General features: G+C 36.2%; 3 protein-coding genes and 1 long non-coding RNA gene across 10 annotated transcripts; 3 read left to right on the top strand and 1 right to left on the bottom strand.

Annotated features, from left to right (window-relative positions):
* The first annotated feature begins 6,724 nt into the window (after nucleotides 1-6,724).
* LOC122310903 lies at nucleotides 6,725-8,398 on the top strand. Its single transcript, XM_043125148.1, has one exon. It carries the CDS (start codon nucleotides 7,165-7,167, stop codon nucleotides 8,116-8,118), a length of 954 nt encoding a protein of 317 aa, XP_042981082.1. The 5' UTR covers nucleotides 6,725-7,164; the 3' UTR covers nucleotides 8,119-8,398.
* Nucleotides 8,399-14,856: 6,458 nt separating this feature from the next.
* LOC122311250 lies at nucleotides 14,857-15,710 on the top strand. The gene has a single exon (XM_043125721.1). The coding sequence runs from the start codon at nucleotides 15,046-15,048 to the stop codon at nucleotides 15,610-15,612; it is 567 nt and encodes a 188-aa protein (XP_042981655.1). The 5' UTR covers nucleotides 14,857-15,045; the 3' UTR covers nucleotides 15,613-15,710.
* A 4,535-nt stretch (nucleotides 15,711-20,245) lies between these two features.
* Nucleotides 20,246-26,961, top strand: LOC122309957 (U-box domain-containing protein 44-like). 6 transcript variants are annotated; one of them, XM_043123781.1, is made up of 5 exons: nucleotides 20,247-21,037; nucleotides 21,437-21,622; nucleotides 22,655-23,962; nucleotides 24,059-24,356; nucleotides 24,424-26,961. In XM_043123781.1, the coding sequence occupies exons 3-5, from the start codon at nucleotides 22,766-22,768 to the stop codon at nucleotides 26,001-26,003; spliced, it is 3,075 nt and encodes a 1,024-aa protein (XP_042979715.1). In that variant the 5' UTR covers nucleotides 20,247-21,037; nucleotides 21,437-21,622; nucleotides 22,655-22,765; the 3' UTR covers nucleotides 26,004-26,961. The 6 variants fall into 6 exon arrangements, with proteins under 6 accessions (XP_042979720.1, XP_042979718.1, XP_042979715.1 ...); XM_043123783.1 differs by having other exon boundaries at nucleotides 21,413-21,622; XM_043123780.1 differs by having other exon boundaries at nucleotides 20,247-21,041.
* Nucleotides 26,962-42,414: 15,453 nt separating this feature from the next.
* On the bottom strand, nucleotides 42,415-47,416 carry LOC122311790. Of its 2 annotated transcripts, none has more exons than XR_006242863.1 (9): nucleotides 47,035-47,416; nucleotides 45,850-45,915; nucleotides 45,045-45,161; nucleotides 44,246-44,469; nucleotides 44,009-44,125; nucleotides 43,812-43,871; nucleotides 43,424-43,510; nucleotides 43,199-43,282; nucleotides 42,415-43,112 (listed from the first exon to the last, which is right to left on the bottom strand). It is a non-coding gene; the product is annotated as an uncharacterized LOC122311790 (long non-coding RNA). The 2 variants fall into 2 exon arrangements; XR_006242862.1 differs by having other exon boundaries at nucleotides 42,417-43,075.
* Nucleotides 47,417-61,405: the final 13,989 nt, after the last annotated feature.

Here is a 61,405-nt window from a genome sequence, read left to right as displayed (position 1 = left end):
CATTTAAATATTTTATTAATAAAATTAAAATTAAAATTATATAATATAAATATTTTATATACCAACTTATAAATAAAATTTTTCTTTTACTATACTTACATGAGATTTGTTTTCTTAATTATAAAATATTTTTGAGGTAAATCTACTTTACTTATAAATAGAAAGAAATAAATATACAGAGATTTTAAATAAATATGTTTTAAATGGATGTATAAATTAATTTATAAAATACAAGTTTTTATGACGCTAATATTTATATAACGTTAATTAAGTATAGAATATTTTAATCGGTGATATGTACGGAAAAGGAAGAGAGAGTGAGTCAGCTGCGTACAAAAAGAGGGTCAAAAGCAATTCCATGACAGCGACGCATCTGCAAATCCGAATGGAGAATCTTTGGTTACGACAATGACACCTCACCCTTATCTTCTTCCCACGATTACATTTTTCTTTTTCTTTTTATCCCCTAAGCAGGGATTATCTTTGATTTACGTTAATTTTGTTGGTCTTTGCAATAAAACACATGAAATTTGATGCACTTCAAAATAAAATAACATAATAGCAATGTTACATACAGTTATAAAATTATAAATATCGTATAATCGTTTTAAAAAAAAATAAAATCCACGATTAAAAAGTTAATTTTTTTCATGTGGGTTCCATATTAATTCATTTTTTTCAAAACGATTACATGCCGCTTGCACAATTACGACTGCAAATATCATTTCTCATAATATAAATACATAAAATCGGATACTTGTAACTTTTGTAAATTGTATTTTCTTGAATATTTTTTTTTTAATTAGAGGTCGACATTATTTTTCTTGATGTGCATTTGCTTTTATATAAAGAATCATTATATATATAGTTATAATTAAGTCATTAAAATTAGATATTTTTATTCACAATTCGGTGACTAAAATGGACTATCTACATCATTTGATCTGATACAATTTCATTTATAAAATTTAAATATGTAAATTTTTTTTACAAATTAAATCTAGCAGCTTATTAATAGGATTTTTTTAAGAGAAATTATATTTGTAATCGTGAATACGCAAGTATCGTGTAATCAATTTGAAAAAATAAATAAATACGATATTTACATGAAAAAAAATAATTTTTTAATTATAAATTTTATTTTTTTTAAAATAATTATATAATATTTATACACAATACGGTTATATGTAATATTATTTATTTTACGGGCCAAGCTTTGATGGACTAGTCTAATTGGATTTATCGATAAATTTTCATAGGACTTTGGACCCAAAGAGAGGAGGGCATTTCGGTTCAATTTGAACCTAAAAGGCCCGGCCCTCTAATGTAATTAATGGACAATAAGCAATGGAAGCGAGCTTCATTATTTTCTCTTGATGTAGCTTGATTGCATATTTTAGCCCGTTTGATGAAGAATTTCATGCAACCGCTGATCCCTTTGCCTTTTTAATTTAAGAGATATACATATGGTTCATAAAAATGTCATAAATTCATGAAAGTGCGACAGTGGAGGGATCTTTTCTGAAGCATCCATACGTACAGATCTAAAGTTGCCAGATTTCGTGCCAGGTGTCCTCTCTCAGTCATCATTTGCGGCGTCTATGGCCCTTTCTTCCGTAATCGTTGTCTTCCTCGTCTGGCTTCTCTCCGGTTTGCTTCTTTTCACTAAGTCTACTTTTACTAAATATGTGTTCTTTCACTGATTATTGTTTATCTTTGAGCCACTTCTTCGATGAACTAAATGATTTGGAAAGGGGTTATAATCACATCTCTATTTCTACTTCCTAGCATTATAAAATACCAAACTTTTGTGTTCCATTTTCCAAATTGTCTATTCAAGTTGGTAGCTTTTTTCGATCAAAATGCACTCTGAGTCTGAATTAAGTTAACAGTGAAGCATGTAGAAGTGGGGAATTGTTGATGTATTCTCCGCTTGTTGGATTGGCAGCTTTATAACTTTTGTGTTACGAAAGATGTGTTGATTCGTTTCATGAATAGGCAGAAATGACAGTTAGAGTTCATTTCGATTTTCCCACTTAAGTAAGTGTCCGTATTTTTGTTCATAATGTGAAATACAACCTGAATGTGGACATCGCTCAATGACAACCAAAATCAGGAGTACTTCTGGTCTGGCTTCTGGAAATTGTTTAATTGTTTGATTTTTTCAAGATTCTACGCGTATGTTATAAGTATATCTTTATGTGTTTTCAAAATTATATGCGCATTTTATAAGTACCACATAGGAAAAAGAGAAGAAAGAGTGTATGTTTATTATTATCAATAATGCTTGAACATGGTTTCACTGAAATAGCACCTGAGTGGCTATATATGAAATACACAAAACTGCTTAAATGAAGTTCTGTTTATTGCAAACACATAACTCTTAAATTTGCTTGCTAGAATTTAATCTTTAGGTATTCAGCATTCTGATTATTGTATTGGGGAAAGCGATGTATCTAATCACGCCCCTTGAAGCAATTCTCTTGATTTCATTTTCTTTAAATTTCAACAATTTGGCCATAGTCTGTTGGATTCTGTTTGTTAAAATTTTCATCTAGCAAAGGAAGGAAAGAAGCTATGATTTCATTTGTTTGTGGCGCATGTATTAGTTTTTGTTTTAATTAGTTAGATGTCTACTATCTAGAGAAATTGTAGTGGTTAGGCATGCCTAATTGGATTAACATGCCTCTTTTTGCTCGTTTCAGGGAGATTACCCAAAAATCCAAGACTGACAGATGGCTCAAGCGCTGGTGGGATTTCACAGAATTATTGAGGTCATTTTTCTTTCTCCCCAGAATTTTACAAGTAGAACTTCTTGTTACCAGGCCAAAGTCTGTAAGTTTCTCTTTTTAATCACATAGGCATTGGCAGGAATTGGGATGCCTTTAGAAATTAAAACTTTTACATCTGTAGTAGATAAAAATCATTAATTAAAACTTCCGGGGAAAGAATACAGCAGAGGTGATTCAAGATACAGAGGCAAGGGATGCAGGAATTGTTACTGCAGAAGGGCTAACGGCTGTTTTTGAGGATCCAGCTAGCCTTTTAGCAGCGTATGATCGAATTTTTTTTTATCATGCAAAGAAAGAAAAAGATTCAAAATTTCCAGGATTCTGGAAAATAATTTTTTTCATGATAGTTTCAATAAGTATACAAAGGTCCATTGGTCATCTTTAGAGTTTGTCATTTCTCATATATATAAAGAGTAGGTGATATTTAATCTGTGTCCCTCTTCCCATTTCCAGATTTATCTTTATTTTTCTTTTGTATTTTAAATTCCTGACTTGTTAAAGATAGAAATATGGCTATCTGATTCAAACAAAGGAATGGATTAATGAATGAAAATGGGAGAAATGGAGTTTGATTTTTCTCTACGGTCTTGGTGTTTATATTCATCTCTAAATTTTGGTTTTATATGCAAAATTATCTATTTCCTTAAAAATTTCGCTGGGCCAACTGTTTGGAACTGCTGTATGGTTCATTACTTCATACTTGGAAGGTGATAACTTTGCTTCAAGCTCATATTAATAATACGAACACTATATTGGAATGAATGCCTCCTGGGTTGAGCTACCCACGTTCATTGCCATCCACAGTTGGATGAAGATCTGTGCTGCATTTGAGGTCCAAGGCCAGGAAAAGACAAAAGTCTACTGAGGTTGACTTCTATAATTTATTCAGGACTTTGGTTGTTTCAGAACTCTGATGGTGCAGAATCTGCAGATTATATTTCTTTTTACAAAAATTTTCTCAATTGCTGCAATTATGCTGGTGTCTGGTGATTCAGAAACATCGACTTGAGGATTGCAGTCACAAAAAGTTCATACTTATCAATGGATGCACTACAACTGAATTAGCTGAATGGCTGTTCCATCACCAGTATGTGAAGTTACAAGTTGACTCATTGGTTGTAGCTCAGGATACATCTTGCTGTGCAGATAGGGTATTCTTAATGACATGTTTCACCTGGTGATTGTAGCTTTCTAGAGCATTGGCATTGGCTTAGCCAAATGCCAGTGAAAATCATATTTTAAAGAATGTCCATTAAGAGCATTCACATTAGCTTCATCAAAATTATCTTCAAAATTTGATGAAAAGTACAAGTTTTCCATAAATCTAAAACATTCCTATCCATAATTCCACATTGAATTAGCTATTGAATTCATCAAAATAATAATATAATATTATTTTTTTAATAATAATATTTTTTTTTTCATTTTTAGCAATTAAACTAACTATAGGTACATTAATAATTTAATTTTATACTTGGGGCTGACCATAAATCCAAAACTGAAATGAAACTAAGGTTGCAGGGAAAAAAAATGAGAGAGGAAAAATAAAGTATAACAGTTGGGAATTAAAATGTAGTAAAATAATTAGTTGATGAGTGTATAGTAACCCTTCAAATTTGAAGAAAACTATAGATTTACTGTAGCTCAAAACTCCTCATTTCTCATTTGATGAATCCAATGCAACTATGATTTACACATATTCATCATTTTATACATTTGGCTTGGTTTTTGATGAAGCCAATGCCAATGCTCTAAGCCTGCATTGAATTGGCTAAACAAAATTCATCTGGAAGATTAACTACAGTAAATTCATTCCTCGAGTCATATATGAAGGAAACTGTAGCATCCTCATCCTTATATTTTATTATTGCCTGTGTTTCCCTTTTCCTTCCGGAAAAATATAGTTGCAAGCACAATTGTGCACTAATCTGTGCACCAATGTGATGTGATTTGTCAAAAAGTAGATTTGATTGAAAACAGTGTTAATTTAAATTTTAAGTATGAATAAATCAGTATTGGTACACAGATTAATGAGCGACTGTGCTTGTATGTAGCAAAACTCTTCCTTCCCACTAGTGTATCTCAGGGCATGGTGGTTCCTTCCCATGACAGAAATTCCAGGTTCTTCCCTCCCTATCTTCCACACAACGACTGAATCCAGATTGCACAACTGTGTTCCTTCTCCTTTTCCTTCCTGCAAAAAATCCCACAGCTCCTTCTTTCCAGCAGCTCTTCTGAACTTCTCTCCAGATCATATACCAGCAACAAGGTAAAATTCGAAACCCTAACCTTGATTTTTCTGTGTTCATTTTGCTCGGTTTGTTTGGGTTTCAACCCATTGATTTTATATACTCCATTTTTGTAAATGGGTTTGGTAGTTGCAAAACGGCTTTCCCAGGAGCTGGCAGTGAAGTAAAGCATGGGAAACTACTTTCCCATGTAAAATAATTATCTTTTTTTCCACTTAAAAAAGGGCACTGAAAATCTGTTAAAAAAAAAAAAAAAAACGACAAAGGGAGAGAAAATCCCTTAGCTCTGGTAGATCTTCTTGGTCTTCATTTTTTTTTTTTTTGGAAAAAAAAGGCGTATAATGTTTACTCTTTACTGCTTGAAGCTTGCTTTGTTGTTTTAGTGTTGATGGGTTTCTTTTTCTCAGTCCGGCTTTCTTTAAAGATAAGCTTGGGTGGTGCATGTGTGAGGTGATATTTTACTTTGAATGAGATATTTTGCCATTAGTTTTTCAGTTTTGGAGTGGATTTCTGACATGGGTTTTTCCCCTTTCCTTTCTTGCTGTAAAGGTATGTGCTTTTCGTAGTGTGATTTTGATGTATTTTTATGTTCCTTTCTGTTAGGTAGAGCTTGCGATCTGTTGCATTTTGGCACATGTTTCTCTTTGTGAAGGTATTCTTCAGAATTTGACGAGGAGCACCTTTTTGTTCTGAAATACCCGTGCTTTTCCTTGTAAAATTTAGATGTGGTGCTTGGCCCCTTTGGGCTTGGTTTTCCTTAAAAAGTGTCTCTTGCTACTATACCAGTGGTCCAGTAGAGCTTTCAATCTACTGCTTCTACATGAATTCCCCATCAAATTTCAAGTGAGCAACTTGCTAGGATGGTTTGTATCTGCTGTTTTTTCTTTTTTTTTTTTCTTTCTTGAGAGCCGGATATTTGATACAATGCATAAGTCAATTTTTTCAATTTTGTCCCATTTATGTTTTATTTATGCCGTGCATGCAAGCCAATTGTGATTGTGTCCATATGTATATGCGTGTATTTGTGAGCATAAAATTTTTTTTGTTTACCATCTACAAAAACTGTTACAACTAGATATACTAATTTTATAGATTGTTGGATTATGAAAATGAAAATTCAATGATTGTTGGATATTATTGGAGATTATGAAAAATAAAAATAAAAAAGTATTTTAAAAAAATAATTAAAGAAATTTATATATTATAAAAATAATATTTTATTATTATAAAGAGTCTGATGGCTAATCTAATGTAAATTTCAAGTTTTCATATTAATCAAATTTTGAAGATTGGAATGGCTAATCCAATACCTCAGGACCATGTGTAGCAGCAAGCATGGTTCATTTATTGGCAATCTGTAATTACAAACTTAATTTTGCAAAATCTTTCAGTTTTGTTTTCTGCAACCCCCACTTCTTCTGTAATAGCTCTGCTAAAAAAGTAATGCTATATTTCATCTTATTTTTTTAATCTCCAATTACACTTGCTAATTTGATATATTTTTATTAATTATTTATATAAGTGATTGACGCATTAAATCACTTAAATACCATTGGTCCATGCTACACGTGTTAGAATTATGTGCAAAATCTTCCTTTACTTTATCAGAGAGTCCAAAACGTCTAGAAACCACCCATATTGAGTACCAGTTTAAACACAACCCAACAATGAGAGAGCAAGGTCAAGAACTCTCTCCTTATTTACAACGTTGTCTATGCATCTCGTCCATAGGCCCACCAATATTCCCCACTTTCCCGGTGATTAATATGGTTATGCTGAAAATGAAGTGGATGGTAAAAAAAAGAGGTTGGTAAGGTTTGGGCGTTTTGAGAGACCATTGTGAAAACAGGACATTATCTCTTAATACTTTGACGCGTTTAGGTAGTCTCCGAGTAGGTCGTGATGTAGTAAACAGTTCGTGTTTGATTTTTTCCCCAAAGAACTTTATGTGTGCCGTACTCTATTGATTCTAAAGCAGGTTAAAGGTTGCCCTCGTTTGTTTCTCGTATCTTCGTCGTTGTTTCCGATGCCCAACCCAAAAGGAGACTTTTCATCATCTTTCTCGCTCGGTGAAAGTTAGTCGGACTGAGAGAAAATAGAATCAATACATACCCCTAGATATCATGGATTCTGGCTCAATAGAGTTGAAGGTTATATCGGCTCGTGATCTCAAATGCTTCAATTTCTTCCGAAAGCTATATGTCTACGCCGTCGTCTCCCTTCGCTGTGATGAAACGAAGAAAAAACAAGAGAAAAAATATCTGCAGCGTCAAAAAACCCTGGTCAATGATGAATCCAAGAAGCAAAATCTGCAGCGTAAAAAATCGTTTGTCGATGATGAATCGAAGAAGCTAGAGCGAAAGCGTCTGCAGCGTCAAAAAACGCCGGTGGACAGAGAGGGGGATGGGAATCCTGAGTGGCATCACGAGATGCACTTTGATCTTAAAGAAATCTCGGTTCTTGATGATGACTGCAAGCAGAATCTTTTTCTGAAATTCGATCTTCGCAGTGAAGGTATCGTTCTGGGAAAGAAAACCATCGGCGAAGTGCAGGTATCGGTCAAGGACTTGATTGACGATGAGCTCAACGGAACTGCGAGGATTATGAGTTATCAGGTTCGAACAAGTGACGGTAAGCCTAATGGTGTGCTGAAATTTTCTTACAAGGTGAAGAACTGCAAAACGAAACAGAAGAGGGTCGAAACTGAGAGCCCAAAAGTGGACTCATCGTCTGGAATCCAATTGTCGGATGCCAAAAAAGTTAATTACCCAACCCTGGAAGTCGAAAATCAGCAGTCCCGGGATATAGGCTATCCTTCACTGGATGATGTTCGCTCTGATTTGCCCAGAATGACCATCCCTTCTCCCAAGAAGTACCACTGGATGCCAGGACCCTACATTCTGGCGCCGCCAGCCATGTTGCCGCACTTACCCCCTCCCTGGGAGCAACCAGCGTACTATAATCCTCTGCCCTCGATGCAAATTCCGGGGACATATCGGAACAATCCGGAGCGGATCATGGGTTATGGTTACACACTTACGCCTGGCGTGTGGGGGTACTCTGGGGTTGGACAATAGGGGACAATTGAAGGTGATGATCCAAGATAGGTTCTGAGATTAAAAGCCACGCGGGCATGTGATTAGCTGTGCAATGTCGATGATGGTTCTAGTTATAGCTGGTCTGTTCTGATGCTACGATGTAGATGTAGATATAGATTTACCCAGTTCGTAATGGTACTAGGTTGATGTCAGTCTAATCCCGTCTGTTGTGGGTAGTCTGTTTTTGTCTATTTGCCTCAAAATTTGAAGGACAGGAGCTGCAATAAATGATTAGTTTCTCTTGATGTTTCTCTGCTTAGTGATCTCTGTCTCATTTCTCCTCTTTTTTTTTTTTTTCACAAAGCTCTCATCTCATATTAAATTTGACTCATATGCTTTATGTTGTTTTGTTTATCAAGAACTCACAGCTGATCTTCTCAAACCAAATTTAGTAAGCGCAGTTCGAATAAAGCATTCGAATGTTAGGTGGAGGTGCTTTATTCGAACTTTTGTTTTTTGTTTTTCCTCCTATTTTTTTCCCCCTCCAGCAATCAAATGAAGTGTTCTTTGTTTTGTGGAAAGTTAAATTTTCTGAAGATATCAATAATTTAGAAGACCTTTAAACTGTAAGTTACTCGTGCCTAATATGTATTCAAAGTTTTCAATTTCATATACTACTAAATAATTAGCTTCATTTTTTGTTTTAGGATCTTCAGTTATTTTTACTAGTTGCAATAAAACTTCTCTTATTTGTGGCGTTTGAAATTTTATTATTTTGATACTTTCAATTCAACTTTTCCAACGTGTTTGTGAGAGGGACTTAAGAGTTAGAATCGACATATTATCTTGTAAAAATTTTCATCGCTTTGTTGATGAAGAAAATAAGTTTTTTTAAATTTCAATATAAAAATAATATATTCTAATAATATTTTATTCAATTTATCTCAACTCATCTTATTTCTAAAAACAAACAAAATTTTCTCAAAATGTTAAGCAAGCCATACGCTTTCCTGTATCCGGAGCAAAAATGTGTGCACCATGATTGACCCTTTTTGTTGTACAGTCCAAAAGAAAAAAACAAGAAATGATGTTGGTGATCGGAATTTGTGTTCCCCGTCAACGGAAAAAGGTTTTGAAGGAAGAAATATAAAATTTGTTCATCGATTTGTGTCCAGACAGAAAAGGCAATGGAAGTAAAAACCAAGTCAAAGCTTGGGCAGGTTTGGCGAATGCTCCTAGATATTAAATTTTTTATTATCATAACTTTTTTAAAATTTTTATATAAATTATAATAAATAATTTAATTTTTTTAATTTTAAAATAATAATTATATTAAAAAATAATATTATAAACTTTCATTTAAAATAAAAAATTATAATATCACTGTCCAAACCGACTTTTTCCAGACAGAAATTCAAGGATGCAAGTTGGGAATTGTTGAAAACTTGGGCGTTCCCATTTTGTTCTCTTTCACCATCCCAATCAAGGTTTGTTGAAAATTCAAAAGAAACTTGCCAATGGACCAATGTTGTAACGTAGCGTGTGGGTAAAGTATCAAAAACAGACAAGAAGTATAAATTTCCGTACCCCACGATGGATTGAATAACAGAGTATGATGCAGGACAGCTCTAAGGACCCAGTCTCCTTGAAAGTATTCGAAATTAATTATCTTGACTCCTTTTTGCTAAGACTAGAAGACCATTCAATGCTAAAACAGCCCACAACCACCCACCCAAAAATAAATAAATAAAATAAAAAGTAAATAAAAAAATTAAAAAAAAAAAAAAAAAAAGGCTGGAATAATGTATAGCAAGGTATTCTGGCAGGACTTGACATGTACGGAGCATTGGGACCTCTCCTCCCCATGTTACAGTACCAGAACAGAAGTGTTTGGATGGACAGAAAATTTTTCAGTTTCTTCCATCTTTTGTTTTTTTCTAAGTATTTCAGTTTCTTCCATCTGTTTTGAGCTGCTAGGAAGTTCCTCCTTCCTAGTTACAAGTGATTTTAAAATCATTTCATGTTTTATCTTTGGTTTTTTCTTTCTTGATGATATGTCAGACTATAGATAGGGGCTGCCCGATGTAAATTGAGGTCTTTTGATGATATGTTAGGGGCATTTTTTATAGTTAATTCTTTTATATTAAATATTTATTTTTTTAGATTTCTAAATTTTAATTTGCAAAATTACCTAAACAATTATGTCTAACAGTATATGAATATATGGGTGATAGTGAATCTTAAAACACAAGTATTATACATGGGAAAATTAAAATTAGAAAAAGGTATTAATACAAGTTGAAAACGATCATGAATGAATAAAAGAACAAAGAAGAGGGGTGAAATAAACCGAGTAAAAATTAAAGTGAGTTTATGATAAGAATCGGCACTACAATAGGTAAAAGAGTGAATTAACAAAAACATAAAAGAACAAAAGAGCATATGTTTCTTGTGCCTTTCTTCTAATATGTATATTTGCCACATTTGGAGTGTTAATTGGCCTTTCTTCTTTTCGCCACCGACGTAATTTATTTTTTACAGAATTATTTTATTTTTAAATCGATGTGTAGAACATATTATCAATATCATTTAAATAATATGATTTGATTTGTAAGATTCAAATTTTAAATTTTTCTTTTAAATTAAATTATGTTATGTAAGTATTTTATTGTGTATATTATCTACACCGACTTATAAAGAGCATAGTTTATTTTTTGTATCATGTCGGATGTCGGGTTAGAAGGTGATGCAAAACATGTGATTGATGTCCTAACTCCTAAGAAAAGAGAAATGAGGATTTCAGTTCGATCCTTCGGCCATCTTATATATCCAAGATATTCATAGCAAGCTTGTTTCCTCGTGCCGTTGAAACTAAAGCATATTAAAAAAGGGCAGGAAACCAAGTGGCAAGTAGCACATTTCTTGTTATCAAAAAAATGTAAAAAAAGTAGCACATTTCTTGGTCAAAGCAGCCATGAATTTGGTGTTATATTTATTATAGATTATAATATTAAATATGTAGATGCATTGAATGTGTGTTATTATTTAACTTTGTGAATTACAAAAAGGAAATGGGTTTGAAACTCTATAGCTACATTTTGATGATTTAATTTTAACAACTACAGGTCTAAGAGTATTGTTATTAGATTATGTATATGTAAAGGACATTTTTAATAAATAAAAGATGAATTTAAATTTTAACTATTTTATTTACATAAGTCTCTACATTAGAATAATTATTTTTTTTATTATATAACAATAAGATAATATGAAATGAATTAAATTTTCTCTATTCACATCATATTTTTGTATTTGATTATCTATTTATTTATTATATAGTAATGAGTAATTAATAAATTAAAAAATATTTAATTTTTTTAATTTCTAATTTATTTAATTTTTGATATTTTAATTATTAATTTATTTAATTTATCATGTTTTACTATTTAATTTAAAGAAATTGAGAAAAATTTGTGGATGTAGATAGAAAGAAGAGAGTGTTATAAAAAAATAATAAAATAAATATTTGATGTGTGTATAGTAACTATCAAATTTGGTTTTTGTTTTAAAATTACTATAACTAAAAGCTATTGTAACTACTATTTACTTAATCTAATGTGTCGTAATAGCTAAAAAGTAAAATATTTTTACATTTAAATATTTAATGAGAGTGCTCTAAGGGGCGAACGCGGTGCACAGGATCCGATCTGTGGGCTGAATAGGCGCTTGAAGGGGTGCAATGCTTTAAAACTAATTCACAATAAAAGTGACATTAGACTAGGCATGCCCTATGGCCTTTTAGTGAAATATTATATCCTTTAAACTAATAACTATCGCTTGAAAAGTCAAGTTGTGATATTTTATATAAAAATTTTATGTGAAATTATTTTTGTGTATTTTATTAATGTAATTGATTGTATATTTAAAAAAATTAATATAACTAATCACATCAATAGAGTGCATAAAAAGTACGTAAAAATGACTGTATATAACATTATTCTTAAATAGAGAATGAGACCTATGAATTTACAAATTCTGTTTTTCCATTTGTTCAGTCATTTACATGATGTTATAGAGAAATTTTAAAGGAAAAACTTTTAAATTACTATATTCAGTTAGTGACTTTTGTTGTATCCTGAAGGTGAATTATTTATAATTCAATAGCATACTCTTTCAAATGGGGATAATTATCATCTTAAAGATAATATTCTACATGTCCCAAAGTTGTATTTATTTTTTTAGATTAATAGATCCACTCAAATTTTTTAAACATTTGTTTGTTGGTCATATTGTTGTAAATTCTGTACCAGACAACATTCAATCTCTTGCAATGGTTGATGCTATGCTTGTTCATTAATGAAGTGGGTTTCTTATATTTATAAAAAACTAAAAATATCTCGAAATTAAAAATTGAATAGTTCTATATATGTGCATGAGGGCGTCTCATGGGTTGGGGTGGGCCTGACCACAGAACCTATATAAGATAAATGAAGGCAGTAGTTCGCTTGCTAAAAAGCTTTACACCCTTTTTATATTATATTAGCTTGCATAAAAAATTAAATAATTAATTAAGAAGATTATTAGATCAACAAAAGAGATCTTATAGAAATAGAGTTGATTTAGTTACATAAAATTAAATTATTTCATCTCATATAATAATTATAAATTTTTTAAATTCTTACATCAAATATAATAAATAATTTAATTTTTTTAAATTTCAAAATAAAATTAATTTTAAAAAATTATATTATAACAATATTTTATTCAATTTTTAACAAAATATCTCATTTCATTTAATCTGAACTGTGTAACTAAACGAAACTAAATTTATAAATTGATATAGCTTAATATCATACGTCATATTTACTTTACAATAAAAAAAATCTCTTACAACCTACTACACTATATCTACATTAATTTATAAATTATTTCTGTAAACCAAATATTTTAAATTAATTAAACTAATATGTTATTTTTAAGTGAACAAAAGCATGCAAGACGCTAAAATAATGAAAGAAGGAAAAAAAAGTTGAAGAAAAGCAAGACTTATTGCTTTTGTGGATGACAACTGAAAAGTCAGTGTATTTCGGATTTTTCCTCAAGAAAAGATCAAAGAAAAGCTGTGCCTAAAATATTCTTTGTTGGGTCTTGAGCGAAAGGGCCGAAAGTGCAGCCAACAGGTGATTGTCGTGATTAGCTTCAGGTTCTTCCCCTTGCCCATTTTCATTCTTGTCAAAACTGCATGGGGAGAACGGTCCTAGGCAAGTTCGTCCTTTTCAGTTTGGGGCATGCACTTTGAGAACCATCTTCGAAGGTTTCGTGCATGGCCAGCCGCATTACAGTAACCAGAAGCATGCACGTGCCATTTGTTTTTTTCCTTCCTATTCTTTCAATCTTCTTCCTCGATCCCTCCTCTAATGATTATCTTACATGCATCTGTGGTCTAGCTCGGAACGAATCAATATCGACTCTACTATAACACCTTCACGGCCACTCATATAAACTATATACTGGAAAAAAATAAACACAATATATTGCAGGCTGCAGCCCCACTGTCATCAAACAGCTTACACGCGACCCGTTAATTTGTCCCATTGCAGCCATTAAAATGGATGAAAAATTATTATAAGAAAATTAGACAGTTATTGTCACTTACTTCTTGCGAATAAGACTATATTTTGCTAAAACAATCTCGATCATATTAATAGGATATAGTCATCTTCACAAAAAATAAGTGGCAATAATTATCCAATTTTTTTTTATAATGAATAAGTGATATGATACAATCTTGAATCTATAGAGATGTTAATTGAGGATTTAAAGTATCAATTTGTTATAGTTCATTGAAAAATTTGTTTATTTTAATATTGATGGCGCTTTTTAGTTGAGATATATTGATGAATTTATCAGCAATAATCTTCTAAACAAATAGCTGAATAATCTTTAAAGAGTAATATTAAATATAATTTTAAAAATTCTACATACTTTATTTGAAAAAAAAAAAGAGTATAATTTAAAAAATGATTTTTTCTTCTAGATTTATTTTCTTTTTTAAAGACGTACGAAATTTGCACTCAAGACTAAATATCATTTGGAAAATGATGCATCCACTTGCATCCTGATAAAAGTTACCAATTTCTTTTTTCTTTTTTTACTTAATTACTAAAAAAATATTTTTAAATGAGTTTTTGATTTTTTTAAATATTTAAAAATATTTTAAAAAATACCAAAAAAAGGCATTTTACACTTTTCCAAAAAAAAAAGTCATATCATTTCTAAACTTCAAAATATCTAATGGAAATATCAAAGTTACCTTAAAAGTCACTACAGTACAAAACCACGCATTTAATGAGGCAAAGAATCATTTGCATGCTTTTTCCATCACTTTTAATTAAAGAGAAATGCCCTTCAACTTTCATCATCAAAAGTCTTTTGAGCTCCTTTTTCTTTTTTAACTTTGGGTTTAAAAACTAGAGAAAAATAGATGTTGCCCACTGGCCACTGCATGCCATTATTATTCAAATTGGACAATACCAGGCTCTTATTACCATCTAATAGTTTAACATACCCAAATTAACCCTTGTGCTTCCTTTAGAGAAAGACTGCATGGCAGGTGTTTTCCAATAGGATTATAGCACGTGGATTTGTGAGTACTCTCGTTTCTCGACTTTTATAATCAACTTAAGCGCACGTTATACCCACCACCATGCCACTTCCCCCCATGACAGAAAAGCCACAAGCAGCTTTTTGCATGCTATTTAAACCCCATCAAAGCCTTCGGCATTCCTTCATGCTAACACTGCTTTTGCATTAACCCACCCTAGCGGCCCTTAAAATCTTGAGCTTGAGCTTTCGCAAATTTCCTCCATTTTGTTCAAACGCTGTTTTTCTTGATCTCTCTTGGTTTTCCTTCACATTTCATGGGTTTTTTTTTTTTTTCTTTGAAATTCTTAAATAATATTAAAAATGAAGAACAAGGCTTCTATCTTCCTCAAACAGATTATCTCTGTGTTGAGTTCTATCGCTAAAGCCAAGTCAATTGCCATCAAGAACAAAACCAGCGCAGCCAAAGCTCGCTTCCTAGTGTTCTCCTTATTGAAGAACAAGAAGCTTTTACTGGATTCTGTTTCCCACAAGATCCATAGAATTCTTGGACAGCATGAAGAGGAAAGCCAATACGATGCAGACGAGCAGAGAAAGGCCATGGTTCTGTACAATGCCATGGCAAGCGAGTCCACTCACACCCATCTGGTGGAGAGGGTGGAAGAAGATGGCGGCAACGATGATAAGTATCTAGATCCAAGGCGCTCGTTATTTGATGGAAAGGATCTCGACTCTGATCAGGATGAGGAGGGTGGGTACTCCATCATTGATATGGTGAGGAATTCCAAAGAGGAAGGGGAGAATTTCAGCCTGGAAGATGAGATTGATGATGTTGCAGACTTGTTCATCAAGAGGTTCCATAAACAGATGCGATTGCAAAAGCTGGCATCATTCAAGAGGCTCCAAGCGATGATGGAGAGAGGTCGTTAATCAATACTGCATGCATGCTTGTACGAGCTGGAGGAACGGAAAACCATATGTATTAACATTAAGGATCATGCTAGCGTGACGCTACCACAGTTTGGGAATTGTTTTTTTTGGGGGTTATTTTTTGTTATCTTTTTAATATATTTAAATATTTTAAAAAAATAAAAGAAATAGACTAATAAATTAAAAATTACTTCCTTAATCTTAAGTAAAAATATAAATAAATTAATAAACGATATAATAGAGTGATACACTTGAAACAGCTAGCACACTATCATTTCCCTAATATTAATTTATATTATGTTTTGTTGGGAGCATATTTTGCTCCTCCATCAAAGTCTACCTAGCTACCTGTTTGTCTTAACAGATTAAATAAGGAATTATCTGACCCAAAAAGAAATGGAAATAAAAGCAATTGCAATTCACTACTGTATCTGTTATATAACTTCAATCTGGCCTCTTAAGCACGTGTCCCGCCACGGGTTGAGATCGTTAACATGTAAATTGTTGTATGAGTGGCACGTATGACTGTGACATCTTTAATGTCTCAGTCAACAATAAGTAGAAAATAATAATTTAAAAATATTTAATCAGATAATTTAAGGATTACCTGTTGCTCCTATATATACGTGTGGAGAATATTGAACAAGTGCCTTAAATGGATTAATTTTACCCAATGTTTAACCATTACAAAACTTATCCCTAATATACAGAATTATCTGATCATCATATTGTCCATGTCCATAACATGAGGGCTGGGTTTATTCATCCTAATAATTAGGGCAGCTAGAGCTTGCATTTTGATCCACACGATCCTTTGAATAGTTATCCTTTAGGGATGACGAGCCTTGGGCCTCTAGTTTGGGCTAGACCAACATTAACTCCGCCACGACCCATTGCCCCTCTCTCTCTCTCACACACATTTTCTAGAGAAATACTTTAATAAAAAATAAATTATATAAAAATAATATCATAAAATGACGTAACTTCATGTTATTCGTTATATTGTAAAGTTATTTTTATTATAAAATAGATATAACTGATCATATAAAACTATGTGTCAGTTTGTAGAATTATTTTTAAATAATCTCTTTATAGCCTTATCATTTTTTATCAGAGTACTTGGTCTGTAAATTGCATGTTACTCTGTATGTGTAAAATTAAGGAATAAAATTTATTTTATAAGGAGTAAAATTAAGCCAGCCAGATCTATTAATGGTTTCGTGGCTATAATTACGATTATATAATTTTTGCAAAACTTATATATATTCAGTAAAATATAAATATTACTAGCTTCTTTATAAATTTGAATTGGAAATTAATTAAAAAGTTGTGAAGAAATCAAGTATTTTCTATAATAAGGTTATTGTCGTTATTTGTTTATTTAACTTTTGGGATTTATTTATTTATTTATTGTACAGATGTAATGACATTCGGAGTTTTGGGCCTTGTATGGTCGATGTTAACATGCATGCAGTTGACCATGAGCTGTAATTACTAATTACACACTTGGCACGAAGTATATTTTTGCTAATATATGGGGAGTCCAATGTATCGATTTAAGAAGGTGACAAATTTATAAACATTCTAGACTAGATTAACAATCGAATTCCTAAAATTTGTAATAATTATAATGAAACGTTTACACAAATTTGATGATTTAGATTTTAAAATTACAACTAAGAAGTTATAAATATATATACGCAACTCGACTTGAGATCAAAACATCATATCATTATAATTATAAAAATTTTATGTGCAGTAATATTTGGTATTTTTTTGTGCATTTCACTAATATGATTAGTTGTATATTAAAAAAATTTATGCAACCAATCAAATCAATAAAAGTATGTAAAAAATACATAAAATTGATTATATATAATATTACTCTTTATATTATGTGAAAAATATCTAATAAAAATTAATAATTTAAATGATTTATCGTTCCTATTGTTAAAAGATTGTAAAATCAATTGTAATTTGTAGGAGTATAATATTTTCATAATCTTTAACCTTAAAATCTTTTTAAAAGGCTGTGAGTATTATTTTGCTAATACTTTATACTTGTTTAAGTTGTTTTTAAGAGATCAAAAGAGTTAAAAGAAATTTTCAAGACAAAAATGGATATTCCGATTGGCCAATCACCAACGTTTTCATTCAAATAACGTATTCACCTGAGTCATCCATTTAACTCTTCAGAGGTTGAATAATTAAACCAGTTACCATGGTTTTAATTTGAATTTTAAACAAAATCCAAAAAATAGCTGTTTCTAATCTTCCAGTGATGAAAGAACACGAGAACATACAGACTTCACCCCTTTTCCTTCCCCAATGTTCATGCACGAGCATATATATATATATACACGCCTGTATATTTACTATTCCAGGATTCCTCATAAAAACACGTAGCCGTTTGAGAGAGTGGTGGTTTTTGTGGCCATCAAGACGCATCCGATAATCCGAAATGTAAGCATTGCAGTAAAACTGTTACTGGTCTGATTCGTATTATTTGCCAAAGGTATTTTCATTTATTCGGCTAAGAGATCCACAACTGGACTTGAAATCAGGGTGTTACTCTACTTATCTAAATTCTTTATGAATTTAATCGCTCTCTCTTTTGCCTGTCGTTCTTATAACACCTTATGAGCTATCTTGAACTATGGGGTCCCAGCCTGTTGAACTTGCTATTTATTTCTAATTTCCTTTTAGTTGTTTGCTCTTCCTTTTGTTTTTAGTGACGTAGGTAGAATTCTCTAGTAATACCTTCATTTTCTGTGTCTATTCCCCAGTTTCCGTAAAATGACTTGTGATATGTTCTTCGTGTGCTGTTTCCATGGAGTAGTGAAGAGCTATGTTTAGAAAGGAACATTGATATAACCGAATGTATCCATGGGTTGAAATAGGTTTTAACTTCCACATTCTAAATTCTATATACATAACTACAGATTTCTCTGTTCTAGTGAAATTCTTATTCTTTATATATGTATGGATGTAAATGCAGTTGTGGATTTAGTTTTCTGTCATGCAAGCTGGAAATAGGTATCTTGGTTGTACAACTCACTATAAATTGCATAAAATCTGATGGACAGGGTCTCCACACCTCGCCTAGGCCCTATTTTAAAAGATCAATGGTATATTAAATAATAATAATAATAATAATTCCTAGACAACTTATAAAAAAGGTCAGGACATGTGTGGCTATGTGTTGTGAATTACTGAAGTCTTAGTGGAGATGAGAAAAATTATGGAAAATAGAAATGAGTACTGGTTTCACATGGTTGTACTTTCAAAGCTATTGTCTAGAAGTTTTGTATAAGTTGGACTTGGAGCAAGTAGTCCAAGTTTTTGCTATGTTTTAAAGCTTGTCAAGATGCGTATTCGAATTTATGGCTATAGGAAGTAAGAGCTTGAGATTCATAAACATTTCTTGTATCAAGTGGGAATCCTGGAAGTAGACTGTATTAATTTATAGAATCTATAGGGAGTCCTGGAGGCAGAGTATCTAAGGATGTGTTTGGGTACCAAGAGTATTTCAGGTTATGGTTATCATTAATATGTATTCGCATTTTCTACTTCTGCAACTTTCTTGCATCCTGCCAACCAAATTTTTTTTTCTTTATCCTTAATAACTATATGAATTTGTATTTTTTATGGTAGGGAATCCTTCTTTTACAAAGAAGCAAGCAGATCTTTTTGCCGATGACCTTCCAGTTGCGATGCAAGTATCAAAGTCGCTACTTTTTTATACTTGTTTCAGTAAACTGCTGCAAAATTGATAGTCATGATTTTTTTAATTCACGGATATCCCACAAATACAGTTTCATCCATGTGATCACCAAGCTTTGGCTATTATTTGTTTATGACTTGGAGACCGCTACTGCTGTTTATAGAAATAGAATCAGTCGAGATCCAATATTTTTTACAGCAAAAGCTCCATCAGTGGGAGGTTTTTATGCAATCAATCGATGTGGACAGGTGTTATTGGTTACTATAAATGATCAAACAATTGTACCATTTGTCAGTGGCCAGGTATCCTCACAAGCATGCATTTTTGTTGGTTTTATTATAGAAAAATAATTATTTTATTTACAAATGGGGTCTATTTACATTTACAGTTGAACAATTTGAAGCTTTCTATCAATCTTCCCAAAATGGGAAATCTTTCTGGAACCGAGCAGCTTAGAAGCTGATTCTTTTTCCATTTATAGTACCCCTTTAGCTAGTTTGAAAATTTTCAGCAGATAAAAATCAAAATCAATCAGTAGTTATTTAAAGCAGTTATGCAATTATGTTGTAGTTTGTGATTTGATAATGCTTTGAAAGATTGGTTTTTTTAATGATCAAGGCACTCTCTTTACATACCCTAAAAAGACTTCTTCACTGCAAAGTATTGAAAAGTTTTAAGTACTTTTGTAGATTTTCTAAGCATACCAATGCTGCCTAGCCTTTAATAAGTAGAGATAAATGTGATTTATTAATAATGTTAACTGTTGACCCTCTTTTTGTTACTTTTAACAAGTGTAGTATGATTACATCCCAAGAATGAAAAAGATGATGCTTTCGGCTGTGGGTGCTGAGGTTAGCGAACTCCTGTTCTTGGGAATATAGCGTATCCCTGCCTCATATTCACTGTGGACGTGGGAATATGGACGTGTATTATCTCCATTGCGTTTTAGTACCTGGGGTCTCAATGGTAGAACAAATGATGTTTGTGTTGCATATATTGAACGGCAATATGTAATTACATGTTTTTTTTTCTTTAACTGCTTGTGTGTGAATATATGCTTAGAGTTCGAATTATTTATTGCTCTGTGCCTTCTTATAATACTAAAAATCCAGGGATGCTTGGTTTTGGGTATCAGGTTGTCCAACGTTTCCAAGAAGGGACCGTATTGGACCCGGAAATGCTAACATACAGGAAAGTTGGTGCAGGAATTACGCACACCTCCCACTGCATCATTTTTCACGTCTCCTTTCGTGCACAATTCCTGCACCCAAACATCTGCATCAATAATTTTTCTTTGGAACTATTTGCCCAAACGAAGTGCAGAACTTGCTGCCGAGTCCCCACAAGGAATCCTCCAAACACCGGACTGGTTCATTTAATATGGTTTGTTTGTAAATACCCTAAATTCCCATTTCTTTTTTTGTAAGTAGACTACTTAGGCCATTACGAAACGCTTGGACCCGTCTTCTTCCCCTCACAATTCACAAAGTCACCTCAGTGGAAAAAAACGTGTGGCGAGATTCTCCATTGACCCTTTCTCCAAGTCCACGAGCCACAGCCGCAGCTCCTCCACAGCGACGCCACCTCCACAGCCAACGTCCGCAGCGGCACAGCCAACGTCGATCTCCACAACCAACGGCGCAGCTCCGACGACGCCAGAATCCCAAATCCCCTTTAAGGCTTTAACGTCACTGACTCACTGTAGGTATCGTATTAAATTTGCCCTCTGTATCTCGAATCTTGAAAATTTCTGCTGCTTTCTACATGGTTTCATCTCTTGACCCCATTCATAAACAAATTTATATGTATTTAAAGCCATGTCTGCTGTGTTGCTTGCGAGTAATTTATTGATACGATATGATTTTAACTATATAATAGATATGATTTTAACTATATTAATAGATTTGACCTGAGAATGTTAGTCTTGATATTTGATGTTGATGATGATGGTGGTGATATTGAAGAAAATATTTTGAATAACGTTTCAAATGTTGATCCTTATTGTCTTTTTTTTTTTTTTGTTATAATCAATTGATCCTTAGTCTTATTATGTAAACTCATGGCTGCTGCTTCCAGACTGAACTCTACATGGTCTCGCAGGGGCTACCGGGCACCGACCTTAATTTTTCACGTTCCAAGATAACATTCAAAATCTTTCCAGGGACATAACTTCTCTTTTTGATATCTGGAGATTTTTCATCCTCTGCTGCTAAATTGAAAGCATGCACCTCTGTCCACCCTTCTTCAACCTGTATGGTACCTCTTGTCTTGCTGTGATCTGAACAGGTAAGACAATAGTGAAATGCCGGTTTAAACCATACAACAGTTACAGGCTCTTCATCCTTCTTATGGACTGCATCTCGCAACTATAAAAACATTTTGATATTTTTTAGCATCGTAAATTATGTTTATATTGATATACATGAAAAATATACATTATATATATAAACATTTCCATTATTATAGTAAGTTTGTCCTATCTATGGATAAATTTCTAACATTGTCATTAATTCTGATTCTTAAGACAAAGGAGGATTGATGAATATAAGAATGCATTGAGGTTCGGGCTTCTCAGAAAGGCACCCAACAAAACATAAAAACCAATGCCCTGGTATTTCAGTTTGTAAAATGGATGGAGTCTGCATCTGACTCATTATAATTGCATAGTTTTTGTCAACATCTGCATCTCACCATCAAGAATTTTTGCCTCATTCGAACCCAGCATGACACAACTGCTGTCAAAAATCTCCTTTTTCCGACGATTGATAACAATATAAACTCCAACACCCCACACAGAGAGAGAGAGAGCCGTCACCATATCGGCTGGAGAGACAACCAAGAGGGAATTTTTGCAGTAATTCTCCACAAATTAGGCTTAAGAATCAGCTATACAGGTGAAAAAAAAACTTGAGCTTCTCTTTCTCTCTCTGTTTTGCCTGGTATTTTTTTCAAGTTTTTTTTTCCCCTCCTGAAGATATAGTTGTGTAGACTCGACTCCAGTTTATTTAAGCAACTGCTAAAGTTGAAAGGGCGACTGAAATTCTAAGCAAAATGGTTTCTTGCAATCTTCTCTTAGAAGCGATCACTTAATGGTGAGGCAACATCTTTCCTCTAGGAATATGACTAATTTACTTGCCCAATTCCAGTCGAACGTGATCTCTTGCCAGATTTTCTGGCGAATCCCAACATATTAGCAATGACACCTTCATATAGATACTTGAAATAATTTGCATCTCATAATGGTTAATTTGGTGTAGTCGAATTTGGTATAGTGAATACCAAATCCTAATTTTTTTTCTTTAATTTGAGGATATGCAGGACCGGATGCCATTCAAGTTGACAGGCTGTGTTGGCAGAATTGACTGACCCAATAGGGAGACCGAGATACCTGAAACGGACTTTAAAATTTCTGCAAATTCCGATAATTCGATGAGCTTCAATATAGGAATTGAGGATATATCTCTGGCAGTGCTGCAGGAACTATGTAACAAGGCAGTAATGCAAGCAACAGAGCTTGTTAATGAAACAAAGGAAGTGGTGCTTAACAAGGATTGCTTTCAGGAATTCTTGAGGACTATTTCTGAGCTTAAAAACCTGCTTGGTACATTGAATTTCAAGAAAGTTATTGATGCAACGGGTTCAGAATCCACAAAAGCTGCATTAGAGAACTTGAATTTTCAGCTGAAGAAAGCCTGCAAGATCATTAAAGATTACAAATCCGGAAGCCACATCCATCTCATATTAAAGTCACACTCGATGCTTTCGCAGATGCAGGACGTGGCCAAAGATATTGCCAGCACTATTTCTTCATTTCAGCTGATCAATCTTGCTATGGCTACCCGGATCATGGGCAACCTGAGCAAAATGGAGTTCCAATCAGCAGCATTTGCAACAGATGCAATTGCTTTAGAAATAGAGAATTTAATATCCCAGGAAAGTAAAAATCAGGAGCATGCTGTAAAGCTCCTGAAGAAGATTGCAGAAGCTGTTGGTGCTAATGTGAATGCATCCATGGTTCAAAATGAGCTGGAACTTCTGAAGCAGGAAAAAGAAGAGATGGAAACTCAAAAGAAGCAGGCAGAGGCACTTCAGTTGTCGCAGTTGATACAGTTCTTGTACAGTACAGAAATTGTTACGATACCAGACGATGAGAGAATTGCCTCATACCACCAGCATTATCCAATTGATTCATTTATCTGTCCATTGTGCAAGGAGATGATGACCGACCCAGTTGCAATCTCCTGTGGTCACAGCTTTGAGAGGAAAGCAATTCGGGAACACTTCCGAATGGGGGAGAAAAAGTGCCCTACCTGCAAACAGGAGCTCCTATCACTGGACCTTACTCCAAACCTTTCCCTTCGAAACTCTATTGAAGAATGGAAGCAGCGAGACATGGACTTAAAATTCCAAGCTGCACTGGCTGGACTTACATCAAATGACCATTCTAGACAGAACAAGGCCTTAGAAGATTTGCAAGGTTTGCTGGAGATGCCTTCATATGCAGTAAAATTCGCGGAAGAAGGACTCATACCAAAGTTGGTGGAGTTACTAAAAGACAATATACTAAACGGGGTGGCCACGCTAAAATGCCTCTACTTCTTGGCTAAATACTGTGATAATCATAGGGTAAGCAAATGCTGAGAATAGTATTGACTTATCGTATTTCGATCTCATCTTCCACCAAGCTAAATTTAGGAGTTCTTTGTTGCTTGGAACTTGCAGGAATCCATTGTTACATCAGGGGCTGTACGCTGCATTGTGAAGCAGATATATAAAGTTGGAACAGAACCTGTTGCCATTGCAATCTTGTTGGAGCTGTCAAAAAGAGAAACCCTTTCAGAAAAAATAGGAAGTACAAAAGACTGTATTCCTCTTCTTGTTTCATTACTCCCTAACGATAACCTGGATGTCTCACAGAATGCCAACAAGGTGTTGCAGAATCTCTCGTCCAACACACATTTTGTTGTAAAGATGGCTGAAGCGGGACACTTCCAACCATTTGTGGCTCGCTTTAACCAAGGTCAGATTATCGATCATGTGATGCATATCCACTGGCAAATCATATGCTAACCTAGATCTCCTTGCAGGACCTCAAGAAACCAGAACATTGATGGCCGCAGCATTGATAGAGATGCAACTCAAGGAGAGCAATATTAAGGACTTACAAAACAGGCAATTCATACATAACCTAGTCCAGATGCTTTCTTCAAGCGCCCCAGCATGCAAAGTAGCTTGTCTCAAATCTATCAAAAAGCTCGTACAGTACCCCAAGATGGTAAAGAGACTTCTGAAGGATCCTGTTACAATACCCCATTTGCTTGGTCTCATTTCATTTGTCAGGTCTGATCCGCATGTGAAAGAAGAAGCAGCTGAGATTCTCACTCTGCTAATTGGAGCCAGTCAGCACCTAGAACTCGATAAATATCAGGGTTTGCAGGAGCTGCAATCAAAGCACAATGTCAGTCTCCTTCTGCAGGGTGTGGCCAACTCTGATCCTCAAACTAAGGTCCAATTTTTACGCCTGCTGGTTGAACTCTGCCATAAATCAGAGACAACTCAAAACCTAATTCGATCAGATATGGATGCAGTTGGGAAACTCTTCTCTTTGCTTCACAGTGACGAGCCCGTCGCAGTGAGACTGTGGACAATGAAGCTCATATACTGCATTTCTGAAGATCATCCGGCTGGGGCTCCACTACCACCTTCTCCTGTAAAAGAAAGAGCAATTGCGACCTTGGCATGCATCCTCACCTCTTCACCAGATATTGAAGAAAGGTCCACTGCTGCTGGAATCATCAGCCAGCTTCCCAGGGATGATCTTATAATTGATGAGATACTCCGCAAATCGGACACGTTAAAAGCCATTCATGAGGTGATTTGCAGTGCTGATGAGGAAAATAATGGAACCACGGCACCTGCTTGCCGTGGCATATATTTACTAGAAAATTCCCTAGCAGCACTTTTACGATACACAGATCCTAGCAAGCCTGAACTTCAGAGGCAAGTGAGCAAACTTGAACTGTACCCATCACTAGTTCGTGTTCTCTCAGGGGGCAGCTCACTAGCCAAGCAGCGGGCAGCCATTGCACTTGCCAAACTATCCCAATCCACGAGCCTATCACTCTCTAATGGAACCATAACAACAGAGCAAGCCAAGGGCTTCACACCCCTGGTGCATGGGATCATGAAGTTCCTACCAAACATGTCTTGGTGTTGCTCAACCTCACCAGGGAATGGAATTTCATGTTCTGTTCATGGTGTAGCTTGTTCAGATAAAGATACATTCTGCCTCGTCAAGGCAGATGCAGTGAAGCCACTGGTACAAACTTTGAGTGAGACAGAGTCCGGTGTAGCAGAAGCTGCTTTAATGGCACTGGAAACATTGCTGACAGAACATAGCACACTGTCTCGTGCTACTGCAGCCATTGTGGACAACCAAGGAGTGGTGGCCATTCTACAAGTCTTGGAGAAGGGTTCCCTGTCTGCCAAAGCTAAAGCCTTAGACCTCTTCCAGAAGATTCTAAGCCATACACAGATCGCCGAGCCACTATTTCAGCGGTCTGAGGGGATCCTCATCCAGCTTCTTCAGGAGAATGATCTCAAGAAAAAAGTAGCTTTGGTGCTTAAGCATATGAAGATTCTTCCAGAACAATCTTCTTACTTCTGAATTCCTTTGATTCTATAGCATGAAATTACAGTTAAGAATTGGGTATTCAACAGTAGAACACCACAACGGGGTGCATAGAGAGTTGAGAAAGGAGTGTGACTGTGCCCAAGAACTTCAGCTACGAAAAATTCAGTATTTTTCTTGGTGAGATAAGACTACCAGCATGCTTACTATTGGTTCCAAGAAGACGAGATGTACTGCCAAAAGTAAGCTGAAAATTCGCATTCTATAACTCAGTGAGTTTTATTCACAAATTCAAAGATGGATATGGGAATCTCCGGGAACAAAACAACCATAATATTGCCAACTAGCATATTTCAGCAATGTTGCCCTCGTACAGAAGTCTCTTCCATCTCCAAAAGGTGGGGTCTTGAGGTTTGAGTCCTTATTGATTGGGTGGTCTTAGAGAGGGAGTTCCCTCGATCCTGCTTCTCCCACTCAACTAATTTTGAATGAGCAATTTTACTCATCATCCTTACATCACACACCACACTTAATTTTATTTTATTTTTGTTTTATTAGCTAAACTAATTGAACTATTTTACTCATCATCCATTACACTACACATTTGCTAAGGGGAAAAAAATTAAAAATTAAAAAATCAAGTATGGTGTGTGGTGTGTGAATGATAAGTAAAATTTTTCAATTCGAATTCCACCTTTCATTCATTCTCCACCTGCAGCGGCAGCTGAAATTAGATTCTGTGAATGAAGCCATTAAGTGCAGTCCAAAGTCAACTTCGAAGATAGACTGAGCAAAATAAGATAGTTACTCTTATTTTATTTCTTGGAAATTAAAGTCTAGCGATTGACATTATTTTGTATGATTTTCTATTTTGTATGAATTGTACAATATGCAAATTTACATGTAAAGTCTGCTACACATGGTCTCCATTGTCATCATGGATCTATGGCATTGATAATATGGATACATGGAACTTGCAAAGTCTTAATAATTATTATTCCAAGATTAAGATGTGATTATATACTATATATATAAGTTACCGTAGACATTGGAACCATACTTTAAGAGGGGGAGAAAAAAGAATAGGAGCTTAAAATTAGCTTTAGCTTTTCCTCTACTTAGATGGAGCCTAAGCACCTATGGCATTTTTGGATCGAAGATTTTCTTATAAATTTTGGAAAGAGTTATGTGTAAGTGTTGAACACATATAATATATGTATAGGTTGAGAAAATCTCTTGAAATGTTTTTGTGTAAGTTTGAGTGATGGATCCATTGGCATTACAAATTTTTGTGAGAGGTTTTAAATCATGCACATGATTAAATGAAAAATATTCTTAAAAAGATAAATGAAATATGGGTAAGGAGTAAAATGCAACAACCTATAGCTTGTATAGAGGTACAAAATGATAATTACTTCAAGACACGTTCCAATTACTTGTCTAGCTTTATTCAAGCCTCAAATCTGTGTGCATTCCTTGCAATAACATTGAATGCACCACCTCCTTGGAATCTCGCAACAAACAACCTGCAAAGACACATGACAATTGCAAAATATCATAAGAACAATGTATCTCATGGAAATTTGATGCCTGACACGCACGAAAACATTGTAATAGAAGAAGCTAGTGCCATGGGTTATCCACAACAACGAGGCTCTCATATACAAGCTACGTAGATTTTTTTAGGGGTTGTCCACGAAAACATTGTTACAATCATCGAGAACATTACATCATTTTTCAAAATTATGAAGGGTAATGACTATAGTCTACTAATGACTTACTCTTTCACTTCAGAGACCTTTTATCCTCTATATATGTTCATAATGTCATCCTCATACTCTAATAAATACACACACATACACTCATGCACTCACTGATACGCATGCACTCATATTATATAAATCTATTCTTGAGTGCAAGCTGCCGTATGATGTTAAAAAGTTTAGAGTCTTTAGAACATTGACCCAATGCATTCAAGATGGAAGCTCGGGGGCGATATGATCTAAACCTTTTCCCTGAGCTAGTCGTTATAAATGAAAGCAATATGACATCTAAATGGAGTCCAGAAATATTTTTTTTATGTTAGTTAATATCATTTGTTATTATTCTGACGGACAAGTTTTATGGACTGTGCAAAGAAAAATTTAGAAAGCCAGTATATTCAAGACAATGGACTGTCCGAAAAATTCTGAAAGTCTTTACATGAAACAATAAATGGTATTTTCTCTCCTATGAAAATTTATTTTCCATATGTTTGGAAATCTTGAGGCTTCACTTTCCATATGTTTAGATAATCGAGTAAGTTTCTTATTAAACTTCAACTGTTTTCTGATGAAACTCTGGATCTCTATGTAATATTTGCTTCAATTTATAAATATTAAGTTGCCGAGAAAAAAGAAAAGAAAAAGAAACTGCCATATTTATACAAACAATAACTCATTAAGTTTATTTGGAGGTAATCAGCAATTACTTATATATGAGAATGTAACGTACTGTAGAGTAGTCGACGTTTTTTACTGCTTCTGATCAACCAAAAATTAAGGAGGTAAAGAAGTAATACTGTAATTGAAAAGTAAAGGAAGAAGACGAGTGTTGAAGTAATTAACATAGGATCAGCTGCAGGAGATTTAAGCTAGCTAGGGAATGGGCAGTAGCGTTGGGCGTAATCGCCTCTGCATGCAATAATATTGGATTGGCGGAAGGAAGAGTAGGAGCTAATGATAAGATCAGTTCCCATGAGAGAAGTGGGTCCCAATCACATATGATTAGTAGCAATTAAGAAGAAAAGTGATCGATGGGAGATGGATGGCTGATCATAATACCCATCATCCTTGGCTCATCATGATCATGATTTGGATAGATCGAGAGAGGATTTGAATGGCCTTTCAGATCTTTTGAAGGGCAAGCATGGTAAAAAGGGCGTGCCTATATTATTGCACAATCTTCTTATTTAAACAGCCTACATGCAACGGCCGGAAAATAAGGCTCTGCAATCATTCTCTCCTCATCGGAATTTCACTTCAGAAAGCAGAAGAGAAAGAGAATCTCCCTAAAAATCTCTTTGTTTTTCTCTGACAGGCACTAAATAATCAAGTAAATATAAAAGAGTAATATTATATATAGTCATTTTTGCATACTCTCTGTATACTTTACTGATGTGATTGGCTGAATCAATTTTTCTTAATACATAACCAATCTCATTAATAAAGTGTACAAAAAAATACGTAGAAGTAACTGCATATAAAATTTTTCAAAATAGAAAGCTTGTATTTCATTCCAGTGCCTATATATCTAAAAGCTAAGGCCATCTTTTTATTCATAGAATCATATATATACATCATACATCATGAGCAGCTTTAACAACTCATCACCAGCCAACTCACCCTCCTCGTCAAAATCCAAAAGAAAGCTTCAATTGCTAGTAGAAAACTTTTGGTAGTGTTGGACGTATGAAACTTCGACTAGGTCTCTTCCTTCCCCGAGAACTGACTTGATGACCTCCTCGGTTTCCCATTGAATTCTCCTTTCTTTTTAAATCTCCTCTTGTTTCTTTGCATCAACTACAGATATCTAGGTTTTAAGTCAAAAAAAAAAAAAAATTCTGGATATTAAGCTACAATCTGGATATTTGGATTGAATCTAGTTATCCACCCGAATTGAATTCGGATTAATCTGGGTGGATAATCGCCCGATTTTTGGAATCTGGATTTGGATCAAGTTGAACACCCCTAGAGGAGGAAGAGTGGAAGGGAGAAAGAAATGATGAAAAATGGAGGAGATGAAGAAAGGAGGGAGGAAGAGCGGAAGAGGAAGAGAGGGGGAAGAGTGGAAAGGACACAAAGAGGAGAGGAAGAGTGGACACTAGAATGTGGAGGGATGAAGAGAGGAGGAAAGGAATAGATGAGTGAAGGAGATGAGCAAGAGGAGAGGAAGAGATGTGGAAGAGACAAGCAGAGGAGAAGAGAATAAAGAGTGGAGAGGAGAGGAGGAAAGGAAGAAGAGAGGAGGAAGAAAAAAATATAATATTTAAAAATATAACATATAAATAATATATTTTTAGGAGGAATAAATGTTTAATATTAAAAGAGGAAAGAAGAGGAGATGAGGAAGAGTGGAGGGAGGAAGAGGTGGTAGAAAGGAGGAGAGGATGAATAGACAGGAAGAGAAGAGGAAGAGTAGAGGGAGGAAGGGAGAGGAAGAGAAGAGTAGAAGATGAAGAGGGGATAGGAAGAGATGAGGAAGAGTGGGGGAGAGAAAATGGAGGAGTAAGAGAGGATAAGGGAAAAAAACTAGTAATAAACAAATATGGAAAATATTTTGCTATGGATTACTTTTAGAAGTAATGACTGTTATAAATAAGTTTCTAATAATATGCATTGCAAAAATTATGTCTCAAAGAACACAAAATAGAACAATAAAAAAACCTAAATACATTTACCTGGCTCTATAAAATACATAAACATAGCAAGTACCTTCTTTCATCACTCTTTAGAAAGTTTGTTGCTACATTGTTAAAACTAGATCGACTAGCATGGAAAACTTGCACTATTAGACAATCTAACATAACCCCAAATTTTGCAACTAGAGTTAATAAAGAACAACGTTTAAACTTCCACATTATTAAGACAATATAATGTCAAATAAAATGTAAAGTTCATGAAAACATGCCAATAAGAGATAAAGCTTCTAACATAATATACCTGGTAATTCCTTGGGCAACATACCACAATTAGCTTATCATAATATAGTTATTGAAAACTATCAGTGTAACATAAAATGAAATAAAACTAAAATGAGTGGAAGACTTGGTAAGAAACTCATCACAATGTAAACATAATAAATGTAAGGATTTTTCATAAAATATTTCATGCTGAGAACTTAAAATCATGATTGATCATGTTGATGCTTATGCTATGTGTCTTGATTATCTAAATTAACTGATTATTTTGATATGTTTGGCTGGTCTAATTTAACTAAGCTAATTTGGCCAACATACTTCATCCTGTGTGCAAGGTTGTGCACTAACTTCTCCTGCTACAGTACAAACGAAGTCAACTGTGTAGTACTCTGACATACTATGGTAGACCACGCTTGAGTTCATGACTTGCACATCCACTCTAATCTGAATTGATTGGCCATCTAATTAACTGATCTAATTTAACTGTTTCGATCTTATGCATGATATAAAATAGCTTATGTCTTAAGCGACATGAGATGCATGATATACATATTGATATACATAACTTGTAATTTCTGAATCTGAACATGATGCTGAATGTCATGATCATGAGCTGTGCTGAGTGATATGCTGGCATTGACATGCATGGTACATAAAAGGGCTGTCAATGAACTGGCTTGAATAATACATATCTCAACTGAACTGTGATTATCCTAATTCATGATCAAATTACTTACCTCGCTGCTTCCTGAACTCACTTTGTAGTTGTTACCTATACAACGTACTAAATGTCACTAAATTTGTCTGAAATAACGTGTCTTAACATTGTGCTAAATTAATACATATCAAGTTTTATGCAAAAACATTGAATCATAAATATCATATAATTAAACATATTATAATTTATTTAAAATACTTGGGCTAATTCAACTCCATTAAAACAATTCATGGAAACATAAATTCTTAAAAAAGATTTACTTTCTTCTATTTAACATAATTATTCAACTTTTCAAGAAATCTAATAAATATTAATATTCATTTATTTTAAATTTACAACTTAGTACATATTATAATAAAATATTTCAAAGCCATTACTTAAACTCCATCACTAAAATAGACTTAATTAAAATACTACTAAAATCAACATGCAAAATTAATATTAAACATATATTTAAATACTTTAATATTTTCTGTGAAAAAACTATATGAGCTATTTAATTATCCGAGTAAAATTATGCCTAATTAAGAATATTAATCACAACCCAATTAAAATCAAAATAATACAATAGTTTCTTATAATAATAATAATAATAATAATAAAAAGAGTTCATTTTAAAAACTAATCCCATAACTTAAAATAATATACAGTTTCTTGTAATAACAAAGTCCATCATAAAATACCCACTTTATGTCAGCCCAATTAAAATCACTAGAACAATTTCTGTAAACAAAATGCAACCTGCCCACTAATTTTAAAAGACAGGTCCCAATTAAACACAAGCTTAGCCCATAAAGGGAAAACAACCCACGTAAAAACAGTGTTCAACACACATTCTGCTATAGCTCGAATTTTGCAGGGCATAAAAGTAATTTAAACATAAGTTGCACACATGAGGGTTATAGAATATAGGCTTCTTTTCTCTTAAGGATAACACGCATGAGACAAAAATGTTGGGCGGTAGAGGCTTACTCATGGAAAACCAAAAACAGAGGCTAGGGGTGGGCAGCGGGGGCCCGCCCCCCGCTACCCCGCCCCTTCTGCCCCGCCTCCGCATGGGCGGACGGGGTAGCCCGCACCGCACATGCCAATAGAGCTTAGCAGCATGCGATGGCAACACAATGGACTTTGGGTGGTGCAATGACAATGCCATCGTTATGGGTGGATAGAGTAAGAATACCCATTGCTACGTGCTGGTTGCCGAGAGAGGACCACGGCGGCTCGGCTGGGAGCATCGAACAAAGTAGGTGAGAGGAAAGAGATGCACACGGCAGTGGTCTGGGCATCCCTCAAGACAACATTCGTAGGTGGTGGCTCAAAGTGTTTCCATCATAGCTTTGGGCTGAAAGCACATCCGTGTGACTGAGTTGGTGGTTGCTGTGTGTGGAGCTGGAAAGTGGCTTTGGTGGTGACATTGTGGAGGGACTCACGGTGAGCTTGCATTGCGCATCCTTACTCTGTTTTCACTTATTAAAACAGAGGACATGATGGAGTTGTTTCGGTGTCGTTAGACCCGTGTTGAATGCGGCGACGGTGTTACATGGTTGTGGCAGAGAGACTCATGATATGGAGGTTACTAGGTGTGGAAAGATGGTTCTCGTGGTGACTTCCAGCTATGGAGAAAAGGCTAGAGTGCTCTATCTTGGAATGAGAAAATAGAGTTGTTGCTACGTCCTTGGGTGGTGGTCAAACGTAGCTTCGACTTCATGGCTCCCTAATGTGAACTATTGTGCGTGGGGTCTGTTGATGCAGCAAAAGGAGATGTTGCTTAGGGTGGTTCATGTGGAGGCTTGGCTACGGCGTGAAGCTTCGTCGGTTGGTTATCAGCGGGTTGTCCGTAGTTGCTTGTCATGAAGGAGAGAAGCATTCATGGCTGCCGTCGAGAAAGTGCAATAGAGGTGTTGCTATTTGCGAAGGCTTCATATGGTGATCTCTATGGTTTCAGTTTTGCTTGTGTTTGATGTTGGCTCTACTATGTTTACGGCTAGGCGAGGGTGGAGATGTGTGTTGCGCACAAAACTATCCAAAAACCACACAATATGATATTTTAAGTGGTTCAGCAATTGTCTACATCCACTAGAGCCAAAATTCACTTTGTTTGTATGAGATTACAAATACTCAAAATTTTCTCACATCCTCTGGTTTTGTCCACACCACAATTCACACATTAGAGCTCTCCTTTTATAGGAGAAGCTCTATTCTACTAAATATCTACTAAATATCAACCATATTGATGAGGAATAGTGAGCTACATCAGCTATTTAGGACATTGCAAGGATGGACGACTAAGTGGACTTTTTGGTTTCACACTTTGGTGGTTTTCAACAATCACCCCCTCCACCCAAGTGTGGCATACTAAACTGCTTACAAACTGTTGTAACCTTCAAATGATTGCACCTCCTTTTTTGATATGAAAGACTTCTGCTATCAAATGGGCCATAAGGCGCCAATGCACCCAAAGGTATTTAGCAGCGTGTGATATTGATCAAGTCCAAGCACTGTTGGAACTTGATCCATGTGACAACTTTAATCAACATATCTGCTGGATTGTCTTCAATGTCAATCTTCTGAAGTATGATGTCATTTTCTTCTAATATTTCACGTACAAAGTGAAATTGGACATCTATGTGTTTCGTTTGAGAATGATATAATTGATTCTTGGTCAGATGAATTGCACTTTGATTGTCACAGTAAACAGTAATATTTTGTTGCTTAAAGCCTAAACCTGTTACCAATCCCTGTAACCAAATGGCTTCTTTTACGACTTCTATTACAGCCATGTATTCAGCCTCCATAGATAACAGTGCAATTGTAGACTGCAAATTTGATAGCCAACTAACTGGTGCTCCAGTAATAGTGAACACATATCAAGTTGTCGATCGACATTTGTCAAGATCACCTACATAGTATGAGTTAACATATTCAGTTACTAGACTATCTTCACTCTTCTCAAACTTTAAACCAAAATCTACAGTCCCTGAAATATACTGTAAAATCCATTTAGCTGCATGCCAGTGTGTCTTTCTAAGATTATGCATATAGCGACTAACTAAGTTGACGGCCTGGGATATATCAGGTCGGGTACATACCATGACATACATTAGGCTTCCAACAACACTTGTATATGGAACATTCTTCATGTAGTCATACTTTTCATCATTTTTAGGAGACTGCAATGCACTGAACTTGAAATATAGGGCCATTAGAGTATTCATCGGCTTCGTCTTCGAGTCCATGTTGAAGCGTTGTAATACTTTATTCGAATACTGCTTCTAAGTAAGATGAACTGTACATTTCACCCTATCTTTGTTAATATCCATCCCAATATTTTTCGTACTTCTTCCAAATCTTTCATTTCAAACTCATGACTCAACTAAGTTTTTAAACGATTTATCACCACTTTGGTTTTACATGCAATCTACATATAAAAGCAAATAAACGAAATATCTATTTGCAAGTGTTTAGAAATACACACAGTAATCGTATTCGCAACAAGTGTATTTCAGGTCCATCATAAAGCGATCAAACTGCTTATACCATTGCCGAGGTGACTGCTTCAATCCATTGAAGTAGTAAACTCCACCTTCTGCAAATCACCGGGTGTTTCGCCATCTTGGCTGCCTTCATTGAAATCTTTATGCTTATGTGACTTAAGCATCTCATATTCGTTGAATGTAACATCTCTACTGATGATTACTCTATGTACTATAGTCTATACCATTTTACACCAGTACTAAAACCTAAAAATTTTACTTTCTTGGCTCTAGGATCAAACTTACTTTTTTTAGCATGATAGTAAGCAGGACATCCAAAAATGTTTAAAGAGTCATAATCAGTAGCATGTGTATCTTTCCACAATTCAATGGGTGTCTTCCCGCCATTGACAGTTGTGGGTAGTCGGTTGATAAGGTGGCAGACATATATCACAACTTCAGCCCAAAATTGTTTACTGAATCTAGCATTTAGTAACATACGTTCTGCCATACCATTCTGCTGCAGTGTTCATCGTACCGTGAAGTGTTTACAATTCTCTCCCTTCGACATACTTCCATGAAGGGGTCTAGAGTGTACTCTCATCCATTATCTGATCTGAGCTGCTTGATTTTTCTATCGGTCTGAGTCTCAATCATTTTATTCCAAACAAGGAAGATATTCAGCACTTCATCTTTATGCTTCATCGTGCACACCCACACACGATGAGAATAATCATCTACAAAAGTTACAAACTAATGCTTATCTCCCAAAGATGCAATTTAGGTAGGTTTCCAAACATCGGAGTGTATATAGTCAAGTATCCCGTTTGTATTGTATATAGCGATTCTGAACTTGATCCACATCTGCTTCCCCAATACACGGTGCTCACATAAAGACAATTATTAGTTTTGGCACCTTTGAGCAAGCCTTACCTTGCCAGTGTTTGCAAAACTTTTTCTTTGGCGTGTCCCATACGCATAGGCCAAAGACTGGTGGTGTCAGCATCAGTTTCATCTAACTTCTCACAACCTGTGAAAGGTCTATCATCAACATTATTTCATTACAAGAAGTACAAGTTTCCTCGCCTCAAATCCTTTATAGCCACCTGAACTTTCATTACTACTTTGAGAGTTCTGTCTTCAATAGTGATTCTGAATCCCTTTGAATCTAGAAATCCAAGTGAGATGAGATTCTTTTGCAATTCAAAACGTACTGAACTTTTGTCAAAGTCTTGACAATTCCATCGTGCAGCTTTAACAGAATGCTTCCTACTCCTTTAGTCTTACAAGCACTGTCGTTGTCCAAAAGTACTGTTCCACTATCAATCTTTGTAAAATTAGTAAATTAGTCCCAATTGGGACACATGTAATAGGTTCATTCGAAATCCATAATCCATTCATTGGAATAATAAATGGATGATAAACTTATCAAAACAATGTCTGAATTTTCATCTATGTCTGCGACATTGGTTGTGGTAGGTTGATTCTTCTGTTATCCCTTCAGTTTGAGATAATCCTTCTTCTAGTGTCATTTGTTGTAACAAAAAGAACAATCTTCTTTGGCGAGTTTTCTCCCGACTGAAGAACCACGTGATATGGCCCGAGTTTTCGATTGAAAACCTTTCTGCTTTGCTGGATACTTTGACTGTGTTCTCTCTCTTGCTTTTAATGCTTCACTTGATGTATCTAGATGCACCTGCTTATCTTTTCTGCAGTACTCATTACTAATAAGAGAACTAGATACATCACTAAAACTGATTTTTTGCTTTTCATACAATATTGTAGTAATTAAATGCTTATATGTATTAGGTAAGGAATTTAATAACATTAAAGCCTTATCTTTATCTTGAATCTCGACATCCAAGTTTAATAGATTAGCAAGAATTTGATTGTAACTGTTGAGGTGTTCAGACATAGAAATACCTTCATGAAATTGAAATTTGAAGAGCTTTTTTTTTTTTCAAGTGAAAACAACTCTCAATGCTCTTTTTCATGAACTTATCTTTCAATTTGTGCCAAAATTTATTTGTTTTTGTCTCTCTCATGACAAAATACTTATGATCTTTAGTCAGGCATAAGTAGATTGTACTACAAGCTTGGGTATTAAGTTTTTTCTAATCCAACTCAATCATATCATCTAGTTTTTCCTCTAACGCAATATCAAACCCCTGTTGGATAAAAAAGTCCATCATTTTGCATTGCCACATGCCGTAGTTGCTAGGGGTGCTACCTGCATATGCGGGTGCGGGGGCACCCCTCCCCGCACCCCGCCCCCGCATATGCGGGGGGATGGATATTCCATCCCACACCCTGCCCCCGGGAGGCAGGGGCAGGGCCCCCGCCCCGGTGCCTGGGGGCGGGGCGAACACACCATCCGCCCGCCCCCCCGCCCACTTCAAGAACACTATGTTCCGTTGGGTTTAAAAAAATATTTTGGGTCTAAAAAATATTTTTTAGACCCAAAATATTTTTTTAGACCTAAATTATTATATAATTAAATCGTAAATTAAAATTTATATATATAATAATAATTTAAAAACTATTAACATAAAAATTATGTTATTAATTTTTAAATTTGCTAGACTTGTTCACAAGAGTCACAAGAGAGTGAGACTTGTTCACAAGATTGCAAATGACATGGGCACCCTAGGCCACCTTATATAGAACTCTAATGCCATACAAGAGTCTTACTTGAGTAATGTGGGACTTACTTGACTCTTGTGAACAAGTCTAGCAAATTGTAATATATATTTATATATATACAATTTGTAAAATATAAATATATATTTATAAATATAAATATATATATATTTATAAATATAAACTGAAGTGCGGGGCGGGGGAAAAGCGGAGCGGGGTTGAGCCTTGCCCGCCCCCCGCCCCCGCTTAGGATATTTCATGCGGGGCGGGGGACCCTGGCCTGGCATGTGCTGTGCGGGGTACCCCTTCCGTCCATGCCAAGGCGGGGCGGACGGGGGCGGGGTAGTAGTTGCTAGTTCCATCAAAATTCTCAACTTCAAACTTGGCATTCAAAACTGTGGACCTACACCCAGAGCTGCTAGCATTTTTAGAGCTCCGATCTTCCCAGAACCTTCCATATGAATTTTGAAAAATTAGGAAATAAATTTTAAAATTTTAACCGTACGGATGAGTCTAAAATGATTCAAATAGTTAGAAATCATTATTTGATCATTGAAATCAGACTCCGAATGGGTTGGATCAAGCCCAAACAAGGATATGGAATTTGAACGGTCTAAATCAATAGGTGCAGAAGGTGTCTGGCGTGTGGTATACACATGTTGGCATAGGGAGTCTAGGGTGTGTGAGACGCGTGTAGTACACGCACTACACACACAGAGAGCTCCTAGGGAGCATGGGGGCGTGCTTGTCACGCGTCTTCAACCTCCAGATGCGCGTGGTGGCACGTGGGCGTGTGCATTTTAGTCGTCTTCAACCTCCAGCTGCGACTGAGGCACGTGAGTTCACTCTTCGACTTCTAGGAGCGCGCGTGAACTCTTCCGACATACATTTTCAATTATGTTTGGGCAAAAGATTCATCTTGATACGAGAAATGTCCTGCTGTGATCAAAAGTTGATTTCGATCAACTTGATTTCTGGACACAAGAACCAATGGCTCTAATACTAATGGTTGCGCACAAAAATGTCCAAAAACCACACAAGACGATATTTTAAGTAATTCAGCAATTGCCTACGTCCACTAGAGTCAAAATTCACTTTGTTTGTATGAAATTACAGACACTCAAAATTTGCTCACATCCTCTGTTTTTGCCCACACTACAATTCACACATCAGATAAAAGGAGAAGCTCTACTAAATATCTACTGTATATCAACCAGCATTGATGAGGAATAGTGAGCTGCAACACCTATATAGGACGGTGCAGAGATGGACGGTGCAGAGCTTAAAGTTGGACGGTGCAAAGCAGACTAAGTGGACTTTTTGGTTTCACACTTTGGTGGTTTTCAACAATGGGAGGGAGAGAATATTGTGGGAGCAATGAGAGATTATAATAGTGAGGATTTTAGCATGTGAGTCAACTGATTGCCAAAAACTTTGAGACAAAGAAATCGGCTAAAGGGCCAGGGCCAAAATCTTTCAGACAAGAAATCAACTGAAGGTGGTTGCAAATTAGCTAGGAAACCATTCAGGTAGGAAGACATGCATAATCATGGATTGGATATTGTATTTGGGCTTATACTTAATTTCTTGGAACTCATGCTGATAAAACTAAGTCTATTTGGTCCACAAATGTTAGTTAGACTTTTAGCCTAAGTATTGAGTCCAACAAAAATTATCTAATCTACCATAATAAATTTTGGGCACGTGATTATTCAAAAAGTATGGCCCATCAATATGATTTAAGTCTAAAAAAATTGTCCTTAGAATATTGGACTGGGTCGTTACAAAAAATAATATAATATTTAAAAATATTACATACACATAGTATGTCTAAGAGGAAAAAATGTAGAATATTAAGAGAGGATTAGAGGAGGAATAGAGTAGAGAAAGCGTGGAGGGTAGATGAGAGGTGGAAGAGAGGAGGACAAGATTAAGAGGAGTACACAAAGAGAGGAGGAAAAGTGGAGGGAGGAAGAAAGGAGGACAAGATGAAGACGAAGAGAGGAGGAAGAATGGAAGAGAGAAAGGAAGAGGAAGAGAGGAGGAAATTAGGAAAAGAAGAGGGGAGGAGAAGAGGAAATGGGAGGAGATGAGGAATAAATGAGAAAAAGATGAGAGGAAGAGAGGATGAATAGGAGGATAGGAAAATTTGAGGAAGAGTGGAAAATAGGAAAAAAGGAGGAGAGGAGGAAATGAAGAATAGAAGAGGAGGAAAGAGTGAGGAGGAGATAAGGAATAATGGAGGGAAGGGAGGAGAAGGAGGAAGAGAGGAAAGGAAAAGTGGAATGAGGAAAAGTGAAGGGAGGAAGAGAAATGTTAGAGCGAATGACAGGATGGAATTTGGAGAGGAAGAGAGAAAAGGAAAATTGGATGAGAGAAGGAAGAGTGGAAGAAGAGAGAAGGGGAAGAGTGGTGGAAGAGAGAAGGAGAGGATGAAGATGACAGAAAGAGAGGAGGAAGAGTGAAAGAGAAGAAGAAAAGAGGAGAGAGGAGGAAGAGTGGAGGGGAGGAAGAGCGAAAGAGGAAGAGAGGGGGAAAAGTGGAGAGGAAGAAACGAAGAGGAGAGGAAGAGTGGAAATTGGTACTGTGGAGGGATAAATAAAGGAGAAAATGATGAAGAGGTGGACATGAATAGAGAAGGAGTGGAGGAGATGAGCAAAAGTAGAGAAAGAGAGGAGAGGAAGAGAGGTGGAAGAGAGAAGAAGAGGATGGAGAGGATGATAGGAAGAGTGGAGGAGAGGGGAAGAGGAGGAAAAGAAGAATGAAGGAGGAGGAAGTGAGGATGAATAGCGGAGAGGAAACCAAAAATAATATAATATTTAAAATTATAACATATAAATAATATATTTAGGAGGAATAAATGTTTAATATTAAAAGTGGATAAGAGGAGAGAAGGAAGCGAGGAGGAGATGAGGAAGAGTGGAGGGAGGAAGAGAGGTGGTAGAAAGGAGGAGAGAATGAAGAGACAGAAACAAAATAGGAAGAGTGGAGGGAGGAAAAGAGATGGAAGAGAAGAGTAGAAGATGAAGAAGGCATAGGAAGAGATAAGAAAGAGTGGAGGAGAAGAATAAATAAGGAAGAGTGGAGGAGAGGAAGAAATGAGGAGTGGAGGAGTGGAAAAGGAGGAGTAAGAGAGGATGAGGGAAAAAACTAGTAATAAACAAATATAGAAAATCTTCTGCTATGCTATTACTTTTAAAAGTAATGAATGTTAAAAATAAGTTTCTAATAATATGCATTGCAAAAATTATGTTTCAAAGAACACAAAATAGATCAATAAAAAAATTTGAATGCATTTAACTGGCTCTATAAAATACATAAACATAGCAAATACCTTCCTTCATCAATCTTTATAAAGTTTATTGCTACATTACTAAAGCTGGATCGACTAACATGGAAAACCTGCACTATTAGATAATCTAACATAACCTTTAATTTTGCAACTAATGGAAGAATATGATTAATCTATAAGGAAATGTAACAAACCTAGAGTTAATGAACAACAACATTTGAACTTCCACATTATTAAGACAATATAATGTCAAATAAAATGAAAAGTTCATGAAAACATGCCAATAGGAGATATAAAGCTTCTAACATAATATACCAGGTGATTCCTTAGGCAGAACATCACAGTTAGCTTATCATAATATAGTTGTTGAAAGTTATCAATGTAGCCTATGTAACTGTCCTTCATCATCATAGAATATACGTCATCATTAAAAGATAATAGAAATGAATTTATCATGTCATCTATCATCAAACTATTTACCTTTACCATCTAAATGTAGATTACAATTTTGAATGCAAAACGACAATATAAGTACCTAAATCAACTCTTTTTCAACCCTTCACTTTGCAACTAAATGAAAGGTATTTTATACAAACAAAATGGATTGGTACAAAATGTCATCTATGGACCTAGAGAGCGTCTACCACCTTTGGATCAAAACTAAAGGCTAGCCACTACTAAGTCTATCAAATCAAGATTGTATATGTATAAAGCCTCCTCAACAAATCTCAAAGTTTGGAAATTATAATTTAAAACCTATAAGAATTGCAAAAGAAATACCATAAGTCTAATCACATTAACCAAAAATAATATAATATTTAAAAATATTACATACAAATGGTATGTCTAAGAGGAAAAAATGTGGAATATTAAGAGAGGATTAAAGAATGAAGATGGTAGAAGAAGAGTGGAGGACAGAAGAGAGATGGAAGAGAGAAGGAAGAGCAAAGGAGGGGGAAGAGTGGAGGAAGGAAGAGATGTGGAAAAGATGAGTTTTGGATGGAGAGGAGGGAGAGAGGAGGAATAGTGGAAGAGAGGAGGAAATGAGAAAATGAAGAGTGGAGGAGAGGAGGAAAGAGGATGAGTGGAGGAAGAGAGGACGAAGGGATGAAGAGGAGGATAGGAAAAGTGGAGGAAGAGTGAAGGAGAGGAAGAAAGGAGGAGAAGGGGAATGAAAGAGGAAAGGAGGAAAGGAAAAAGGAGGGGAGAAGAGAAAGAAATGAGGAAAGAAGAGAAAGAAATGAGGAAAGGAAGAGTGGAGGAGAAGATGAAAGAGCAGGAGGAGGAGGAAGCAAGGAGTAGAGGAGGAAGAGTGAATGAAGTGATGAGAAGAAGAGTGGAGGGAGGAAGAGAGATGGAAGAGAGGAGGACAGCATGAAGAGGAGGATAGGAATACAGGAGGAAGAGTGGAGGAGAGAAGAGAGGAGGAGAGGACAAGGAGGAGGAGGAAAAGAGGAAGATGGAAAAAACTAATAATAAAAAATATTGGAAATCTTATGCTATGATATTACTTTTAGTGGTAATTGACTGCTAAAATTTTTTCCTCATAATATGCATTGTAAAAATAATGTTTCAAAGAACACAAAATAGATCAATAGAAAAATACCTGAATACGTTTACCTGTTTCTATAAAATACATAAACTTAGCAAGTACCTTGCTTCATCAATCTTTACAAAGTTCATTGCTACACTGCTAAAACTTGATCAATAGGAATGGAAAACTTGCACTTTTACACAATCCTACATAACCACATATTTTGCAACTAATGGAAGACTATGATTCATCTACAAGGAAATATAACAAATCTAGAGTTAATGAAGGACAACCTTTGAACTTCCACATTATTAAGACAATATATTGTAAAATAAAATGGAAAGTTCATGAAAACATGGCAATAAGAGATTAAAAATAAAAAATAAAAAAAAGAAGCTTCTAACATATCATACATGGCTTGGGAAGAAAATCACAATTAGCTTGTCATAATATAGTTGTTGAAAGCTATCAGTGTAAAGTGTGTAACTACCTTCATTATCGTAGAATCTATATCATCAGATAGAACATGAGAATGAAATTTATTTTGTAATCTGCCATCAAACTATTTACCTTTGCCATCTAAATGATGATTATAATTTTGAATAGAAAACAGCAATATAAATACTTAAATCAACCTTTCTTCATCCCTTCATCTTTGCTTTAAGAGGACATTACTTGCAAAGCTCGCATGTAAAGACCGGCCTTTTCACGAAGTTGGGCAATTCGAGGACAGACATAATGGCTTAACATTCCATTAGATAATATAGCGTCACCTACATTTGGAAAAGTTACCAGATTGATTTCCTGGACCTATATAAAATAAAAGTGGCTGAAAAGAGCAGCAATTATCCAAATGGAAATTAGATAGCATTAACAAAGAAAGTGTGAATCAAAACCTTTGTTTGAAGGAAAGTATGCTCAGGAAGACTTGGCTTCAAAACATCTAATAGAAAAGCTATTGCCTCACGGATCAGGTTCCTCTGTTAAAGCCACAAAGAATTGAAAGCAAAAATGAAAATTAATTTACCCATATGAAGCCTGTCAATATTAAAAAAAAACGAAAGCAATAACAATGGAAAATCACACGTCCTTATTATTACAAGGCATTACAGCCAACAAACCTGAAGAAAGAGATCCGTTATGGTATTGTAATCAACTGGATAACCTCCCTCCATTTGAGACATCATTAACGCAAAATTAACAGCTCCCTGCATTCCAAAAGTATTAGCTCTATAGTTCCAAAAAGAAAAGGTCCGTGATGGTTAAATATTAAGTTGATTAAATATGGTTCAAGGATTTTGTTTTTAAAGGCAAAATAAGGTTTCAAGATTTTCTCCTTATCCAAAAAATAATTCTTTTATACTACAACACAGTTATTCGGAAAAAGGTAATGGAAAACATATGAAAGGAAAAGTTTTGGCTCCAACGGGATTTCTTATTTTCTCAAGTTTCAACCTTAAAGTACTAAAACAATGAAAGATACAAACACACAAAGATTTAGTCCAATACCTGAGGATCTGAACAAAGGATTGTCTGTAGAAGGAATAGATAAACTGGATTGTACCCAACCTAAAGCAAGAGAGAAACAATGACATGATCAAACCATGAAATAAGTATACTAAAATGAATGATAAATAATATAATAATAACAGTAATGCAATCAATCACAATAGCAACAATGATTAAAAGAAAAAGAATATCTTCACCTGTTTTGAATATATCAAAATTTTATCAAATTCCCTCCATTCAGCAAAAGCAACAACGACTTTTGGAGTTGCTTAGGATTTAATGTATATTTTCAATGCAAGATCATTATCCACAGTCTACAATGGAACAGAATAGTATGAACACAACAAAAATAAATAAATAGCTTCGCATACGGCAGCATTGGGATAAAGTAAACCAATAACTCAATAAATTCGTTTCAGAAAGATCTTTCATACATTTGAATCTTAAATTGTGCATCAAACCTTCACGAGATCCCCTAGTTCCTCACTGCATTCTGCTTATCCTCTGCCAACCAATTCTCCAAAAGATTCTTTTTGTTTTGGTTAACAACAAGGCGTGATAATTCCAACGACTCAAAAGCATTAAGCTTTCCTTTTGTCAAAAGTGTCTCGAAATACGGCAACAGAGGTGGCGTTTGCCTAGGTTGGACAGGAACACTCTGCAACAGAGCAAGATACCAACTTTATATGCCAAGGCTCTTACAAGAAACGTTCCATTCAGGAAGGAAACATGAACACAAAACTCTTGGTAGATACCAAGATTTCACCCGAGCTCAATTCAAATAGTACATTTCATGTAACTACAACTGATTAGGGGCATTTGTTTTTATCTGCTCCTTCACATATTTGCAAACAAGTAACATGCAAAATAGCATGTTTGATCCTACAGTATTCAGCAACTACCAAAAAATGCATAACTAAGCACCCTCAAGAAAGAGGAGAAATCCTCTTTTTTTTTTAACTCGAACAACTTATGCTGCAACATTCAATTCCAGCTAAAGAAAGATCCAAATACACAATGAATGTCAAACTGGACAACAGAGACAGTGAGAAGAGATAAGGCCAATACAACCAGTGCTTACAGAGATCCTGACTGGCCAGAAATCAAATGGAGACAACTTGACATGGATGGAGAATATTAAAGCTATGAAATATTAACAGCCAACGAAATGTTTTTGATTGAAAATTTCTTTTGAAAGGTACTATGTGTGATTAGAGAATCAACATGTAAAACCTGGAATTTGGCAACTGTGTCCAGTGTTCGGAGGATTCCTTGTGGGGACTCGGCAGCAAGTTCTGCAGCTTCTTTGTACTTCGTTTGGGCAAATAGTTCTTGGAAACATTGGACAACCTGATACCCAAAACCAAGCATCCCTGGATTTTCAGTATTATAAGAAGGCACAGAGCAATAAATAATTCGAACTCTAAGTATATATTCATATACAAGCAGTTAAAGAATAAAAACATGTAATTACATATTGCCATTCAATATATGCAACACAAACATCATTTGTTCTATCATTGTGAGACCCCAGGTTCTAAAATGCAACGGAAATAATAATCGTCCATATTTCCACATCCATAGTGAATATGCGGCAGGGATACACTATCTTCCCAAGAACAAGGGTTCGCTAACCTCATCACCACAGCCCAAAACATCATCTTTTTCAGTCTTGGTATGTAATCATACCACCCTTGTTAAACGTAACAAAAAGAGGGGCAACAGTAAACATCATTAATAAATCACATTTATCTATACTCTTATTAAAGGCTAGGCAGCGCTGGTATGCTTAGAAAATCTACGAAAGTACTTAAAACTGTTCAATACTTTGTAGTGGAGGAGTCTTTTTAGGAGAAACGTGTAAAGAGAGTACCTTGATCATTAAAAAAACCAATTATTCAAAGCATTATCAAATCACAAACTGCAACATGGTTGCATTATTGCATTAAATAACTACTAATTGATTTTAATTTTTATCTGCTGAAAATTTTCAAACTAGTAGAATTGGTACTATAAGGTGGAAAAAGAATCGGCTTACAAGCTGCTCAACTCCAGGAAGATTCCCCCTTTTTGCAAGATTGACAGCAAGATCCAAATTGTTCAACTGTAAATGTAAATAGACCGCATTTGTAAACAAAATAATTATTTTTCATAATAAAACCAACAAAAATGCATGCTTGTGAGTATACCTGGCCACTGACATATGGTACAATTGAATACATATTATTTTGTAAACTAATACAAAATGTGAAAGTTGCAAGAAAGTTGTAGAAGTTGAAAATGTGAATACATATTAATGATAACCATAACTTCTGTAAACTAATACTCTACCTCCAGGGCTCCCTATAGATTCTGTAAATTAATAGTCTACTTCTAGGATTCCCACTTGATACCAGAAATGTTTATGAATCTCAAGCTCTTACTTCCTATAGCCATAAATTCGAATACACATCTAAAACGACTACTTGCTCCAAGTCCAACTTATACAAAACTTCTAAACAATAGCTTTGAAACTACAACCATGTGAAACCAGTATTCATTTCTATTCTCCATAATTTTTCTCATCTCTACTTAGATTTCAATATATATATATTTACCATTGATCTTTTAATGTAGGGCGTAGGCGAGGTGTGGAGACCCTGTCCATCAGATTTTATGCAATTTATAACGAGTTGTACAACCAAGATACCTATTTGCAACTTGCATGACAGAAAACCAAATCCATAACTGAATGTACATACATATATAAAGAACAAGAATTGCTCTGGAATAGGAAAAACTGTAGTTATGTATATGGAGTTTAGAATGTAGAAGTTAAAACCTATTTCAACCCATGGATACATTCGGTTATATCAATGTTCCTTTCTAAACAACATAGCTCCTCACCACTCCATGGAAACAACGTATGAAGAACATATCGCAAGTCATTTTACGGAAACCAGAACATTGAATAGACAGAGAAAATGAAGGCATTACTAGACAATTCTACCTATGTCACTAAAAACAAAAGGAAGAGCAAACAACCAAAAGGTAATTAGAAATAAATAGCAAGTTCACCTGTTTGGGCACCATAGTCCAAGATAGCTCATAAGGTGTTATAAGAACGACAGGCAAAAGAGAGAGCAATTAAATTCATAACGAATTTAGATAAGAAGCATAAGTAAATTAACACCCCCGATTTCAGGTCAAATTATGAATCTCTTAGCCGAATCAATGAAAATACCTTCGGCGAAGAATACGAATCAGACTAGTAACAGATTAACTGCAATGCTTACATTTCGGATCATCGGATGCGTCTTGATGGCTGCGAAAACCACCTTTCTCTCCATTGACGCATGAGCCACAATAAACCAACACTATCTCAAATGGCTACCTATTTGTGTCAGGAATCCCGGAATAGTAAATATACAGGCGTGTATATATATATATGCTCGTGCGTGAACGTTGGGGAGGGAAAAGGGGGGACGTCTGTATGTTCTCGTGTTCTTTCATCACTGGAAGATTAGAAACGGCTATTTTTTGGATTTTGTTTAAAATTCAAATGAAAACCATGGTAGGTAGCTTTATTATTCAGCCTCTGAGGCTCCGAGTCTGAAGAGTTAAATGGATGATTCAGGTGAATACGTTCTTTGAATGTTTTCATTGGCGATCAGCCAATTGGAGTATCAGTTTTTGTCTTGAAAATTTCTTTTAACTCTTTTATCTCTTAAAAACAAATATAAAATATCAGCAAAGTAATATTCACAGCCTTTTAAAAAGATTTTAAGGTTAAAGATTATGAAAAATTATACTCCTACAAATTATAATTGATTTTACAATCTTTTAACAACAGGAACGTGAAATCATTTAAATTATTTATCTTTTATTAGATATTTTTCACAAAATATAAATTTATATTTTTCTCTCGATTGTAATTTTTCACTGATGAACTCAAAGCAAACATAAATCTAGTTTCTTTATAATTTATCAAATACGTAGAGAAACCTTCTAATTGATCTATTCCAATATCAACATAGTAAATTCTTTTATTTTTTGAGATAACATTTTTTGAGATAACAAAAAATAATCCATCATATCAAACTAAGATCAATGCCTTAATATGAATTTATAGGTTTATTTTTAATTTTATTTGTTCCCGATTAATCCTGTAGTTTCATTTGCTTTAACATTGATAACACGAATGACAACCGACGTTGATTCTATGTTATTAGACTTTCGGTACTTTTTTCACAATTCTTAAAATTTTTAAAATTTATTTCCAAATTAGATTTGGTGACGGGTTTTTAGGTATGCACAATGTAGATTTGATAGACTTAATAGCTAACATTCAACTTTGAGCTAATGGAGGCAGACACTCTATATGTATATAGATGGCATTTTGTATTCATTAATTTTTTTGTATAAAATACTATTTATAGGTCTTTGCCCTTTGATCAGGAATACTTTTCATTTTGATGCAAAGATGAAGGGATGAAGAAGGGTAAATTTAGGTACTTATATTGTCATTTTATATTCGAAATTATAATCTATATTTAGACGACAAAGGTAAATAGTTTGATGGTAGATTACAGGATAAACTTCATTCTATTATTTTTTTCCTGATGGAGGCTACATTTAGATGTTGATCTGAGTTAAGCTAAGTTGGATTCTTTGTGAATAGTAGTGAATTGAGTAGGTAGAGTGAGTTATGTGGGGCCCATCTAAAATAATTTTAAATGTGTTTGGATGTTAAGATGAATTTAGTACTATTTATGAAAAACTGAAAAAAAATTATGGATTCCACGTATAAAAATGTGTTGATTTGAAAAAAGGTTGTGGGTTATACGTATAATAAGGTTTTGAGTTGAGATGACTTTAGTATTTTAAGAGTTGTGCATTTGGATGTTAGACTCAACTTAAAATTAGACTAAATTGAGTTGATCTTAGCTGAGTCTTGCAACCAAAAGGGATTAGGACAAGATCAACGTGCAAAGCACGTTTGCTTAGTTGGGTGAAATGATTATTTTTAAAAAAATATTATATATTCCATTAAAAAAAAGTTGATCTCAATTAATAATTTATGGCATAGAGGAAAAAAATATGAATTGTAGCAAATATTTGGGTGTAATAATAGTTAAGTAGAGTACAAGGTGGGTTAATCCAATCATAAATGACATGTACGAGTCTTAAATATATAAGTTTTGCGTAAGTATTTTATAAAAAAGTAGACTCCACCAAAAAAAAGTAAGTACAATTCATTTTTTAATGGTGTGATCAATTTTTTTACAAAAGGCTTGTGCATATGAGGTTTGTTTCTATCATTACTTTTCACAGAATAAATTTATAAGATGTGAATTGATGTGTTATAATATAATACGTTAGATTGTAAAATTATTTTTTTTTATAAAATATATCTAACATATCACATAAAACCATAATTAATTGTGAATTTACTTTTGTTAAATTTCTCTAACGTGTAAAAAGATTCTATTTAATATTATTAAATATTAATAGTATTAATAAGTTCTACTATTATTTTTACGATTGGGGTTTTATTATTTTATTTTATTATTACTAAGTTGTTGTGATTTTAAAATGAGTATGTCTTAAATGGGACTTATATAAGGAAATGGTATAACTCGTGTAATATAAGGGGTTAATAATTAATTTATAATGACCTTTAATTTATAACTCATGTACGTATAAGACTTCAGTCTTTTAAATACTCTTAGTTTTGCTATTTTATTTATTTTAAGTATAAAGTCCTTTTAAATCTCAACCAGGTAAGGGAAATATCTTTCCCAATTTAATCCTCATTATCCATTTTAGCTTCTAAGGGAATCTTCCAAAGTACTCTACCCATAACCCGTCGGCTCCTAAGCAACAAAGAGAGAAAGCTCTCTTCTTCTCCAAGCCGTGTGATGCTCACTTCCCTTTACCCATTTCCGGTTTGTTTCCAAGGTTTCACTTGTGTTCCTCCCTCTACACACTTATAGCATTATTTGGTCCTCCATTTTTCATCTTGAGAATGAGCTAAGAACCAAGGTAAAAACCCTAGCTTGACTCCATTGAAAGCTCTATTGATCTACTATCCTCCCTCAACATCACGCTAAAGCTCTGTTGATCTCCCTTTTCATAGTATTTTTTCATATTTGTTGATCTACTTACAAAAAGTTTTATTCTCTCTCTCTCTCTCTCTTGAAAGCTCTTTGATTGACCTCCATGCTTTTTGTTCGAGATCCATGCTTTTTGTCCGAGAACAAACAGCATGAAGATGGCTTCCACTAAGCGTCGATGTGTATGGGTAAATTTTTTTTTTTCATTTTTTCCAAACTTCAGCAGATCTAGACATTCTAGTGTAGATCCAAAAAATTTTATTCTAACTCTGTTGATCCACTTACGCAGATCTATTTTTTTTTGTATATTTTTTATATCTATGATTTTTACGTTTTAGCTATGAAGAACAAAACATTATTTTTTATTCTTCATAAATACCAACAAATGTAGACATTTTAGTCTAGATCCGAGAAATTCAAACGTCTAATTTTTTTTTGTGTATTGACAGATCTATATCCATTCCTTTAGATCTACTAGTTTTCACTTGATTTTTTAGATCTACAATTTTTTACCCATTGTTTTTAAAAAATACAAATACATTATTCAATTTAACCGTGTTTCATTTAAAAATATTTTGGTTTTTCAGTGATTATCTTCTAATCTCATAATTTTGTTGTGATGTTTATTTTTTAGAGCCTATTTGTTGTCCTACTTCTCCACGTTCGTGTTGGTGGAGAATTAAATTAATTCGATTGGCGCATTTTTGTTTTATTGCAATTTTTTACTTGTTGGTTGTAGTAGGCTGACAATGGATTTTAGACTTTGGTCATTCTGTTCGTTTATTTCCTTTTCTTTTAATAAAAGTTTCTTATTTGCTATTTCAAGTTTATTTCTTATTGATAGGTAAGCTGCTATCAATAAGAAACAGAGGTGGTGGATTTCCTTTTCTGTTCATTTGCTTGTGAAGAACTCATATGCAATTTATTACTTGGAATTTTTTTAATACTTTCTTCTTTAGTTACTGTTTTAATAGTCTATTGCATACTTATAGTTGGCTGTCTTTGTAACATTTCTTTCTTTCTGTATAATATTGTGGTTAGATTTAGCTATGAAGACGATGGTTCTAATTTATTGACAAGTTGGAATTTTGTTGGTTTTTTCTTCTTTACATATTCTTTTAGTGAATTATTGCATATATGGTAATAGCTATCAAATGTATTGGTTTCGTTTTGTTGGTTTCCATATCATTGTGTTATTGTCCTTTTATTTTTTCTCTAAGTGGTCCTATTTGGTGGTGTTTTTGAAGTTCATGAAAGTTTGCAATTTGTATATTGATGGATATATAATTTAGCTTATTAATGTTGATGTTAAGGACGTGTCCCACCATCTTGAATGTAACTGTTCACTTACACAAAGAAGATAATGCCGATGTAATACACCTGAAAATACTTTGATGCTTAAGTCAGTAAGTGTTCCACTCAAGTAAGCAAAAATTTAGATCTAGATTATCTTTGGGATTACTTGATATATGTAGAGCTTTCTTGTTGGATTAGATTAGCATTATATGAGATCACCTTCATGCGATGTTTATTTTGTGCAATGTTTAGAACATCTCTAAGTAACTGAAACAATCATGTACATGCATGAAATTCGTTCTCTCCTAAGTAAGGCAGCATGTAGTGTGTAGATCCCCTCCTAGGCCTGGGCTCTCCAGTTTAGGCCAATTATTAGAGAGCTTTCTCCATTGGGCTGGAAGCACCAAATGGGCCCTCCAGCTACCCTGTTAATTCCCTTCGCTCTAAGGCGTGGGGAATTTATATTGTAAAATCTTACATATTTTCCTCTTCTTCTTCTTTTTTTTAAAATTTTTTTTTTTAAAGCACGCAGACCTTGTTATGGGCTTTTACATTTGAGGCCCTTTTAAACACCTCTAAGTCCGTCTAGAAACCATTAATTACCCCGCTATCCCGTCACATTTCCTTTTCGTGCCGCTTCCCATTTTCAAGAATCAAGGGCACTTATGACTTACCGCTAACATGGCAACAATTATGGATTTACGTGCAGCGATTACCATTATGATCCTTTGTTAGGCCATGATGCCTACAGCAGTTGGTGCTTCGCATTTGCCTTTTCAAATACATGTTCCTCAAGCCTTTTTACTCTTCCTTCTTTCATTACACTTTACTATGCCTTTTTCGTTTGTGTTTTCTCTCTGACTCCATTTCTTTTTCCTAGTTTATTCCTTCCTCTCCGTTTACTTGCTACTCTTCACTCTCATTTCCCATGGTTGAACACAATGGCAGTTCTACATAATCGTCACACATCTTAGACATCCCCACTTTCAAGGGATATGGATGGTGCTGAGCCCTCAAGCAGAGGGATTTGGCAACAATTCGGGAAGAATATTGCATCACTGAGACGATAGTGCTGGACTTTCCCCACATGGGTGTTGCGACGACAAGGGTTTTGCAAGCAGGGTCACCCTGACCGTACCTCTATTGGCTCATGGGTTAAGGCTTCCCTTCTTTCGCCCTTTTCATGATATCCTAGACATTCTTAGCTTGGCTCCTGCACAGCTCCATCCCTTCGCATTAAGGGCCTATTTGTGCGCCTGTATAGTATTTCGTATGGTCCGAGAGCCCTTTGGGGATCTTTACCCCGATTTGACTGGTTGAGAATTTCTATCCTACTTGAAGCTGGCTACCAAGGGTAACATCATTAGCTTCCGCAATAAGGATAAAGGGCAAACTTTGGCACAATTTGAAACTAGATATTCCAATGCAAAGAATTGGACGAGTAAATTTTTCTTTATCACTTCCTAGGGTTGGGAGTTTCTTGCCTTTGAAACCCCCTAGCGAGATTTTCCAGTTAGGGCTAATTAGGGCGCACTTCCTGATGAAAAGGGCTTGTGGGCGAGCATGGAATCCTTATCAATTCGAGAAATGGCCCGAATTGAAACTGTTCGTTCCTGGGCTGAGCCTCACCCTGATTATCTTTGGACTGACTTCTTGCTGACCCACACCCACATTGATCGCTTCTTGATGTCCCCCAATTGTTCCCATGTTCAAGGGTATTCATTCTTGATTTCGGCTATAGTTCCCCCCTCTCTGCTAGAGTGCTAGAGAAATCCCCAAAAAATGACACTAAGGAAGGCCAAGCAGTGCAAGAGAAGAGAGAGAAGAAGGGCTAACCGAGAAGAAAGAGGACAAAGAAGGAGAAGAAAAGTAAAAAAGATAAAAAAGAGAAGAAAGAGAAGGAAAAGAAGAAGAAAGAAAAAGAAGAAAGGAAACAAAGAAAAATGGCTCATTTTGAAGACGCCTCTCCCCCCACCTTAAAATAAAAAAGGATCCTGACGCCCTCGGATGGCGACCATGTCCAAACATCCACCATGCCAATCACTGCTCCGCTCTCTGTGCCTGGCACCTCCCCCATGTAGTTGCATTCTCCTGGCCTGGGAGATGCTAGGGGTTTGGCTAGCTTAGCTCTCTTTGATCTAGCCGCCACCTTTCAGCTCAAGACTCCCTAGCAAGCGCACACATTGGCATCCAGTCCCATGTTTAAATTCCCTATGTTCGAGAATTTGGTAAAAGAAGGGGAGCTAGACGCTGAGGTTGACACTGCTCTCAACCTGGACCCTATCGTGGGTAAAGGAGCTCATCCACCTATGATGGAAAGCCTTGTACATTCCCCAGTTGGGAGTGTGCAAGGTGAGCCAATGAATGCCTTCCCAACTAGTGAGGTAGGCATTGCTCCCGCCCACACAAAAGGCTTGGGTGACAAGGATGAAAGGCCAGGCGGCATGACTAGCGACATGCCCCCGCGCCATGAGGAAGTGCGCAAAGAGATGGAAGTCAATGCCCCCTTTTAGAAAGCCCACCACCCACTGTTTCTGGGGGCACTACCCTTGCGCTGAATATCAGCGGGGAGTGTCTCTCCATTCCTTACCTCTTCACCCCCTCTTTTGGTAGAGACATTGAGTCCCTTCTTATTGAGGGCTTGGGTGGCATGATAGGAGAAGACGCCCGCCTAATTGAAGCTGACTTGGCCTATACTAGGGCCAACCACCCATCTATGGGCCTCGGATATTCTGCAGAAGGAGTGGCCGACTCAACACCAAGGCATGACAAGATTTCTCTACTAGGGGGTGTCCCTAGCCCTAAGGAGATCTTTGGCGAATTGACCAGTGGCGGTGCCTCCCCCTCTTCTGCGAACGCCCAAGCTGAGGCCACCGCCAAGATGGCCAACCATCTAAAGAACTGGCTTTCTGAGGTATTGTCATCATGGGACTCATCATTTTCCTTTATGTGCTTATTTGCAGTTCTTACTCGAGTGTTTGATCGTTTTTGTAGGGAATCAATGACCTGGAGGCGTGGATCATGGTGGACCGGGCTCACCTGGAAGAGGAAGTTTGGGAGCGGCAAAGGTTGTGTTATGTTGCCAAAGTTGGCTTTGAAAAATGGAGGGTGGATAGGGCGAAGCTGAAGGTGTTGGACAAGAAGAAGAGTGAGTTTGAGATACTGCTGGATCAGTCCAAGGGCTACTCCCACTCCCTACATAGCGACTTGGAGATTCTTGAGAATGAATTCCTTAAGCTTTGTGACGCTGTACACCATGCCCAAGAGGCGAAGCTCAAGGATGACTTAGCCTTAAGGCTTCTTCACTCATAAAGGGACTCCGCTAGGTCCCAACTCTCTGATGCCTAGAAGGGCTTTGAGTCTTAATTGGTCCGCCTTAATGCTGACCTTCTTGCCTGCACTAGGGAGTTAGACTCAGCTCCTGAGGAATTGAGCCATTTGCAGGCTGGAGCAAGAATTGGCGGCTACTGTGGAGAAGACTAGCCTTACCTCCCTTGACCTTTCTGAAGCGTAGGGGGCCTTGGTGAAGCTCAAACAACGCCATCAGTAATATAAGGACAGTCGCAAGGACTCAGATGAGGAACTTAGAAAGTTAAATTCAGCCTTTCTCGCCAAGGATCAACAACTGACTGAGAAGAAGATAGTGCTGGCTGTTGCTCAGGCAGAAATTGCATGCATGTGTGGCTAGTTAGCTTTTGCTCCCGCAACCAGGGATCATGCCTTTGCCTTTGGTTATGGCGCTAGCATCCTAAAGCTCAAGTCTCACCTCATGACTGATCTCACTACTAACCTCACGGCTCTGGACCGGGGCCTATATTTCCCCAGGATTGCCACCCGTCGTCGTGTTGACACCTTTGGGCGAGATGAGATGCCTGCTGCTTTGAAGGCTTCCCTTCGCTGCTGCCGCCCACTGGAAACGATGCCCCCTAACTCCTTAATTCCTCCCTTTTGTACTTCTTGTAATTTTCCTTACAAACTTTTGTAATAATAACTTTGGTTTATTTTAAAGCCTCACTAGCGAATGTTTGGTGGCTTTCTGTTTTACTTGTGTTGCAAATGCTTTTGCCTTTCTATTTTTCTTGCATTGCAAATGTTTTTGGGTGGTGTGGATCATGGTATTCACACCCACTTTTCAAGGCGTCACAAGCTGCTTAGACTTGTCATAGATGTATAAGGGTGGCGGGGTTTAGTGACCTCCGCACCCTCTTTTTTCATGGCACCACAAACTGCTAAGACTTGTCATAGGTGTTTAAGGGTAGCAGGGTCTAATGACCTCCGCACCTTTTTTTTCATGGTACTGCAAGCTGCTAAAGCTTGTCATAGATGTTTAAGGGTGGTGGGGTCTAATGACCTCCGCACTTTTTCTTTTTTTTTTCATGGCACTACAAGCTGCTAAATCTTGTCATAGGTGTTTAAGGGTAGTGGGGTATAATAACCTCCACGCCCATTTTTTCATGGTATCACAAACTGCTAAGGCTTGTCATAGGTGTTTAAGGGTGGCGGGGTCTAATGACCTCTGCGCCCCTTTTGTCATGTGCTCCAGGTTTTGCACAAATGTCCACCCTGGGGTATATTTATTTTTACCAGGAAACAACAAAGTAGACCACGATAGGATTTAAGTAATAATAAATGGATGTAAATGTGATTATGAATACGAAAGTAAATGTCATAATGACAAAAATGTAATAAATGAAATCAATGTAATTCCTAAGAATAGAATTTCTTTAAGTGCTATGCATTCCATGGGTGTGGCAGCTCTTTGCCCTAGCTGTATTTCAATCTGTATGCCCCTGGTATGTTGTTTGCTACCACCATGTAGGGCCCTTCCAATCGGAGCCCCATTTTTGTGTTGTCTTGGGTAGTCACTCCGCTTTTCTTCAATACCAGGTCTCCTACCTTAAAAGTCCCGGGCCTTACTCTTTTGTTGAAGTATTTCTCAACCTTAATCTTTTCGTGCGCCATTCTAGCCTTCGCTATCTCCCTTTTCTCTTCCAGCGAATCGAGATACTCTTCCATCTTTATGTCATTTTGAGGTATTGAGAAGTAGCGCGTTCAGTAACTTGGAGCCCTACTTCAACTGGGGGAATCGTTTTGCACCTGTACGACAGCATGAATGGAGATCCCCCTGTTGAAGTCTTTACTGATGTCCTGTACTCCCAAAGTACCCCTAGCAGCTCGTCTACCCATTCTCCATTTTTCTCTGCTACCCTTTTCTTCATGATTGAGAGCAATGCCTTATTTGTCGCTTCTGCTTGTTTGTTTGCTTGCGAATGACCTAGCAAGGAGTACTTCACCTTAATCTTTCTCTCCGCGCACCATTCCTTGTAATAGTCTAAGTCGAACTGGTGCCCATTGTCTGTAACTATACTTCGTGGGATTTCATATCTAAAAATGACATTCTTCCACAAAAACCTTGTCATGGCCTTGCTTGTCACGGTTGCCAGTGGCTCTGACTTTGCCCACTTCGTGAAGTAATCCACTGTGACAACCATAAATTTCACGCCGCCCTTCCTTGGACAGAAAGATCCAACCAGATCCACACCCCATTGGGCAAAAGGCCATGGTGCCATCATGGATGTCAACTCCTCTGGGGGAACATGAGGTATCGGTGCGTATGTCTGACATTCAACGCATCTTCTAGTGAATTCTCTAGCATCCCTTAATGCGTTAGGCCAATAGTACCCCGCCCTTACAACTTTCCTAGCTAGGGCCTTTCCGCCAAAATGCTTTTTTGCATATTCCTTCATGTATTTTTGCTAAGATGTACTACGCCTCTTGTGGTGAAATACATCATAGTAATGGTGTCGAAAAACCCCTTTTATAAAGGACTCAATTGATAAGTATGAACCTTGCCTCCGTTCTACTTATCCTTCTCACCTATTCCTTTCTTTCAGGCAATTTTTCCTCCTCTAAATACTCAACCACACTTCTTGCCCATTCTAGAATACTGAAGCCTAGAACACCCACTTCTTTCCCAATAGTTGGGACCTCAAAGATTCTCCTTTCAACTTGCCATCGGAGGGGTGCTTCCTTCATTCCTGATGCCGTACGCGCCAACGTGTCTACCACTTCATTGTTCGCCCGAGGTATCTTAGATACATTAAAATAGGAGAAAAGATCATGTGCCTCCCAAACTCGTGCTAAGTATTTCTTCAACTTTTCCCCCTTCGTGGCATATAGGCCCAACACTTAATTGACTACTACCTGTAAATCCAATTTAGCCTCTACCTCGGTTGCTCCTATCGTGATGGCTATAGAGAGCCCTGCCACCAATGCCTTATATTCTGACTCATTATTGGTTACTTTGAATGTTAATGTTGCCAAGTAGTATCATTCCTTACCATCAAGGCTTAGCATATGCACTCCCAGGCCCTCGTCTCCCGACAGGATGAGCCATCTATGAAGAGCTCCCATGGATTTCCTGTTGGAGCTACCCCATTTTCTTGGGGGAAACCCAAGGATTCTGCCACAGTCTACCTCTTTACCACCTTCCTCGGCACGTATTCTATGTCAAACTCACTTACCAACTTTCCTAAACTATCAGGTTTCCTTAGGACCTTTGCTAGCAGGCTCTCCATGAAAACCCTTACTGTGTTGGCTTGAAAGTATGGGCAAAGCTTTTTGGCCGCTGTCACCAAGGCGAAGGCTAACATCTCCACTCGGTACCTTACTTTGGCTCCTCTTAAAGCCCGACTTATATAATACACAGGAAGCTAGACGACTCTCTCCTCCTTTACTAGGACGGCTGACACAGCATGCAGGGAGACTGCTAGATATGCATATAATATGTCGCATTTCTCTGGTTACTTTATGAGTGGCGGGCCAGCCAAGTGTTGCTTTAACTTTTCAAGGGACTCATCACATTCTTCATTCTAGGGGTGCATCTTGCGTAGTACTTGGAAGAAAAAGAGGCATTTGTCCGTTGACCTGGCTATAAATCAACTCAAGGCGGCTACCCTTCCCGCTAGCTGCTGAGTGTTATTCAGATTTCTGGGTGGCTTCATGTTGAGTATGGCCTCTATTTTTTTAGGAGAGGCTTCAATTCCTCTCTCAGACACAAGAAATCCCAAGAATTTTCCTGACTCAATTCCAAAAGTATATTTTGTAGGGTTTAGCCTCATTCTATACTGGCGTAGGATCCCAAACGCCACTCTTAGGTCATCAAGGTGCTTGGAGGCTCCTTGCTCTTTACTAATAGATTGTCTACATATACCTCCATGGATTTTCCAATCTGTTTCTTAAACATGCGATTAACCAACGTTTGGTAAGTTACTCCTGCATTCTTCAATCCAAACAGTATAACCTGGTAGCAATACAACCCGCAATGTGTAATGAACGATATTTTTTCCTCATCCACTGCGTGCATTTGGATTTGGCTGTAGCTTGAATAGGCATCCATAAAACTCAGCATCCAGTGTCCTGCTATTGCTTCCACAATGACATCAATGCATGGTAAAGGAAAACCGTCCTTTGGGCAAGCCTTATTCAAGTCAGTGAAGTCCAAACACATTCTCCATTTTCCATTTGTCTTTTTTAATAAGACGACATTGGATAGCCATTTCGGATAATGGGCTTCCTTGATGAACCCAGTGGCGAGTAGACGCTTTACTTCTTCGTTAATGGCGGTATACTTTTCCATGCTGAATGAGCTTCTTTTCTGGCGCACTGTCTTGTGCACGGGATCCACGCATAAGTGATGCTCAATGATATTGTTATCAATAACGGGCATCTCCTCATGGCTTCACACGAACACATCCATGTGCTCTATTAACAACTGCTTTAGAGCTTCTCTGTCATCTGGAGGGACTTGGATCCTAATGTGTGTGGTAGTGCTAGGGCAGTTTGGGTATAACGTTACTAGCTCCAATGGTTCGTTGGCTTCAACTTGTTGTTGATTCTGTTCATCCTTGACTTCCACACTTTTTTCTAAAGTCACCACCAAAGGTGGCGGCAATAGTGGTATCAATGCTTTACTTCTTTTTGTAATGACCTAGACTTCACTTTGGTTGTTCTTCAACTCTTGTACATAACATTCTCAGGCTAGAGCTTGTTCACCTCTTGACTCCCCTACCCCACCATCTATTGGAAACTTTATCTTGAGGTGGTATGTGGATATTACCGCCTTAAGATGATTAAGTGTTGACTTCCCCAATATAGCATTGTAGGAGGATGGAGCTTTCACCACCAGGAAGTCAGTCATGGCGATAGCTATCCCTGTACCAGTCCCGGCGGTGACCGGGAGGGTAATGGTGCCGACGGGCTATATTGTATCTTTAGAAAAGCCCTTTAGTGGCATCAGTGAGGACCTTAGCTTATTGGCGTTAATAGCCATCCTGGTGAAAGTCTCCCAAAATGGTATATCCGTCGAGTTTCCATTGTCAATTAATACCTGTCTGGTTGTATAGTTAGCTATTGCTAGGGTGACCACCAAGGCGTCATCGTGTGGATACAACACTCATTCATGATCTTCCTCCCCGAATGATATCTCCACTTGAGCATTACATTTTTTATGCTTAGAGGCCTTATATGTCACAAATATTTCCCCATACCTTGCCTTCATGCATGTGCCTTTCGACTAAACGTAGACACACAGCCTCTAGCAAAGCCCCCCTATTATCCGGATTTCTCCTACGGGCGCTCTGCTCTTATCACCTTTTAGGGGCGCCCTATCCCTACTGTCTTGGCGGACATCAACCCGATGCTAGTGCCGCGGATCGGGACTATTACTTCTTTGGGTACTATATCCAGACTCCTAGCGCCTCCTGGGTTTCAAGCGTTCTGCAACCATTCACTCCAACTCTCCTGTTCCCACTAGCTTGGTCATCCTTTTCATCATGGTTGTACAATCTTCACTCTAGTGCGATCTTGTCTGGTGATATTTGCAATAGTGACTGCTTGTCCTAGTCTAATGTTTTTCCTTGTTGCCCTTCTCCTCTTCTCGCACATTTAAATTGTTGTGTATCAACTTAGGATTATGGTCTAGCCACCTTTCTTTCATTCTTTCTTGGCAATTCGATCCAGGCTTCCTGTCAACCTGCCTACTTCTTCACTCGATCTTGTTGTCCTCCTTCCTTGGATCCACTAGTGCATGAAGTGTATTTTCAGTATTAACAAAGTCATACGCCCTATCCATGAATTCCTTGAGGGTGGAGGGAGTCTTTCTGGCTAGTTCCGCCATGAAAGGACTCCGCAGCCAAATTCCGCCTAACAGGGCAACGGGGGTAATATTCTCATCCTGATCATCCGTTGTTAGCCTTTCCTTGTTTAAACGGATAAGGTAGGCCTTCAAGTTTCTATCTTCCTTCTGTTTGACCATTAGTAGATAGGCGGTTGGGCGCTATCGTCTCCTGCTGGGCATAAAACTGGGTGAGAAACTGCTTGGCCAGCTCTTAGAAGCTGTTTATCGACTTTGACTTGAGGGTCCCAAACCGCCCTCTTGCTGTCCCCTTTAGGGTCAAAGGAAAAGCTCGACAGGCAATCTCCCATAGAAAACCATGTAGTGTGATGTGGGTGTTGCCCAGATGACTAACACAAGAGGGGGTGAATTGAGTTGTATAAAAAAAATAACAATTATAAATCAAATATACAATATAAAATATAAACAAAATACGAAACAGTAATAAATATAAAGAGTAAGGGTAAGAGAGAAGCAAACTTAGTATGTTAACGAGGTTCGGCCCCACTGCCTACGTCCTCAAGCTACCCCTTGAGCATCTCCAAATTCACTATTCAACCTCCTTCAGGTGGAGATAGAAACCTATTACACCTTTGAACAACACCGCTACAAAGGATCCGTGTAGAACACACTCTACACTTGCAATCACCTTACACGTGGTGATTTAACTATTCCCTGTGTAGAACACTTTCTAGACACACAAGGGTTATACACACCTTTTTACTGATACAATAGCTCATAGTGGGTAGGTTATCAGAAAATACTCCTCAATGAGTGAAATAAGAACAATACAGCGCAAACTATATATCTCAAAATGAACAAGTATTAAGGCTCAATACTTAGAGAAGAGAGAATGAAAGTTTTGAATGAATATTGTATGCTCTTGGTGTTGTGAATGTGAAGCTCTCAAATGATCTATTTATAGGCATATGAGACTTCATATTCAAATTTAAAAAGATTCACATGTCAAAGACAACATCATTCACTTTTTCAAAAAAATTCAAACCTAGTTTTTTACTTTTTGCATA

Source organism: Carya illinoinensis, chromosome 5, assembly GCF_018687715.1.
Source record: "Carya illinoinensis cultivar Pawnee chromosome 5, C.illinoinensisPawnee_v1, whole genome shotgun sequence".
NCBI classification, from domain to species: domain Eukaryota; kingdom Viridiplantae; phylum Streptophyta; class Magnoliopsida; order Fagales; family Juglandaceae; genus Carya; species Carya illinoinensis.
This window is presented reverse-complemented; position numbering and strand designations above follow the sequence as displayed.

Bases quoted from the DNA above. Each gene is read 5' to 3' on its own strand.
- LOC122311250 (XM_043125721.1), top strand. From the start codon at position 15,046: ATGAAGAACAAGGCTTCTATCTTCCTCAAACAGATTATCTCTGTGTTG.
- LOC122310903 (XM_043125148.1), top strand. From the start codon at position 7,165: ATGGATTCTGGCTCAATAGAGTTGAAGGTTATATCGGCTCGTGATCTC.
- LOC122309957 (XM_043123786.1), top strand. From the start codon at position 22,766: ATGAGCTTCAATATAGGAATTGAGGATATATCTCTGGCAGTGCTGCAG. The intron at 23,963-24,058 runs GTAAGCAAATGC...TGGAACTTGCAG, and splicing joins AATACTGTGATAATCATAGG to GAATCCATTGTTACATCAGG. The intron at 24,357-24,423 runs GTCAGATTATCG...ATCTCCTTGCAG, and splicing joins TGTGGCTCGCTTTAACCAAG to GACCTCAAGAAACCAGAACA.